At 57.5% G+C, this 68,632-nt stretch overlaps 1 protein-coding gene across 1 annotated transcript; it reads right to left on the bottom strand.

Moving 5' to 3' along the window:
* Positions 1-12,542: 12,542 nt before the first annotated feature.
* LOC142476627 (intraflagellar transport protein 172 homolog) lies at positions 12,543-58,731 on the bottom strand (the record flags this gene model as incomplete). The annotated part of the gene is made up of 6 exons (XM_075581844.1): positions 58,641-58,731; positions 54,349-54,529; positions 54,075-54,184; positions 41,999-42,128; positions 28,621-28,719; positions 12,543-12,690 (listed from the first exon to the last, which is right to left on the bottom strand). Coding segments are annotated over exons 1-6 (670 nt in total), but the record flags the coding sequence as incomplete, so codon positions are not given.
* Between the last annotated feature and the right edge of the window lie 9,901 nt (positions 58,732-68,632).

Here is a 68,632-nt window from a genome sequence, read left to right as displayed (position 1 = left end):
GGGGAGAGATGTGGGGTGGGGGGGAGAGATGTGGGGTGGGGGGAGAGATGTGGGGGGGAGAGATGTGGGGGGGAGAGATGCGGGGTGGGGGAGAGAGATGTGGGGTGGGGGAGAGAGATGTGGGGTGGGGGAGAGAGATGTGGGGTGGGGTGGGGGAGAGATGTGGGATGGGGGAGAGATTTCAGGTGGGGTGGGGGGAGAGAGATGTGGGGTGGGGGGGAAGAGATTTCAGGTGGGGTGGGGGGGAGATGTGGGGTGGGGGGGAGAGATGTGGGGTGGTGGGGAGAGATGCGGAGTGGGGGAGAGAGATGCGGGGTGGAGGAGAGAGATGCGGGGTGGGGGAGAGAGATGTGGGGTGGGGGAGAGAGATGTGGGGTGGGGGAGAGATGTGGGGTGGGGGAGAGATGTGGGGTGGGGGAGAGATGTGGGGTGGGGTGGGGGAGAGATGTGGGGTGGGGGGAGAGAGATGTGGGGTGGGGGAGAGATGTGGGGTGGGGGAGAGATGTGGGGTGGGGGAGAGATGTGGGGTGGGGGAGAGATGTGGGGTGGGGTGGGGGAGAGATGTGGGGTGGGGGAGAGATGTGGGGTGGGGGAGAGATTTCAGGTGGGGTGGGGGAGAGATGTGGGATGGGGGAGAGATTTCAGGTGGGGTGGGGGAGAGATGTGGGGTGGGGGAGAGATTTCAGGTGGGGTGGGGGGAGAGAGATGTGGGGTGGGGGGAGAGATGTGGGGTGGAGTAGAGATGTGGGGTGGGGGAGAGAGATGTGGGGTGGGGGAGAGATGTGGGGGGAGAGAGATGTGGGGTGGGAGAGAGATGTGGGGTGGGGGGGAGAGATGTGGGGGGGAGAGATGCGGGGTGGTGGGGAGAGATGTGGGGTGGGGAGAGAGATGTGGGGTGGGGGGGAGAGATGTGGGGTGGAGTAGAGATGTGGGGTGGGGGAGAGAGATGTGGGGTGAGATGTGGGGTGGGGGGGAGAGATTTGGGGTGGGGGAGAGATGTGGGGTGGGGGAGAGATGTGGGGTGGGGGAGAGATGTGGGGTGGGGGGGAGAGAGATGTGGGATGGGGGAGAGAGATGCGGGGTGGGGGAGATGTGGGGAGAGAGCTGTGGGGTGGGGGAGAGACATGTGGGGTGGGGGGGAGAGAGATGTGGGGGGGGAGAGATGTGGGGGGGAGAGATTTCAGGTGGGGTGGAGAGATGTGGGGTGGGGAAGAGAGATGTGGGGTGGGGGGGAGAGATGTGGGGTGGGGAAGAGAGATGTGGGGTGGGGGGGAGAGATGTGGGGTGGGGAAGAGAGATGTGGGGTGGGGGGGAGAGATGTGGGGTGGGGGGGAGAGAGATGTGGGGTGGGGGGGAGAGATGTGGGGTGGGAGAGATGTGGGGGGGAGAGATGCGGGGTGGGGGAGAGAGATGTGGGGTGGGGGAGAGAGATGTGGGGTGGGGATAGATGTGGGGTGGGATGGGGGAGAGATTTCAGGTGGGGTGGAGGGGAGAGATGTGGGGTGGGGGGGGAGAGATGTGGGGTGGGGTGGGGAGAGGAGGGATGTGGGGTGGGGTGGGGGAGAGATTTCAGGTGGGGTGGGGGGAGAGATGTGGGGTGGGGGGGAGAGATGTGGGGTGGGGTGGGGGAGAGGAGGGATGTGGGGTGGGGTGGGGGAGAGATTTCAGGTGGGGTGGGGGGGAGAGATGTGGGGTGGGGGGAGAGATGTGGGGTGGTGGGGAGAGATGCGGGGTGGGAGAGAGAGATGTGGGGTGGGGGGGAGAGATGTGGGGTGGGGGGAGAGATGTGGGGTGGGGGAGAGGGGTGGGGGAAGGGGGAGATGTGGGGTGGGGAGGAGAGATGTGTAACACAGACAGCGCAGTGTGGGGGGGGGGGATGTACCTGGCAGGGGGTATGTATACACAGACAGCGCAGTGTGGGGGGGATGTACCTGGCAGGGGGTATGTATACACAGACAGCGCAGTGGGGGGAGGGGGGGTGTAACACAGACAGCGCAGTGTGTGTGGGGGGGTGTAACACAGACAGCGCAGTGTGGGGGGGATGTACCTGGCAGGGGGTATGTATACACAGACAGCGCAGTGGGGGGGGGGGATGTACCTGGCAGGGGGTATGTATACACAGACAGCGCAGTGTGTGGGGGGGTGTAACACAGACAGCGCAGTGTGTGGGCGGGTGTAACACAGACAGCGCAGTGTGTGGGGGGGTGTAACACAGACAGCGCAGTGTGTGGGGGGGTGTAACACAGACAGCGCAGTGTGTGTGGGGGGGTGTAACACAGACAGTGCAGTGTGTGTGGGGGTGTAACACAGACAGCGCAGTGTGTGGGGGGGTGTAACACAGACAGCGCAGTGTGTGGGGGGGTGTAACACAGACAGCGCAGTGTGTGGGGGGGTGTAACACAGACAGCGCAGTGTGTGTGTGGGGGGGTGTAACACAGACAGCGCAGTGTGTGGGGGGGTGTAACACAGACAGCGCAGTGTGTGTGGGGTGGTGTAACACAGACAGCGCAGTGTGTGGGGGGGTGTAACACAGACAGCGCAGTGTGTGTGTGGGGGGGTGTAACACAGACAGCGCAGTGTGTGGGGGGGTGTAACACAGACAGCGCAGTGTGTGTGGGGTGGTGTAACACAGACAGCGCAGTGTGTGGGGGGGTGTAACACAGACAGCGCAGTGTGTGGGGGGGTGTAACACAGACAGCACAGTGTGTGGGGGGGTGTAACACAGACAGCGCAGTGTGTGGGGGGGTGTAACACAGACAGCGCAGTGTGTGGGGGGGTGTAACACAGACAGCGCAGTGTGTGGGGGGGTGTAACACAGACAGCGCAGTGTGTGTGGGGTGGTGTAACACAGACAGCGCAGTGTGTGTGGGGGGGTGTAACACAGACAGCGCAGTGTGTGGGGGGTGTAACACAGACAGCGCAGTGTGTGGGGGGGTGTAACACAGACAGCGCAGTGTGTGGGGGTGTAACACAGACAGCGCAGTGTGTGTGGGGGGGTGTAACACAGACAGCGCAGTGTGGGGGCGGGGGTATGTATACACAGACAGCGCAGTGTGGGGGGGGGGTATGTATACACAGACAGCGCAGTGTGGGGGGGGGGATGTACCTGGCAGTGTATGTATACACAGACAGCGCAGTGTGGGGGGGGATGTACCTGGGCAGGGGGTATATATACACAGACAGCGCAGTGGGGGGAGGGGGGGGTGTAACACAGACAGCGCAGTGTGTGTGGGGGGGGTGTAACACAGACAGCGCAGTGTGGGGGGGGATGTACCTGGCAGGGGGTATGTATACACAGACAGCGCAGTGGGGGGGGGGGATGTACCTGGCAGGGGGTATGTATACACAGACAGCGCAGTGTGTGGGGGGGTGTAACACAGACAGCGCAGATGTGTGGGCGGGGTGTAACACAGACAGCGCAGTGTGTGGGGGGGTGTAACACAGACAGCGCAGTGTGTTGGGGGGGTGTAACACAGACAGCGCAGTGTGTGTGGGGGGGTGTAACACAGACAGTGCAGTGTGTGTGGGGGTGTAACACAGACAGCGCAGTGTGTGGGGGGGTGTAACACAGACCAGTGTCAGTGTGTGGGGGGGGTGTAACACAGACAGCGCAGTGTGTGGGGGGGGTTGTAACACAGACAGCGCAGTGTGTGTGGGGGGGGGTGTAACACAGACAGCGCAGTGTGTGGGGGGGGTGTAACACAGACAGCGCAGTGTGTTGTGGGGTGGTGTAACACAGACAGCGCAGTGTGTGGGGGGGGGTGTAACACAGACAGCGCAGTGTGTGGGGGGGTGTAACACAGACAGCACAGTGTGTGGTGGGGGTGTAACACAGACAGCGCAGTGTGTGGGGGGGTGTAACACAGACAGCGCAGTGTGTGGGGGGGGTAACACAGACAGCGCAGTGTGTGGGGGGGTGTAACACAGACAGCGCAGTGTGTGTGGGGTGGTGTAACACAGACAGCGCAGTGTGTGTGGGGGGGGGTGTAACACAGACAGCGCAGTGTGTGGGGGGGTGTAACACAGACAGCGCAGTGTGTGGGGGGGTGTAACACAGACAGCGCAGTGTGTGGGGGTGTAACACAGACAGCGCAGTGTGTGTGGGGGGGTGTAACACAGACAGCGCAGTGTGGGGGGGGGATGTACCTGGCAGGGGGTATGTATACACAGACAGCGCAGTGGGGGGGGGGGATGTACCTGGCAGGGGGTATGTATACACAGACAGCGCATTGTGGGCGGGGGGGGGGATGTACCTGGCAGGGGGTATGTATACACAGACAGCGCAGTGTGGGGGGGGGGGGGGGATGTACCTGGCAGGGGGAATGTATACACAGACAGCGCAGTGGGGGGGGGGTGTAACACAGACAGCGCAGTGTGTGGGGGGGTGTAACACAGACAGCGCAGTGTGTGGGGGGGGTGTAACACAGACAGCGCAGTGTGTGGGGGGGTGTAACACAGACAGCGCAGTGTGTGTGGGGGGTGGTAACACAGACAGCGCAGTGTGTGGGGGGGTGTAACACAGACAGCGCAGTGTTGTGTGGGGGGGTGTAACACAGACAGCGCAGTGTGTGGGGGGGGTGTAACACAGACAGCGCAGTGTGGGGGGGGATGTACCTGGCAGGGGGTATGTATACACAGACAGCGCAGTGGGGGGGGGGGATGTACCTGGCAGGGGGTATGTATACACAGACAGCGCATTGTGGGCGGGGGGGGGATGTACCTGGCAGGGGGTATGTATACACAGACAGCGCAGTGTGGGGGGGGGGGGGGATGTACCTGGCAGGGGGAATGTATACACAGACAGCGCAGTGGGGGGGGGGGTGTAACACAGACAGCGCAGTGTGTGGGGGGGGTGTAACACAGACAGCGCAGTGTGTGGGGGGGTTGTAACACAGACAGCGCAGTGTGTGTGGGGGGGTGTAACACAGACAGCGCAGTGTGGGGGGGGATGTACCTGGCAGGGGGTATGTATACACAGACAGCGCAGTGGGGGGGGGGGATGTACCTGGCAGGGGGTATGTATACACAGACAGCGCATTGTGGGCGGGGGGGGGATGTACCTGGCAGGGGGTATGTATACACAGACAGCGCAGTGTGGGGGGGGGGGGGGATGTACCTGGCAGGGGGAATGTATACACAGACAGCGCAGTGGGGGGGGGGGTGTAACACAGACAGCGCAGTGTGTGGGGGGGTGTAACACAGACAGCGCAGTGTGTGGGGGGGTGTAACACAGACAGCGCAGTGTGTGGGGGGGTGTAACACAGACAGCGCAGTGTGTGGGGGGGGTGTAACACAGACAGCGCAGTGTGTGTGGGGTGGTGTAACACAGACAGCGCAGTGTGTGGGGGGGTGTAACACAGACAGCGCAGTGTGTGTGGGGGGGTGTAACACAGACAGCGCAGTGTGTGTGGGGGGTGTAACACAGACAGCGCAGTGTGTGGGGGGGTGTAACACAGACAGCGCAGTGTGTGTGGGGGGGTGTAACACAGACAGCGCAGTGTGTGGGGGGGGTGTAACACAGACAGCGCAGTGTGTGTGTGGGGGGGTGTAACACAGACAGCGCAGTGTGTGTGGGGGGTGTAACACAGACAGCGCAGTGTGTGTGGGGGTGTAACACAGACAGCGCAGTGTGTGGGGGGGGTGTAACACAGACAGCGCAGTGTGTGGGGGGGTGTAACACAGACAGCGCAGTGTGTGTGGGGTGGTTGTAACACAGACAGCGCAGTGTGTGGGGGGGTGTAACACAGACAGCGCAGTGTGTGTTGGGGGTGTAACACAGACAGCGCAGTGTGTGGGGGGGTGTAACACAGACAGCGCAGTGTGTGGGGGGGTGTAACACAGACAGCGCAGTGTGTGTGGGGGGGGTGTAACACAGACAGCGCAGTGTGTGGGGGGGTGTAACACAGACAGCGCAGTGTGGGGGGGGATGTACCTGGCAGGGGGTATGTATACACAGACAGCGCAGTGGGGGGGGGGGATGTACCTGGCAGGGGGTATGTATACACAGACAGCGCATTGTGGGCGGGGGGGGGATGTACCTGGCAGGGGGTATGTATACACAGACAGCGCAGTGTGGGGGGGGGGGGGGATGTACCTGGCAGGGGGAATGTATACACAGACAGCGCAGTGGGGGGGGGGTGTAACACAGACAGCGCAGTGTGTGGGGGGGTGTAACACAGACAGCGCAGTGTGTGGGGGGGTGTAACACAGACAGCGCAGTGTGTGGGGGTGTAACACAGACAGCGCAGTGTGTGTGGGGGTGTAACACAGACAGCGCAGTGTGTGGGGGGGTGTAACACAGACAGCGCAGTGTGTGTGGGGTGGTGTAACACAGACAGCGCAGTGTGTGGGGGGGGTGTAACACAGACAGCGCAGTGTGTGTGGGGGGGTGTAACACAGACAGCGCAGTGTGTGTGGGGGTGTAACACAGACAGCGCAGTGTGTGGGGGGGTGTAACACAGACAGCACAGTGTGTGGGGGGGTGTAACACAGACAGCGCAGTGTGTGGGGGGGTGTAACACAGACAGCGCAGTGTGTGTGGGGGTGTAACACAGACAGCGCAGTGTGTGTGGGGGGGTGTAACACAGACAGCGCAGTGTGTGGGGGGGTGTAACACAGACAGCGCAGTGTGTGTGTGGGGGGGTGTAACACAGACAGCGCAGTGTGTGGGGGGGGTGTAACACAGACAGCGCAGTGTGTGGGGGGGGTGTAACACAGACAGCGCAGTGTGTGTGTGGGGGGGGTGTAACACAGACAGCGCAGTGTGTGGGGGGGTGTAACACAGACAGCGCAGTGTGTGTGGGGTGGTGTAACACAGACAGCGCAGTGTGTGTGGGGGGGGTGTAACACAGACAGCGCAGTGTGTGTGGGGGTGTAACACAGACAGCGCAGTGTGTGGGGGGGGTGTAACACAGACAGCGCAGTGTGTGTGGGGGGGGGGGGGTGTAACACAGACAGCGCAGTGTGTGGGGGGGTGTGTAACACAGACAGCGCAGTGTGGGGGGGGGGATGTACCTGGCAGGAGGTATGTATACACAGACAGCGCAGTGGGGGGGGGGATGTACCTGGCAGGGGGTATGTATACACAGACAGCGCAGTGTGGGGGGGGGGATATACCTGGCAGGGGGTATGTATACACAGACAGCGCAGTGTGGGGGGGATGTACCGGGCAGGGGGTATGTATACACAGACAGCGCAGTGAGGGGGGGGGGATGTACCTGGCAGGGGGTATGTATACACAGACAGCGCAGTGAGGGGGGGGGGATGTACCTGGCAGGGGGTATGTATACACAGACAGCGCAGTGTGAGGGGGGGGGGATGTACCTGGCAGGGGGTATGTATACACAGACAGCGCAGTGTGGGGGGGGGGATGTACCTGGCAGGAGGTATGTATACACAGACAGCGCAGTGTGGGGGGGGGGTGTACCTGGCAGGGGGGTATGTATACACAGACAGCGCAGTGGGGGGGGGATGTACCTGGCAGGGGGTATGTATACACAGACAGCGCAGTGGGGGGGGGATGTACCTGGCAGGGGGTACTGTGAGGATTCTGGAGTCACGCCGCTCATGGCGTGCTCCTCACTTACCTGCAGCTCCGTCTGGGTCTCCCGCGGCGCACGTGGACTCCGGAAGCAAGCCGCCGACAGCTGTTCCTCCTATGCGCGCCGCGCGCACACATCTTCCTCTCTCTTCTGCTCTCGGAGCAGGGCGTGGGTCCGCGCACGCAGCCGATGGCACTGATTCACGGAGGCGCGGCCACACGGAGGCGCTCCCGCCTCTCAACGGGTTTCAAGAACTCTTGCTCCCCTCCTTCGTGGCTCCGTTACCTCCTTCCGGGGACATTCCAGAACCCATGCAGTTGGGAGGCAACAGGCTGTCTCCTGCTGAGAAACAGCGTCGGCGCAAGGCTGGTCTTTGCATGTACTGTGGCAATTCCGGTCACGCTGTACCCAGTGTCCTCACAAACCGGGAAACGCCAGCTCCCAAATGAGATCCCGGAGAGTTTCGTTGGGAATATTGACACTTTCTCCCATCGTCCAGAACATCCTTCCCACCAGGATTATCTTGCCCATTACACTTTCTGGAGAGGGGTTTCACACTCAGGCACGAGCGTTCATTGACTCCGGTTCTGCAGGTAATTTCATTGATGAGACTTTTGCTAGACTGAACAATATCCCTTTGATCAACAGGAGGACGCCGGTAGGACTGGAGGCCATTGACAGTCGACCGCTTAAACCAGCATTTTATCACGCTACAGACGGTGCCTCTTCTACTGCAGTTCGTCAACGTCCATACGGAGATCATTACTCTCGATGTAATCCACACTCCTTCTGCTGAGCTGATTTGGGGTCTTCCTTGGCTTCAACTTCATAATCCTCGCATCGACTGGACGGATCAGGAACCCATCCAGTGGGCTCCTTCTTGTGCCAAGACATGTACCCAGATTTTCCAGAGGATTGGTGGATTGTCTACCCTATCTGAGAAGATTAACTCCTTACCCTCTGTGTACTGGGAATTCCGTGATGTATTCGACAAGGCACGTTCCGAGGTTCTACCTCCGCACCGTTCTTTTGATTGTCCTATTGACCTACTTCCGGGCGCACCTCTTCCCAGGGCAAGATCCTATCCTCTCTCTCTCCCAGAGACAAGGGCCATGAACACTTACATTGCTGAGAACTTAGAGAGGGGTTTCATCAGAAAATCGTCTTCCCCCGGTCGGAGCAGGCTTCTTCTTTGTCAAGAAAAAGGACGGTTCTCTCCGCCCATGCATAGACTACCGGGGTTTGAATAATATCACTCGTAAAAATCGCTACCCTCTGCCTTTGATTCCGGAACTCTTCGACCGTCTCCAGGGAGCAACTATCTTTTCTAAGCTGGATCTAAGAGGTGCCTACAATTTAGTAAGGATACGAGAGGGGGACGAGTGGAAGACTGCTTTTAACACCCATGACGGCCACTACGAATATCTGGTTATGCCGTTCGGTTTGTGCAACGCACCAGCAGTTTTCCAGGATTTTGTCAACGAGATTTTTCGGGACATTCTGAACTCATTTCTTATTGTTTACTTGGATGACATCCTCATTTTTTCTAAATCCACTCAAGAACACATCAAACATGTTCAACAAGTACTGTTACGTCTTCGGGAGAACCATCTTTTTGCGAAGCTGGAGAAATGTCAGTTCCACCTCAAATCAGTGGCATTTTTGGTTTACGTCATCTCGGGACTCCGGTTTCAATATGGATCCAGAAAAAACTTAAGGCTATTCTGGACTGGCCTCGTCCGACTACTCTTAGAGCCGTGCAACGCTTTTTAGGTTTTGCAAACTATTATCGACGTTTCATCCGCAATTTTTCGTCCACCGTATCTCCCATAACTGCCCTCACCAAGAAGGGTGCAGATCCTTCATCTTGGTCGGAGACCGCCATAAGGGCGTTTGATCTGCTAAAGAGGGCTTTTGTGTCTTCTCCCATCCTCACCCACCCAGATCCCAAACTCCCATTTACCTTGGAGGTAGATGCATCGGACATCGGGGCTGGGGCTGTTCTGTCCCAGAGAACATCTCCCTTAGCCAGACTGCACCCATGTGCGTTTTTCTCGAAGAGATTTTCGTCCGCTGAACGGAATTACGATGTCGGGAATAGAGAGCTTTTGGCGATCAAGTTGGCTTTAGAGGAGTGGAGACATTTCTTAGAGGGTACTGAGACACCCATTACCATTCTGACGGATCATAAGAAATCTCTTCTACCTAGAAGGGGCACGGCGTTTGAACGCTCGACAAGCCCGCTGGGCTTTGTTTTTTTCACGATTTAATTTTCTCATCTCCTTCATTCCTGGCTCCAAGAATCTAAAGGCGGACGCCCTATCGCGACAGTTCCTGGCGGAGGACAGGTCTGAAGAGCAACTTGAGTCTATTATTCCCTCTAGATGTATCCTGTCCGCTAATTCGTTTGATATCATGGGCAAGATTCAATCCGAACAGTCACGGACTCCTGAGGGACTCAAGGTTCCGGAGGGGAAGACTCTACACGGCACCTCAACACCGCAAGAAGGTTCTCGAGTGGTGTCATTCCTCTAAATCAGCAGGACACCCAGGGATACGGAAGACCAACGACCTGGTTCAACGTACCTTCTGGTGGCCAGAGAGGGCTAAAGATGTGGAGGAGTTTGTCAAAGCGTGTAGTATTTGCGCTCGCAACAAGGTACCTCGGTCAGACCTGCTGGGCTTCTGCTACCTTTACCCATTCCAGACCGTCCCTGGAACCATATTTCTATGGACTTCATTGTAGAGCTTCCAGAATCCAAAGGAAAAAATACGATTCTGGTGGTCATCGATCGTTTTTTCCAAACAGTCGCACCTTGTTCCTTTGAGGGGTCTACCGAATTCCTCCAGGCTGGCAGATGTCTTCATTCAGGAGATTTTTCGTCTTCACGGAGTACCTTCTACCATTGTCTCGGATCGTGGGTCTCAATTCGTGTCGAGGTTTTGGCGTGCCTTTTCCCAGAAGTTGGGGATTTCGCTTCAGTTCTCTTCTGGGTACCATCCACAGACCAATAGGCAGACGGAGAGGGCCAACCAAAACCTGGAACAATACCTTCGATGTTTTATAACTGATACACAGGAGGACTGGGTGGATCTGCTTCCATGGGCCGAGTTTGCTCTGAACTCTCTTCGCAATGATTCTACCCAAGAATCTCCATTCTTTATAAATTTTGGATTTCATCCGTCTCGGTCACCTTTCTCTTCTCTCTCCTCAGGGGTGCCAGCAGTGGACAAGCACGTCTCTCGCCTGAAGGTATTATGGTCTAAGATTTAGGAGAACTTAAGGGTGGCTACAGGGAGACAGAAACTCCAGGCTGATCGACTTCGACGCCAAGTGCCGGAGTTCGCCCCAGGAGACAGGGTATGGCTCTCGTCCAGGAATATCCGTTTGAAGGTTCCTACCATGAAGCTCGCTCCCAAGTTCCTCGGTCCCTTTACCATAGTTAGGAGGATTAATCCTGTGGCTTACGAGCTACGTCTTCCACCTTCTATGAAGATACCTTCGGTCTTCCATGCGTCCTTACTTAAACCAGTGTTTCGGAGTCCTCGCTTTTCCAAAAATACTTCTCCTCCACGTCCGATTATGATTCAAGGTCAACAGGAATACGAGGTGCAGTTTGTCCTGGATTCTAGAATTTCCAGAGGAGGAGTACAATACTTGGTTCACTGGAGGGGGTTCGGACCAGAGGAACGTTCATGGATTCCTCACCGGGATCTTCACGCACCTCGTCTTCTACAGGCTTTTTATCGCAAGAATCCCTCCAAGCCTTATCATGGTCGCCCGGAGGTCGCCCCTGAAGGGGGGGGTACTGTGAGGATTCTGGAGTCACGCCGCTCATGGCGTGCTCCTCACTTACCTGCAGCTCCGTCTGGGTCTCCCGCGGCGCACGTGGACTCCGGAAGCAAGCCGCCGACAGCTGTTCCTCCTATGCGCGCGCGCGCACGTCTTCCTCTCTCTTCTGCTCTCGGAGCAGGGCGTGGGTCCGCGCACGCAGCCGATGGCACTGATTCACGGAGGCGCGGCCACACGGAGGCGCTCCCGCCTCTTAAAGGCACAACACCTCTTTTGATGGCCATCACCAAATACAGTCAGGCTGCTGGGCTTTATGGCTCCTCCCCTGGGACTCCTTCTGGACCTATACCTGCTGTAACCTGGCCTTTCCACACACCTCCACCTTGCTGCGCTGCTATTGGATCCTCTCTCTTATATATACCTTGCAGAGTCACTGACTCGTTGGCTGAGCATAGAACCAGTTGTTCTCACCTCTCTCTGCCTCCTTATTCTATTTCGCAGACTTCCTCGTGAACTGAACCGGCTTCCGCTACGTCTTCCTGTACCTCTGGCATCCCGAACTCGGCATACGGCTACACGACTCTCCGCACCTCTGGCATCCCGATCCTGGCTTACGGTAAACGACAACGTCCCTCTCTCTAACCCCGGACTTGGCTACGGCCTCTCTACCTACCGTACCTTTCCTACCCCGATCCGGAATCCCAGACCACTCTTCAATCAAGACGTGCCCTCGTGGCTGTGGGTGGCGTTATTTCCTATCCCACCTCAGCACTGCGGTCCCGTCTCGTTTGTGGTGAGCACATCCTTACAGTATGTATACACAGACAGCGCAGTGTGTGTGGGGGGATGTAACACAGACAGCGCAGTGTGGGGGGGGGTGTAACACAGACAGCGCAGTGTGGGGGGGTGTGTGTAACACAGACAGCGCAGTGCGTGTGTGTAACACAGACAGCGCAGTGTGTGTGTGTAACACAGACAGCGCAGTGTGTGTGGGGGGATGTAACACAGACAGCGCAGTGTGGGGGGGGGTGTAACACAGACAGCGCAGTGTGGGGGGGTGTGTGTAACACAGACAGCGCAGTGCGGGTGTGTGTGTGTGTAACACAGACAGCGCAGTGTGTGTGGGGGGATGTAACACAGACAGCGCAGTGTGTGGGGGGGATGTAACACAGACAGCGCAGTGTGGGGGGGGTGTGTGTAACACAGACAGCGCAGTGCGGGGGGGGGGGGGAGAGGGGAGATGTACCGGGGGTCCAGCTCCTTGGCGACCCGCTTGGCTTTGTTCCACTCCTCCCCATGAATAAAGGCATCGATGGCTTCCTTAACGAGGTCCAGGTTCAGGAAGAGTTCTGCAGCCTGGACACACAGAGGTCTCACGGTGAGAGGTGGGACCAGCACCGCAGCACCGCAGCACCGCAGCACCGCAGCACCGGGGTTAGAGATATGAGCGCCGGTGCTAATCCTGATGAAGGTGTTTCACCGAAACATTGATTATATAAATACTCTTTGCTTTCAATTTACCGCTCTGCACCGGGGTGTGTGCTTACCGTGCTATACCGGGTCGTGTATCCTCCTTACTGTGCTGTGCCGGGGTGTGTATCCTCCTTACCGCGCTGTGCCGGGGTGTGTATCCTCCTTACAGCGCTGTGCCGGGGTGTGTGTGTGCTTCTTACCGTGCTATACCGGGGCGTGTATCCTCCTTACTGTGCTGTGCCGGGGTGTGTATCCTCGTTACCGCGCTGTGCCGGGGTGTGTGTGTGCTTCTTACCGTGCTATACCGGGGCGTGTATCCTCCTTACTGTGCTGTGCCGGGGTGTGTATCCTCCTTACCGCGCTGTGCCGGGGTGTGTGTGTGCTTCTTACTGTGCTATACCGGGGTGTGTATCCTTCTTCCCGCGCTGTGCCGGGTTGTGTATCCTCCTTACCGCGCTGTGCCGGGGTGTGTATCCTCCTTACCGCGCTGTGCCGTGGGATGTATGCTTTTTACCGCGCTGCACAGTAGTGTGTATCTTCATTACTGCGCTGTGCCGGGGTCTGTATCCTTCTTATCGCGCTGCACTGTGGTGTGTATCCGTCTTACCGCGCTGTGCCGGGGTGTGATCCTCATTACCGCGCTGTGTACCCTCATTACCGCGCTGTGCCTGGGTGTGTATCCTCATTACCGCGCTGTGTGGGGTGTGTATCCTCATTACCGCGCTGTGCCTGGGTGTGTTTCCTCATTACCGCGATGTGCCGGGGTGTGTATCCTCATTACCGCGCTGTGCCGGGGTGTGTATCCTCATTACCGCGCTGTGCCGGGGTGTGTATCCTCATTACAGCGCTGTGCCGGGGTGTGTATCCTCATTACCGCGCTGTGCCGGGGTGTGTATCCTCATTACAGCGCTGTGCCGGGGTGTGTATCCTCATTACCGCGCTGTGCCGGGGTGTGTGTGCTTCTTACCGCGCTGAGCCTGGGTGTGTGTGCTTCTTACCGCACTGTGTCGGGGTGTGTGTGCTTCTTACCACACTGTCGGGGTGTGTGTGCTTCTTACCGTGCTGTGTCGGGGTGTGTGTACTTCTTACCGTGCTGTGTCGGGGTGTGTGTGCTTCTTACCACACTGTGCCGGGGTGTGTGTGCTTCTTACAACACTGTGCCTGGGTGTGTGTGCTTCTTACCGTGCTGTGCGTGGGTGTGTGTGCTTCTTACCACACTGTGCCTGGGTGTGTGTGCTTCTTACCACACTGTGCGTGGGTGTGTGTGCTTCTTACCACACTGTGTCGGGGGGTGTGTGCTTCTTACCGCACTGTGCGTGGGTGTGTGTGCTTCTTACTGTGCTGTGTCGGGGTGTGTGTGCTTCTTACCGTGCTGTGTCGGGGTGTGTGTGCTTCTTACCACACTGTGTCGGGGGGTGTGTGCTTCTTACCGCACTGTGCGTGGGTGTGTGTGCTTCTTACTGTGCTGTGTCGGGGTGTGTGTGCTTCTTACCGTGCTGTGTCGGGGTGTGTGTGCTTCTTACCGTGCTGTGTCGGGGTGTGTGTGTGCTTCTTACCGTGCTGTGCCGGGGTGTGTGTGCTTCTTACCGTGCTGTGTCGGGGTGTGTGTGCATCTTACCGCGCTATGCGTGGGTGGGTGTGCTTCTTACCGTGCTGTGTCGGGGTGTGTGTGCTTCTTACCGCGCTATGCGTGGGTGTGTGTGCTTCTTACCGTGTTGTGCCGTGGAGTGTGTGCTTCTTATCACACTGTGCGTGGGTGTGTGTGCTTCTTACCGTGCTGTGCCAGGGTGTGTGTACTTCTTACCGCACTGTGTCGGGGTGTGTGTGCTTCTTACCGCGCTGAGCCGGGGTGTGTGTATTTCTTACCGCGCTGAGCCGGGGTGTGTGTATTTCTTACCGCGCTGTGCCGGGGTGTGTGTACTTCTTACCGCGCTGTGCCGGGGTGTGTATCCTCCTTACCGCGCTGTGCCGTGGGGTGTATGCTTTTTACCGCGCTGCACAGTAGTGTGTATCCTTCTTACCGCGCTGTGCCGGGGTGTGTATCTTCATTACCGCGCTGTGCCGGGGTGTGTATCCTTCTTATCGCGCTGCACTGTGGTGTGTATCCTTCTTACCGCGCTGTGCCGGGGTGTGTATCCTCATTACCGCGATGTGTCTGGGTGTGTGTGTATCCTTCATACCGCGCTGTGCCTGGGTGTGTTTCCTCATTACCGCGATGTGCCAGGGTGTGTATCCTCATTACCGCGCTGTGCCGGGGTGTGTATCCTCATTACCGCGCTGTGCCGGGGTGTGTGTGCTTCTTACCGCGCTGTGTCGGGGTGTGTGTGCTTCTTACCGCGCTATGCCTGGGTGTGTGCTTCTTACCACACTGTGCGTGGGTGGGTGTGCTTCTTACCACACTGTGTCGGGGTGTGTGTGCTTCTTACCACACTGTCGGGGTGTGTGTGCTTCTTACCGTGCTGTGTCGGGGTGTGTGTACTTCTTACCGTGCTGTGTCGGGGTGTGTGTGCTTCTTACCACACTGTGCCGGGGTGTGTGTGCTTCTTACAACACTGTGCCTGGGTGTGTGTGCTTCTTACCGCGATGTGCCTTGGTGTGTGTGCTTCTTACCACACTGTGCCTGGGTGTGTGTGCTTCTTACCGCGATGTGCCTTGGTGTGTGTGCTTCTTACCACACTGTGCGTGGGTGTGTGTGCTTCTTACCACACTGTGTCGGGGGGTGTGTGCTTCTTACCGCACTGTGCGTGGGTGTGTGTGCTTCTTACTGTGCTGTGTCGGGGTGTGTGTGCTTCTTACCGTGCTGTGTCGGGGTGTGTGTGCTTCTTACCGTGCTGTGTCGGGGTGTGTGTGTGCTTCTTACCGTGCTGTGCCGGGGTGTGTGTGCTTCTTACCGTGCTGTGTCGGGGTGTGTGTGCTTCTTACCGCGCTATGCGTGGGTGGGTGTGCTTCTTACCGTGCTGTGTCGGGGTGTGTGTGCTTCTTACCGTGCTGTGCCGTGGTGTGTGTGCTTCTTACCGCGCTGAATCGGGGTGTGTGTGCTTCTTACCGTGCTGTGCCAGGGTGTGTGTACTTCTTACCGCACTGTGTCGGGGTGTGTGTGCTTCTTACCGCGCTGAGCCGGGGTGTGTGTATTTCTTACCGCGCTGTGCCGGGGTGTGTGTACTTCTTACCGCGCTGTGCCGGGGTGTGTATCCTCCTTACCGCGCTGTGCCGTGGGGTGTATGCTTTTTACCGCGCTGCACAGTAGTGTGTATCCTTCTTACCGCGCTGTGCCGGGGTGTGTATCTTCATTACCGCGCTGTGCCGGGGTGTGTATCCTTCTTATCGCGCTGCACTGTGGTGTGTATCCTTCTTACCGCGCTGTGCCGGGGTGTGTATCCTCATTACCGCGATGTGTCTGGGTGTGTGTGTATCCTTCATACCGCGCTGTGCCTGGGTGTGTTTCCTCATTACCGCGATGTGCCAGGGTGTGTATCCTCATTACCGCGCTGTGCCGGGGTGTGTATCCTCATTACCGCGCTGTGCCGGGGTGTGTGTGCTTCTTACCGCGCTGTGTCGGGGTGTGTGTGCTTCTTACCGCGCTATGCCTGGGTGTGTGCTTCTTACCACACTGTGCGTGGGTGGGTGTGCTTCTTACCACACTGTGTCGGGCTGTGTGTGCTTCTTACCGCGCTATGCGTGGGTGTGTGCGTCTTACCACACTGTGCCGGGGTGTGTGTGCTTCTTACCGTGCTGTGTCGGGGTGTGTGTACTTCTTACCGTGCTGTGTCGGGGTGTGTGTGCTTCTTACCACACTGTGCCGGGGTGTGTGTGCTTCTTACAACACTGTGCCTGGGTGTGTGTGCTTCTTACCGCGATGTGCCTGGGTGTGTGTGCTTCTTACCACACTGTGCGTGGGTGTGTGTACTTCTTACCGTGCTGTGTCGGGGTGTGTGTGCTTCTTACCACACTGTGCCGGGGTGTGTGTGCTTCTTACCGTGCTGTGCGTGGGTGTGTGTGCTTCTTACCACACTGTGCCGGGGTGTGTGTACTTCTTACCGCGCTGTGCCGGGGTGTGTGTACTTCTTACCGCGCTGTGCCGGGGTGTGTGTGTGCTTCTTACCGTGCTGTGCCGGGGTGTGTGTGCTTCTTACCGTGCTGTGCCTGGGTGTGTGTGCTTCTTACCGTGCTGTGCCTGGGTGTGTGTGCTTCTTACCACACTGTGCCGGGGTGTGTGTACTTCTTACCGTGCTGTGTCGGGGTGTGTGTGCTTCTTACCACACTGTGCCGGGGTGTGTGTGCTTCTTACCGTGCTGTGCGTGGGTGTGTGTGCTTCTTACCGTGCTGTGTCGGGGTGTGTGTGCTTCTTACCGTGCTGTGCGTGGGTGGGTGTGCTTCTTACCACACTGTGCCGGGGTGTGTGTGCTTCTTACCGTGCTGTGCCGTGGTGTGTGTGCTTCTTACCACACTGTGCGTGGGTGTGTGTGCTTCTTACCGTGCTGTGCCGGGGTGTGTGTGCTTCTTACCGTGTTGTGCCGGGGTGTGTGTACTTCTTACCGCACTGTGTCGGGGTGTGTGTGCTTCTTACCGCACAGTGCCGGGGTGTGTGTGCTTCTTACCACACTGTGCCTGGGTGTGTGTGCTTCTTACCGCGATGTGCCTGGGTGTGTGTGCTTCTTACCACACTGTGCGTGGGTGTGTGTACTTCTTACCGTGCTGTGTCGGGGTGTGTGTGCTTCTTACCACACTGTGCCGGGGTGTGTGTACTTCTTACCGCGCTGTGCCGGGGTGTGTGTGCTTCTTACCGCGCTGTGCCGGGGTGTGTGTACATCTTACCGCGCTGTGCCGGGGTGTGTGTACTTCTTACCGCGCTGTGCCGGGGTGTGTGTGTGCTTCTTACCGTGCTGTGCCGGGGTGTGTGTACTTCTTACTGCGCTGTGTCGGGGTGTGTGTGCTTCTTACCGCGCTGTGTCGGGGTGTGTATCCTGCTTACCGCACTGTGTCGGGGTGTGTGTGCTTTTTACCGCACTGTGTCGGGGTGTGTGTGCTTCGTACCACACTGTGCGTGGGTGTGTATCCTTCTTACCGCGCTGTCTGGGTGTGTATGCTTCTTACCGCGCTGTGCCGGGGTGTGTGTGCTTCTTACCGCGCTGTGCCGGGGTGTGAGTGCTTCTTACCGCGCTGTGCCTGGGTGTGTATCCTTCTTACCGCTCTGTGCCGGGGCGTGTATCCTGCTTACTGCGCTGTGTCGGGGTGTGTGTGCTTCTTACCGCGCTGTGCCGGGGTGTGTACTTCTTACCGCGCTGTGCCGGGGTGTGTACTTCTTACCGTGCTGTGTCGGGGTGTGTGTGTGCTTCTTACCGTGCTGTGTCGGGGTGTGTGTGTGCTTCTTACCGTGCTGTGCGGGGTGTGTGTGTGCTTCTTACCGCGCTGTGCCGGGTGTGTGTGCTTCTTACCGCGCTGTGTCAGGGTGTGTGTACTTCTTACCGCGCTGTGCCGGGATTTGTGTGCTTCTTACCGCGCTGTGGCGGGGTGTGTGTGTACTTCTTACCGCGCTGTGCCGGGATTTGTGTGCTTCTTACCGTGCTGTGTCGGGGTGTGTGTGTGCTTCTTACCGTGCTGTGTCGGGGTGTGTGTACTTCTTACCGCGCTGTGCCGGGGTGTGTGTGTGCTTCTTACCGCGCTGTGTCGGGGTGTGTGTGCTTCTTACCGTGCTGTGTCGGGGTGTGTGTACTTCTTACCGCGCTGTGTCGGGGTGTGTGTGCTTCTTACCGTGCTGTGCCGGGGTGTGTGTGTGCTTCTTACCGCGCTGTGTCTGGGTGTGTGTGCTTCTTACCGTGCTGTGTCGGGGTGTGTGTGTGCTTCTTACCGTGCTGTGCGTGGGTGTGTGTGCTTCTTACCGCGCTGTGCCGGGGTGTGTGTGCTTCTTACCGTGCTGTGCGTGGGTGTGTGTACTTCTTACCGCGCTGTGCCGGGGTGTGTGTGTGCTTCTTACCGTGCTGTGCCGGGGTGTGTGTGCTTCTTACCGCGCTGTGCCGGGGTGTGTGTGTGCTTCTTACCGCGCTGTGCCGGGGTGTGTACTTCTTACCGTGCTGTGCGTGGGTGTGTGTGCTTCTTACCGTGCTGTGCCGGGGTGTGTGTGCTTCTTACCGCACTGTGTCGGGGTGTGTGTGCTTCTTACCACACTGTGTCGGGGTGTGTGTGCTTCTTACCGCGCTGTGCGTGGGTGTGTCTGCTTCTTACCGTGCTGTGCGTGGGTGTGTGTACTTCTTACCGTGCTGTGCGTGGGTGTGTGTGCTTCTTACCGTGCTGTGCCGGGGTGTGTACTTCTTACCGCGCTGTGCCAGGGTGTGTGTGTGCTTCTTACCGTGCTGTGCCGGGGTGTGTGTGCTTCTTACCGTGCTGTGTCGGGGGGTGTGTGCTTCTTACCGTGCTGTGCCGGGGTGTGTGTGCTTCTTACCGTGCTGTGCCGGGGTGTGTGTACTTCTTACAGCGCTGTGCCGGGGTGTGTGTGCTTCTTACCGCGCTGTGCCGGGGTGTGTGTGCTTCTTACCGCGCTGTGCCGGGGTGTGTGTACTTCTTACCGCGCTGTGCCGGGGCGTGTGTACTTCTTACCGCGCTGTGCCGGGGTGTGTGTACTTCTTACCGCGCTGTGCCGGGGTGTGTGTGTACTTCTTACCGCGCTATGCTTGGGTGTGTGTGCTTCTTACCGCGCTGTGCCGGGGTGTGTACTTCTTACCGCGCTGTGCCGGGGTGTGTATACTTCTTACCGTGCTGTGTCGGGGTGTGTGTACTTCTTACCGCGCTGTGCCGGGGTGTGTATACTTCTTACCGCGCTGTGCCGGGGTGTGTATACTTCTTACCGCGCTGTGCCGGGGTGTGCACTTCTTACCGCGCTGTGCCGGGGTGTGTATACTTCTTACCGCGCTGTGCCGGGGTGTGTATACTTCTTACCGCGCTGTGCCGGGGTGTGCACTTCTTACCGCGCTGTGCCGGGGTGTGTGTACTTCTTACCGCGCTGTGCCGGGGTGTGTGTGCTTCTTACCGCGCTGTGCCGGGGTGTGTACTTCTTACCGCGCTGTGCCGGGGTGTGTGTACTTCTTACCGCGCTGTGCCGGGGTGTGTGTGCTTCTTACCGCGCTGTGCCGGGGTGTGTACTTCTTACCGCGCTGTGCCGGGGTGTGTACTTCTTACCGCGCTGTGCCGGGGTGTGTGTACTTCTTACCGCGCTGTGCCGGGGTGTGTACTTCTTACCGCGCTGTGCCGGGGTGTGTGTACTTCTTACCGCGCTGTGCCGGGGTGTGTGTGCTTCTTACCGCGCTGTGCCGGGGTGTGTATACTTCTTACCGCGCTGTGCCGGGGTGTGTACTTCTTACCGCGCTGTGCCGGGGTGTGTATACTTCTTACCGTGCTGTGTCGGGGTGTGTGTACTTCTTACCGCGCTGTGCCGGGGTGTGTATACTTCTTACCGCGCTGTGCCGGGGTGTGTATACTTCTTACCGCGCTGTGCCGGGGTGTGCACTTCTTACCGCGCTGTGCCGGGGTGTGTATACTTCTTACCGCGCTGTGCCGGGGTGTGTATACTTCTTACCGCGCTGTGCCGGGGTGTGCACTTCTTACCGCGCTGTGCCGGGGTGTGTGTACTTCTTACCGCGCTGTGCCGGGGTGTGTGTGCTTCTTACCGCGCTGTGCCGGGGTGTGTACTTCTTACCGCGCTGTGCCGGGGTGTGTGTACTTCTTACCGCGCTGTGCCGGGGTGTGTGTGCTTCTTACCGCGCTGTGCCGGGGTGTGTACTTCTTACCGCGCTGTGCCGGGGTGTGTACTTCTTACCGCGCTGTGCCGGGGTGTGTGTACTTTTTACCGCGCTGTGCCGGGGTGTGTACTTCTTACCGCGCTGTGCCGGGGTGTGTGTACTTCTTACCGCGCTGTGCCGGGGTGTGTGTGCTTCTTACCGTGCTGTGCCGGGGTGTGTGTGCTTCTTACCGTGCTGTGCCGGGGTGTGCACTTCTTACCGCGCTGTGCCGGGGTGTGTACTTCTTACCGCGCTGTGCCGGGGTGTGAGTACTTCTTACCGCGCTGTGCCGGGGTGTGTGTGCTTCTTACCGTGCTGTGCCGGGGTGTGTACTTCTTACCGCGCTGTGCCGGGGTGTGTATACTTCTTACCGCGCTGTGCCGGGGTGTGTATACTTCTTACCGCGCTGTGCCGGGGTGTGTATACTTCTTACCGCGCTGTGCCGGGGTGTGTATACTTCTTACCGCGCTGTGCCGGGGTGTGTATACTTCTTACCGCGCTGTGCCGGGGTGTGTGTACTTCTTACCGCGCTGTGCCGGGGTGTGTATACTTCTTACCGCGCTGTGCCGGGGTGTGTGTACTTCTTACCGCGCTGTGCCGGGGTGTGTATACTTCTTACCGCGCTGTGCCGGGGTGTGTATACTTCTTACCGCGCTGTGCCGGGGTGTGTATACTTCTTACCGCGCTGTGCCGGGGTGTGTATACTTCTTACCGCGATGTGCCTTGGTGTGTGTGCTTCTTACCGCACTGTGCGTGGGTGTGTGTGCTTCTTACTGTGCTGTGTCGGGGTGTGTGTGCTTCTTACCGTGCTGTGTCGGGGTGTGTGTGCTTCTTACCGTGCTGTGTCGGGGTGTGTGTGTGCTTCTTACCGTGCTGTGCCGGGGTGTGTGTGCTTCTTACCGTGCTGTGTCGGGGTGTGTGTGCATCTTACCGCGCTATGCGTGGGTGGGTGTGCTTCTTACCGTGCTGTGTCGGGGTGTGTGTGCTTCTTACCGCGCTATGCGTGGGTGTGTGTGCTTCTTACCGTGTTGTGCCGTGGAGTGTGTGCTTCTTATCACACTGTGCGTGGGTGTGTGTGCTTCTTACCGTGCTGTGCCAGGGTGTGTGTACTTCTTACCGCACTGTGTCGGGGTGTGTGTGCTTCTTACCGCGCTGAGCCGGGGTGTGTGTATTTCTTACCGCGCTGAGCCGGGGTGTGTGTATTTCTTACCGCGCTGTGCCGGGGTGTGTGTACTTCTTACCGCGCTGTGCCGGGGTGTGTATCCTCCTTACCGCGCTGTGCCGTGGGGTGTATGCTTTTTACCGCGCTGCACAGTAGTGTGTATCCTTCTTACCGCGCTGTGCCGGGGTGTGTATCTTCATTACCGCGCTGTGCCGTGGTGTGTATCCTTCTTATCGCGCTGCACTGTGGTGTGTATCCTTCTTACCGCGCTGTGCCGGGGTGTGTATCCTCATTACCGCGATGTGTCTGGGTGTGTGTGTATCCTTCATACCGCGCTGTGCCTGGGTGTGTTTCCTCATTACCGCGATGTGCCAGGGTGTGTATCCTCATTACCGCGCTGTGCCGGGGTGTGTATCCTCATTACCGCGCTGTGCCGGGGTGTGTGTGCTTCTTACCGCGCTGTGTCGGGGTGTGTGTGCTTCTTACCGCGCTATGCCTGGGTGTGTGCTTCTTACCACACTGTGCGTGGGTGGGTGTGCTTCTTACCACACTGTGTCGGGGTGTGTGTGCTTCTTACCACACTGTCGGGGTGTGTGTGCTTCTTACCGTGCTGTGTCGGGGTGTGTGTACTTCTTACCGTGCTGTGTCGGGGTGTGTGTGCTTCTTACCACACTGTGCCGGGGTGTGTGTGCTTCTTACAACACTGTGCCTGGGTGTGTGTGCTTCTTACCGCGATGTGCCTTGGTGTGTGTGCTTCTTACCACACTGTGCCTGGGTGTGTGTGCTTCTTACCGCGATGTGCCTTGGTGTGTGTGCTTCTTACCACACTGTGCGTGGGTGTGTGTGCTTCTTACCACACTGTGTCGGGGGGTGTGTGCTTCTTACCGCACTGTGCGTGGGTGTGTGTGCTTCTTACTGTGCTGTGTCGGGGTGTGTGTGCTTCTTACCGTGCTGTGTCGGGGTGTGTGTGCTTCTTACCGTGCTGTGTCGGGGTGTGTGTGTGCTTCTTACCGTGCTGTGCCGGGGTGTGTGTGCTTCTTACCGTGCTGTGTCGGGGTGTGTGTGCTTCTTACCGCGCTATGCGTGGGTGGGTGTGCTTCTTACCGTGCTGTGTCGGGGTGTGTGTGCTTCTTACCGTGCTGTGCCGTGGTGTGTGTGCTTCTTACCGCGCTGAATCGGGGTGTGTGTGCTTCTTACCGTGCTGTGCCAGGGTGTGTGTACTTCTTACCGCACTGTGTCGGGGTGTGTGTGCTTCTTACCGCGCTGAGCCGGGGTGTGTGTATTTCTTACCGCGCTGTGCCGGGGTGTGTGTACTTCTTACCGCGCTGTGCCGGGGTGTGTATCCTCCTTACCGCGCTGTGCCGTGGGGTGTATGCTTTTTACCGCGCTGCACAGTAGTGTGTATCCTTCTTACCGCGCTGTGCCGGGGTGTGTATCTTCATTACCGCGCTGTGCCGGGGTGTGTATCCTTCTTATCGCGCTGCACTGTGGTGTGTATCCTTCTTACCGCGCTGTGCCGGGGTGTGTATCCTCATTACCGCGATGTGTCTGGGTGTGTGTGTATCCTTCATACCGCGCTGTGCCTGGGTGTGTTTCCTCATTACCGCGATGTGCCAGGGTGTGTATCCTCATTACCGCGCTGTGCCGGGGTGTGTATCCTCATTACCGCGCTGTGCCGGGGTGTGTGTGCTTCTTACCGCGCTGTGTCGGGGTGTGTGTGCTTCTTACCGCGCTATGCCTGGGTGTGTGCTTCTTACCACACTGTGCGTGGGTGGGTGTGCTTCTTACCACACTGTGTCGGGCTGTGTGTGCTTCTTACCGCGCTATGCGTGGGTGTGTGCGTCTTACCACACTGTGCCGGGGTGTGTGTGCTTCTTACCGTGCTGTGTCGGGGTGTGTGTACTTCTTACCGTGCTGTGTCGGGGTGTGTGTGCTTCTTACCACACTGTGCCGGGGTGTGTGTGCTTCTTACCACACTGTGCCTGGGTGTGTGTGCTTCTTACCGCGATGTGCCTGGGTGTGTGTGCTTCTTACCACACTGTGCGTGGGTGTGTGTACTTCTTACCGTGCTGTGTCGGGGTGTGTGTGCTTCTTACCACACTGTGCCGGGGTGTGTGTGCTTCTTACCGTGCTGTGCGTGGGTGTGTGTGCTTCTTACCACACTGTGCCGGGGTGTGTGTACTTCTTACCGCGCTGTGCCGGGGTGTGTGTACTTCTTACCGCGCTGTGCCGGGGTGTGTGTGTGCTTCTTACCGTGCTGTGCCGGGGTGTGTGTGCTTCTTACCGTGCTGTGCCTGGGTGTGTGTGCTTCTTACCGTGCTGTGCCTGGGTGTGTGTGCTTCTTACCACACTGTGCCGGGGTGTGTGTACTTCTTACCGTGCTGTGTCGGGGTGTGTGTGCTTCTTACCACACTGTGCCGGGGTGTGTGTGCTTCTTACCGTGCTGTGCGTGGGTGTGTGTGCTTCTTACCGTGCTGTGTCGGGGTGTGTGTGCTTCTTACCGTGCTGTGCGTGGGTGGGTGTGCTTCTTACCACACTGTGCCGGGGTGTGTGTGCTTCTTACCGTGCTGTGCCGTGGTGTGTGTGCTTCTTACCACACTGTGCGTGGGTGTGTGTGCTTCTTACCGTGCTGTGCCGGGGTGTGTGTGCTTCTTACCGTGTTGTGCCGGGGTGTGTGTACTTCTTACCGCACTGCGTCGGGGTGTGTGTGCTTCTTACCGCACTGTGCCGGGGTGTGTGTGCTTCTTACCACACTGTGCCTGGGTGTGTGTGCTTCTTACCGCGATGTGCCTGGGTGTGTGTGCTTCTTACCACACTGTGCGTGGGTGTGTGTACTTCTTACCGTGCTGTGTCGGGGTGTGTGTGCTTCTTACCACACTGTGCCGGGGTGTGTGTACTTCTTACCGCGCTGTGCCGGGGTGTGTGTGCTTCTTACCGCGCTGTGCCGGGGTGTGTGTACATCTTACCGCGCTGTGCCGGGGTGTGTGTACTTCTTACCGCGCTGTGCCGGGGTGTGTGTGTGCTTCTTACCGTGCTGTGCCGGGGTGTGTGTACTTCTTACTGCGCTGTGTCGGGGTGTGTGTGCTTCTTACCGCGCTGTGTCGGGGTGTGTATCCTGCTTACCGCACTGTGTCGGGGTGTGTGTGCTTTTTACCGCACTGTGTCGGGGTGTGTGTGCTTCGTACCACACTGTGCGTGGGTGTGTATCCTTCTTACCGCGCTGTCTGGGTGTGTATGCTTCTTACCGCGCTGTGCCGGGGTGTGTGTGCTTCTTACCGCGCTGTGCCGGGGTGTGAGTGCTTCTTACCGCGCTGTGCCTGGGTGTGTATCCTTCTTACCGCTCTGTGCCGGGGCGTGTATCCTGCTTACTGCGCTGTGTCGGGGTGTGTGTGCTTCTTACCGCGCTGTGCCGGGGTGTGTACTTCTTACCGCGCTGTGCCGGGGTGTGTACTTCTTACCGTGCTGTGTCGGGGTGTGTGTGTGCTTCTTACCGTGCTGTGTCGGGGTGTGTGTGTGCTTCTTACCGTGCTGTGCGGGGTGTGTGTGTGCTTCTTACCGCGCTGTGCCGGGTGTGTGTGCTTCTTACCGCGCTGTGTCAGGGTGTGTGTACTTCTTACCGCGCTGTGCCGGGATTTGTGTGCTTCTTACCGCGCTGTGGCGGGGTGTGTGTGTACTTCTTACCGCGCTGTGCCGGGATTTGTGTGCTTCTTACCGTGCTGTGTCGGGGTGTGTGTGTGCTTCTTACCGTGCTGTGTCGGGGTGTGTGTACTTCTTACCGCGCTGTGCCGGGGTGTGTGTGTGCTTCTTACCGCGCTGTGTCGGGGTGTGTGTGCTTCTTACCGTGCTGTGTCGGGGTGTGTGTACTTCTTACCGCGCTGTGTCGGGGTGTGTGTGCTTCTTACCGTGCTGTGCCGGGGTGTGTGTGTGCTTCTTACCGCGCTGTGTCTGGGTGTGTGTGCTTCTTACCGTGCTGTGTCGGGGTGTGTGTGTGCTTCTTACCGTGCTGTGCGTGGGTGTGTGTGCTTCTTACCGCGCTGTGCCGGGGTGTGTGTGCTTCTTACCGTGCTGTGCGTGGGTGTGTGTACTTCTTACCGCGCTGTGCCGGGGTGTGTGTGTGCTTCTTACCGTGCTGTGCCGGGGTGTGTGTGCTTCTTACCGCGCTGTGCCGGGGTGTGTGTGTGCTTCTTACCGCGCTGTGCCGGGGTGTGTACTTCTTACCGTGCTGTGCGTGGGTGTGTGTGCTTCTTACCGTGCTGTGCCGGGGTGTGTGTGCTTCTTACCGCACTGTGTCGGGGTGTGTGTGCTTCTTACCACACTGTGTCGGGGTGTGTGTGCTTCTTACCGCGCTGTGCGTGGGTGTGTCTGCTTCTTACCGTGCTGTGCGTGGGTGTGTGTACTTCTTACCGTGCTGTGCGTGGGTGTGTGTGCTTCTTACCGTGCTGTGCCGGGGTGTGTACTTCTTACCGCGCTGTGCCAGGGTGTGTGTGTGCTTCTTACCGTGCTGTGCCGGGGTGTGTGTGCTTCTTACCGTGCTGTGTCGGGGGGTGTGTGCTTCTTACCGTGCTGTGCCGGGGTGTGTGTGCTTCTTACCGTGCTGTGCCGGGGTGTGTGTACTTCTTACAGCGCTGTGCCGGGGTGTGTGTGCTTCTTACCGCGCTGTGCCGGGGTGTGTGTGCTTCTTACCGCGCTGTGCCGGGGTGTGTGTACTTCTTACCGCGCTGTGCCGGGGCGTGTGTACTTCTTACCGCGCTGTGCCGGGGTGTGTGTACTTCTTACCGCGCTGTGCCGGGGTGTGTGTGTACTTCTTACCGCGCTATGCTTGGGTGTGTGTGCTTCTTACCGCGCTGTGCCGGGGTGTGTACTTCTTACCGCGCTGTGCCGGGGTGTGTATACTTCTTACCGTGCTGTGTCGGGGTGTGTGTACTTCTTACCGCGCTGTGCCGGGGTGTGTATACTTCTTACCGCGCTGTGCCGGGGTGTGTATACTTCTTACCGCGCTGTGCCGGGGTGTGCACTTCTTACCGCGCTGTGCCGGGGTGTGTATACTTCTTACCGCGCTGTGCCGGGGTGTGTATACTTCTTACCGCGCTGTGCCGGGGTGTGCACTTCTTACCGCGCTGTGCCGGGGTGTGTGTACTTCTTACCGCGCTGTGCCGGGGTGTGTGTGCTTCTTACCGCGCTGTGCCGGGGTGTGTACTTCTTACCGCGCTGTGCCGGGGTGTGTGTACTTCTTACCGCGCTGTGCCGGGGTGTGTGTGCTTCTTACCGCGCTGTGCCGGGGTGTGTACTTCTTACCGCGCTGTGCCGGGGTGTGTACTTCTTACCGCGCTGTGCCGGGGTGTGTGTACTTCTTACCGCGCTGTGCCGGGGTGTGTACTTCTTACCGCGCTGTGCCGGGGTGTGTGTACTTCTTACCGCGCTGTGCCGGGGTGTGTGTGCTTCTTACCGCGCTGTGCCGGGGTGTGTATACTTCTTACCGCGCTGTGCCGGGGTGTGTACTTCTTACCGCGCTGTGCCGGGGTGTGTATACTTCTTACCGTGCTGTGTCGGGGTGTGTGTACTTCTTACCGCGCTGTGCCGGGGTGTGTATACTTCTTACCGCGCTGTGCCGGGGTGTGTATACTTCTTACCGCGCTGTGCCGGGGTGTGCACTTCTTACCGCGCTGTGCCGGGGTGTGTATACTTCTTACCGCGCTGTGCCGGGGTGTGTATACTTCTTACCGCGCTGTGCCGGGGTGTGCACTTCTTACCGCGCTGTGCCGGGGTGTGTGTACTTCTTACCGCGCTGTGCCGGGGTGTGTGTGCTTCTTACCGCGCTGTGCCGGGGTGTGTACTTCTTACCGCGCTGTGCCGGGGTGTGTGTACTTCTTACCGCGCTGTGCCGGGGTGTGTGTGCTTCTTACCGCGCTGTGCCGGGGTGTGTACTTCTTACCGCGCTGTGCCGGGGTGTGTACTTCTTACCGCGCTGTGCCGGGGTGTGTGTACTTCTTACCGCGCTGTGCCGGGGTGTGTACTTCTTACCGCGCTGTGCCGGGGTGTGTGTACTTCTTACCGCGCTGTGCCGGGGTGTGTGTGCTTCTTACCGTGCTGTGCCGGGGTGTGTGTGCTTCTTACCGTGCTGTGCACACCTGTGCCGGGGTGTGAGTACTTCTTACCGCGCTGTGCCGGGGTGTGTGTGCTTCTTACCGTGCTGTGCCGGGGTGTGTACTTCTTACCGCGCTGTGCCGGGGTGTGTATACTTCTTACCGCGCTGTGCCGGGGTGTGTATACTTCTTACCGCGCTGTGCCGGGGTGTGTATACTTCTTACCGCGCTGTGCCGGGGTGTGTATACTTCTTACCGCGCTGTGCCGGGGTGTGTATACTTCTTACCGCGCTGTGCCGGGGTGTGTGTACTTCTTACCGCGCTGTGCCGGGGTGTGTATACTTCTTACCGCGCTGTGCCGGGGTGTGTGTACTTCTTACCGCGCTGTGCCGGGGTGTGTATACTTCTTACCGCGCTGTGCCGGGGTGTGTATACTTCTTACCGCGCTGTGCCGGGGTGTGTATACTTCTTACCGCGCTGTGCCGGGGTGTGCGCTTCTTACCGCGCTGTGCCGGGGTGTGCACTTCTTACCGCGCTGTGCCGGGGTGTGTATACTTCTTACCGCGCTGTGCCGGGGTGTGTACTTCTTACCGCGCTGTGCCGGGGTGTGTACTTCTTACCGCGCTGTGCCGGGGTGTGCACTTCTTACCGCGCTGTGCCGGGGTGTGTATACTTCTTACCGCGCTGTGCCGGGGTGTGCGCTTCTTACCGCGCTGTGCCGGGGTGTGTACTTCTTACCGCGCTGTGCCGGGGTGTGTACTTCTTACCGCGCTGTGCCGGGGTGTGCACTTCTTACCGCGCTGTGCTTTCCAGCAGACACCAGCTGGGGGCCGACGATACGAATCACTTCCAGGCTTCTGAGCTGAGGCAAGAACTTAATAGAGATCTCAGCAGCCTGGGGAGAGAGGAGACGCTCCCTGAGAGGGGGACCGAACATACAGCCCACACAGGATGTATTCCCGGGGGGGGAGAGAGGAGACGCTCCCTGAGAGGGGGACTGAGCATACAGCCCACACAGGATGTATTCCCGGGGGGGGGGGAGAGAGGAGACGCTCCCTGAGAGGGGGACTGAGCATACAGCCCACACAGGATGTATTCCCGGGGGGGGGGAGAGAGGAGACGCTCCCTGAGAGGGGGACCGAACATACAGCCCACACAGGATGTATTCCCGGGGGTGGAGAGAGGAGACGCTCCCTGAGAGGGGGACTGAACATACAGCCCACACAGCATGTATTCCCGGGGGGGGGGAGAGAGGAGACGCTCCCTGAGAGGGGCACCGAACATACAGCCCACACAGGATGTATTCCCGGGGGGGGAGAGAGGAGACGCTCCCTGAGAGGGGGACTGAACATACAGCCCACACAGGATGTATTCCCGGGGGGAGGGGGGAGACGCTCCCTGAGAGGGGCACTGAGCATACAGCCCACACAGGATGTATTCCCGGGGGGGAGAGAGGAGACGCTCCCTGAGAGGGGGACCGAACATACAGCCCACACAGGATGTATTCCCGGGGGGGAGAGAGGAGACGCTCCCTGAGAGGGGGACCGAACATACAGCCCACACAGGATGTATTCCCGGGGGGGGGGAGAGAGGAGACGCTCCCTGAGAGGGGGACTGAGCATACAGCCCACACAGGATGTATTCCCGGGGGGGGGGGGGGGGAGACGCTCCCTGAGAGGGGGACTGAGCATACAGCCCACACAGGATGTATTCCCGGGGGGGGGGGGGGAGAGACGCTCCCTGAGAGGGGCACTGAGCATACAGCCCACACAGGATGTATTCCCGGGGGGGTGGGGGAGAGGAGACGCTCCCTGAGAGGGGCACCGAACATACAGCCCACACAGGATGTATTCCCGGGGGGTGGGGGGGGAGACACTCCCTGAGAGGGGGACTGAACATACAGCCCACACAGGATGTATTCCCGGGGGGGGGGGGGGAGAGGAGACGCTCCCTGAGAGGGGGACTGAGCATACAGCCCACACAGGATGTATTCCCGGGGGGGGGGGAGACGCTCCCTGAGAGGGGCACCGAACATACAGCCCACACAGGATGTATTCCCGGGGGGGGGGGAGACGCTCCCTGAGAGGGGCACCGAACATACAGCCCACACAGGATGTATTCCCGGGGGGGGGGGGAGACGCTCCCTGAGAGGGGCACCGAACATACAGCCCACACAGGATGTATTCCCGGGGGGGGGGGAGACGCTCCCTGAGAGGGGGACTGAACATACAGCCCACACAGGATGTATTCCCGGGGGGGGGGAGACGCTCCCTGAGAGGGGGACTGAACATACAGCCCACACAGGATGTATTCCCGGGGGGGGGAGACGCTCCCTGAGATTGGGACTGAACATACAGCCCACACAGGATGTATTCCCGGGGGGGGGGGAGAGGAGACGCTCCCTGAGAGGGGGACTGAGCATACAGCCCACACAGGATGTATTCCCGGGGGGGGGAGAGGAGACGCTCCCTGAGAGGGGCACTGAGCATACAGCCCACACAGGATGTATTCCCGGGGGGGGGGGGGAAGACGCTCCCTGAGAGGGGGACTGAGCATACAGCCCACACAGGATGTATTCCCGGGGGGGGGGGAGAGAGGAGACGCTCCCTGAGAGGGGCACTGAGCATACAGCCCACACAGGATGTATTCCCGGGGGGGGGGGGGGGGAGAGAGGAGACGCTCCCTGAGAGGGGGACTGAACATACAGCCCACACAGGATGTATTCCCGGGGGGGGGGGGGAGACACTCCCTGAGAGGGGGACTGAACATACAGCCCACACAGGATGTATTCCCGGGGGGGGGGGAGAGAGGAGACACTCCCTGAGAGGGGGACTGAACATACAGCCCACACAGGATGTATTCCCGGGGGGGGGGGGGAGAGAGAGGAGACGCTCCCTGAGAGGGGGACTGAGCATACAGCCCACACAGGATGTATTCCCGGGGGGGGAGAGAGAGGAGACGCTCCCTGAGAGGGGGACTGAACATACAGCCCACACAGCATGTATTCCCGGGGGGGGGGGGAGACGCTCCCTGAGAGGGGGACTGAGCATACAGCCCACACAGGATGTATTCCCGGGGGGGGGGGGGGGGAGAGAGAGGAGACGCTCCCAGAGAGGGGGACTGAGCATACAGCCCACACAGGATGTATTCCGGGGGCGGGGGGGGAGAGGAGACGCTCCCTGAGAGGGGCACTGAGCATACAGCCCACGCAGGATGTATTCCCGGGGGGGGGGGAGAGAGGAGACGCTCCCTGAGAGGGGGACTGAGCATACAGCCCACACAGGATGTATTCCCGGGGGGGGGGGGGAGAGAGGAGACGCTCCCTGAGAGGGGCACTGAGCATACAGCCCACACAGGATGTATTCCCGGGGGGGGGGGAGACGCTCCCTGAGAGGGGGACTGAGCATACAGCCCACACAGGATGTATTCCCGGGGGGAGGGGGAGACACTCCCTGAGAGGGGGACTGAGCATACAGCCCACACAGGATGTATTCCCCGGGGGGGGGGGGGAGAGACGCTCCCTGAGAGGGGGACTGAACATACAGCCCACACAGGATGTATTCCCGGGGGGGGGGGGGGAGACGCTCCCTGAGAGGGGCACTGAGCATACAGCTCACACAGGTTGTATTCCCGAGGGGGGGGGGGGGGGTTGGGGGAGACGCTCCCTGAGAGGGGGACTGAACATACAGCCCACACAGGATGTATTCCCGGGGGGGGGGGGGTGAGAGAGGAGACGCTCCCTGAGAGGGGGACTGAGCATACAGCCCACACAGGATGTATTCCCGGGGGGGGCGGGAGAGAGGAGACGCTCCCTGAGAGGGGGACTGAGCATACAGCCCACACAGGATGTATTCCCGGGGGGAGGGGGGAGACACTCCCTGAGAGGGGGACTGAGCATACAGCCCACACAGGATGTATTCCCGGGGGGGGGGGGGGGAGAGACGCTCCCTGAGAGGGGGACTGAACATACAGCCCTCACAGGATGTATTCCCGGGGGGGGGGGGGAGACGCTCCCTGAGAGGGGCACTGAGCATACAGCTCACACAGGTTGTATTCCCGGGGGGGGGGGGGTTGGGGGAGACGCTCCCTGAGAGGGGGACTGAACATACAGCCCACACAGGATGTATTCCCGGGGGGGGGGGGTGAGAGAGGAGACGCTGCCTGAGAGGGGGACTGAACATACAGCCCACACAGGATGTATTCCCGGGGGGGGGGGGGGAGACGCTCCCTGAGAGGGGGACTGAACATACAGCCCAACAGGATGTATTCCCGGGGGGGGGGGGGGGGGAGAGACACTCCCTGAGAGGGGGACTGAACATACAGCCCACACAGGATGTATTCCCGGGGGGGGGGGGGGGGGGAGACGCTCCCTGAGAGGGGCACTGAGCATACAGCCCACACAGGATGTATTCCCGGGGGGGGGGGGGGAGACGCTCCCTGAGAGGGGGACTGAACATACAGCCCACACAGGATGTATTCCCCGGGGAGGGGGGAGACGCTCCCTGAGAGGGGGACTGAACATACAGCCCACACAGGATGTATTCTCGGGGGGGGGGGGGAGAGAGAGGAGATGCTCCCTGAGAGGGGGACTGAGCATACAGACCACACAGGATGTATTCCCGGGGGGGGGGGGGAGAGAGGAGACGCTCCCTGAGAGGGGCACTGAGCATACAGCCCACACAGGATGTATTCACGGGGGGGGGGAGAGAGGAGACGCTCCCTGAGAGGGGGACCGAACATACAGCCCACACAGGATGTATTCCCGGGGGGGTGGGGGAGAGAGGAGACGCTCCCTGAGAGGGGCACTGAGCATACAGCCCACACAGGATGTATTCCCGGGGGGGGGGGGGAGAGAGGAGACGCTCCCTGAGAGGGGCACTGAGCATACAGCCCACACAGGATGTATTCCCGGGGTGGGGGGGGAAGACGCTCCCTGAGAGGGGGACTGAGCATACATCCCACACAGGATGTATTCCGGGGGGGGGGGGGAGAGACGCTCCCTGAGAGGGGCACTGAGCATACAGCCCACACAGGATGTATTCCCGTGGGGGGGGAGAGAGGAGACGCTCCCTGAGAGGGGGACTGAGCATACAGCCCACACAGGATGTAATCCCGGGGGGGGGGGGGGGGAGACGCTCCCTGAGAGGGGCACTGAGCAAACAGCCCACACAGGATGTATTCCCGGGGGGGAGAGACACTCCCTGAGAGGGGGACTGAACATACAGCCCACACAGGATGTATTCCCGGGGGGGGGGGGGGGAGAGAGGAGACGCTCCCTGAGAGGGGGACTGAGCATACAGCCCACACAGGATGTATTCCCGGGGGGGGGGAGACGCTCCCTGAGAGGGGGACTGAGCATACAGCCCACACAGGATGTATTCCCGGGGGGGGGGGGAGACGCTCCCTGAGAGGGGACTGAGCATACAGCCCACACAGGATGTATTCCCGGGGGGGGGGGGGGGGACGCTCCCTGAGAGGGGCACTGAACATACAGCCCACACAGGATGTATTCCCGGGGGGGGGGGGGGGGAGAGACGCTCCCTGAGAGGGGCACTGAGCATACAGCCCACACAGGATGTATTCCCGGGGGGGGGGGGAGAAACGCTCCCTGAGAGGGGGACTGAACATACAGCCCAACAGGATGTATTCCCGGGGGGGGGGGGGGGGGAGAGACACTCCCTGAGAGGGTCACTGAGCATACAGCCCACACAGGATGTATTCCCGGGGGGGGGGGGGGGAGACGCTCCCTGAGAGGGGGACTGAACATACAGCCCACACAGGATGTATTCCCGGGGGGGTGGGGGAGAGGAGACACTCCCTGAGAGGGGGACTGAACATACAGCCCACACAGGATGTATTCCCGGGGGGGGGAGAGAGGAGACGCTCCCTGAGAGTGGGACTGAGCATACAGCCCACACAGGATGTATTCCCGGGGGGGGAGAGAGGAGACGCTCCCTGAGAGGGGGACTGAGCATACATCCCACACAGGATGTATTCCCGGGGGGGGGAGAGAGGAGACGCTCCCTGAGAGGGGGACTGAACATACAGCCCACACAGGATGTATTCCCGGGGGGGGGGGGGGGAGACGCTCCCTGAGAGGGGGACTGACCATACAGCCCACACAGGATGTATTCCCGGGGGGGGGGGAGAGAGGAGACGCTCCCTGAGAGGGGGACTGAACATACAGCCAACACAGGATGTATTCCCGGGGGGGGGGAGAGAGGAGACGCTCCCTGAGAGGGGGACTGAGCATACAGCCCACACAGGATGTATTCCCGGGGGGGGGAGAGAGGAGACGCTCCCTGAGAGGGGGACTGAACATACAGCCCACACAGCATGTATTCCCGGGGGGGGGGGGAGACGCTCCCTGAGAGGGGGACTGAACATACAGCCCACACAGGATGTATTCCCGGGGGGGGGGGGGGGAGACGCTCCCTGAGAGGGGGACTGAACATACAGCCCACACAGGATGTATTCCCGGGGGGGTGGGGGAGAGGAGACACTCCCTGAGAGGGGGACTGAACATACAGCCCACACAGGATGAATTCCCGGGGGGGGGAGAGAGGAGACGCTCCCTGAGAGGGGGACTGAGCATACAGCCCACACAGGATGTATTCCCGGGGGGGGGGGGGGGAGAGAGAGGAGACGCTCCCTGAGAGGGGGACTGAGCATACAGCCCACACAGGATGTATTCCTGGGGGGGGGGGGAGAGAGGAGACGCTCCCTGAGAGGGGCACTGAGCATACAGCCCACACAGGATGTATTCCCGGGGGGGGGGGGGGAGACGCTCCCTGAGAGGGGGACTGAGCATACAGCCCACACAGGATGTATTCCCGGGGGGGGGGGGGAGACGCTCCCTGAGAGGGGGACTGAACATACAGCCCACACAGGATGTATTCCCGGGGGGGGGGGGGAGAGGAGACGCTCCCTGAGAGGGGCACTGAGCATACAGCCCACACAGGATGTATTCCCGGGGGGGGGGGGGGGGAGACGCTCCCTGAGAGGGGCACTGAACATACAGCCCACACAGGATGTATTCCCGGGGGGGGGGAGAGAGGAGACGCTCCCTGAGAAGGGCACTGAGCATACAGCCCACACAGGATGTATTCCCGGGGGGGGGGGGGGGGAGACACTCCCTGAGAGGGGGACTGAGCATACAGCCCATACAGGATGTATTCCCGGGGGGGGCAGGGGGGGGAGAGAGGAGACGCTCCCTGAGAGGGGCACTGAGCATACAGCCCACACAGGATGTATTCCCGGGGGGAGGGGGGAGACGCTCCCTGAGAGGGGGACTGAGCATACAGCCCACACAGGATGTATTCCCGGGGGGGGGGAGACGCTCCCTGAGAGGGGACTGAGCATACAGCCCACACAGGATGAATTCCCAGGGGGAGACGCTCCCTGAGAGGGGGACTGAGCATACAGCCCACACAGGATGTATTCCCGGGGGGGGGGGGAGACGCTCCCTGAGAGGGGCACTGAGCATACAGCCCACACAGGATGTATTCCCGGGGGGGGGGGGGACGCTCCCTGAGAGGGGCACTGAGCATACAGCCCACACAGGATGTATTCCCGGGGGGGGGGGGGGGGGGAGAGACGCTCCCTGAGAGGGGGACTGAACATACAGCCCAACAGGATGTATTCCCGGGGGGGGGGGGGGGGAGAGACGCTCCCTGAGAGGGTCACTGAGCATACAGCCCACACAGGATGTATTCCCGGGGGGGGGGGGGGAGACACTCCCTGAGAGGGGGACTGAACATACAGCCCACATAGGATGTATTCCCGGGGGGGGGGGGGGAAGACGCTCCCTGAGAGGGGGACTGATCATACAGCCCACACAGGATGTATTCCCGGGGGGGGGGGGGAGACGCTCCCTGAGAGGGGCACTCATGTAATGCTAATCTCACTGTCTGGGTAATAAAAAAACCCCATTATACAAACATGACCTCATTTTGCTGTAATGCTAATCTCACTGCCCCAGTCTATGTCTGGGTAATTAAAACCCCCATTATACAAACATGACCTCATTTTGCTGTAATGCTAATCTCACTGCCCCAGTCTATGTCTGGGTAATTAAAACCCCCATTATACAAACATGACCTCATTTTGCTGTAATGCTAATCTCACTGCCCCAGTCTATGTCTGGGTAATTAAAACCCCCATTATACAAACATGACCTCATTTTGCTGTAATGCTAATCTCACTGCCCCAGTCTATGGCTGGGTAATTAAAACCCCCATTATACAAACATGACCTCATTTTGCTGTAATGCTAATCTCACTGCCCCAGTCTATGTCTGGGTAATTAAAACCGCCCATTATACAAACATGACCTCATTTTGCTGTAATGTTAATCTCATTGCCCCAGTCTATGTCTGGGTAATTAAAACCGCCCATTATACAAACATGACCTCATTTTGCTGTAATGCTAATCTCATTGCCCCAGTCTGTGTCTGGGTAATTAAAACCGCCCATTATACAAACATGACCTCATTTTGCTGTAATGCTAATCTCACTGCCCCAGTCTATGTCTGGGTAATTAAAACCCCCATTATACAAACATGACCTCATTTTGCTGTAATGCTAATCTCATTGCCCCAGTCTATGTCAGGGTAATTAAAACCCCTATTATACAAACATGACCTCATTTTGTTGTAATGCTAATCTCATTGCCCCAGTCTATGTCTGGGTAATTAAAACCGCCCATTATACAAACATGACCTCATTTTGCTGTAATGCTAATCTCACTGCCCCAGTCTATGTCTGGGTAATTAAAACCGCCCATTATACAAACATGACCTCATTTTGCTGTAATGCTAATCTCATTGCCCCAGTCTATGTCTGGGTAATTAAAACCCCCATTATACAAACATGACCTCATTTTGCTGTAATGCTAATCTCACTGCCCCAGTCTATGTCTGGGTAATTAAAACCGCCCATTATACAAACATGACCTAATTTTGCTGTAATGCTAATCTCACTGCCCCAGTCTATGTCTGGGTAATTAAAACCCCCATTATACAAACATGACCTCATTTTGCTGTAATGCTAATCTCACTGCCCCAGTCTATGTCTGGGTAATTAAAACCGCCCATTATACAAACATGACCTCATTTTGCTGTAATGCTAATCTCACTGCCCCAGTCTATGTCTGGGTAATTAAAACCCCCATTATACAAACATGACCTCATTTTGCTGTAACGCTAATCTCACTGCTCCAGTCTATGTCTGGGTAATTAAAACCGCCCATTATACAAACATGACCTCATTTTGCTGTAATGCTAATCTCACTGCCCCAGTCTATGTCAGGGTAATTAAAACCGCCCATTATGCAAACATGACCTCATTTTGCTGTAACGCTAATCTCACTGCCCCAGTCTATGTCTGGGTAATTAAAACCGCCCATTATGCAAACATGACCTCATTTTGCTGTAATGCTAATCTCACTGCCCCAGTCTATGTCTGGGTAATTAAAACCGCCCATTATACAAACATGACCTCATTTTGCTGTAATGCTAATCTCACTGCCCCAGTCTATGTCTGGGTAATTAAAACCCCCATTATACAAACATGACCTCATTTTGCTGTAACGCTAATCTCACTGCCCCAGTCTGTGTCTGGGTAATTAAAACCGCCCATTATACAAACATGACCTCATTTTGCTGTAATGCTAATCTCACTGCCCCAGTCTATGTCTGGGTAATTAAAATCCCCATTATACAAACATGACCTCATTTTGCTGTAATGCTAATCTCATTGCCCCAGTCTATGTCTGGGTAATTAAAACCGCCCATTATACAAACATGACCTCATTTTGCTGTAATGCTAATCTCACTGCCCCAGTCTATGTCTGGGTAATTAAAACCGCCCATTATACAAACATGACCTCATTTTGCTGTAATGCTAATCTCACTGCCCCAGTCTATGTCTGGGTAATTAAAACCGCCCATTATACAAACATGACCTCATTTTGCTGTAATGCTAATCTCACTGCCCCAGTCTATGTCTGGGTAATTAAAACCCCCATTATACAGACATGACCTCATTTTGCTGTAACGCTAATCTCACTGCCCCAGTCTGTGTCTGGGTAATTAAAACCGCCCATTATACAAACATGACCTCATTTTGCTGTAATGCTAATCTCACTGCCCCAGTCTATGTCAGGGTAATTAAAACCGCCCATTATGCAAACATGACCTCATTTTGCTGTAACGCTAATCTCACTGCCCCAGTCTATGTCTGGGTAATTAAAACCGCCCATTATGCAAACATGACCTCATTTTGCTGTAATGCTAATCTCACTGCCCCAGTCTATGTCTGGGTAATTAAAACCGCCCATTATACAAACATGACCTCATTTTGCTGTAATGCTAATCTCACTGCCCCAGTCTATGTCTGGGTAATTAAAACCCCCATTATACAAACATGACCTCATTTTGCTGTAACGCTAATCTCACTGCCCCAGTCTGTGTCTGGGTAATTAAAACCGCCCATTATACAAACATGACCTCATTTTGCTGTAATGCTAATCTCACTGCCCCAGTCTATGTCAGGGTAATTAAAACCGCCCATTATGCAAACATGACCTCATTTTGCTGTAACGCTAATCTCACTGCCCCAGTCTATGTCTGGGTAATTAAAACCGCCCATTATGCAAACATGACCTCATTTTGCTGTAATGCTAATCTCACTGCCCCAGTCTATGGCTGGGTAATTAAAACCGCCCATTATACAAACATGACCTCATTTTGCTGTAATGCTAATCTCACTGCCCCAGTCTATGTCTGGGTAATTAAAACCGCCCATTATACAAACATGACCTCATTTTGCTGTAATGCTAATCTCACTGCCCCAGTCTATGTCTGGGTAATTAAAACCGCCCATTATACAAACATGACCTCATTTTGCTGTAATGCTAATCTCATTGCCCCAGTCTATGTCTGGGTAATTAAAACCCCCATTATACAAACATGACCTCATTTTGCTGTAATGCTAATCTCACTGCCCCAGTCTGTGTCTGGGTAATTAAAACCCCCATTATACAAACATGACCTCATTTTGCTGTAATGCTAATCTCACTGCCCCAGTCTGTGTCTGGGTAATTAAAACCCCCATTATACAAACATGACCTCATTTTGCTGTAATGCTAATCTCACTGCCCCCGTCTATGTCTGGGTAATTAAAACCGCCCATTATACAAACATGACCTCATTTTGCTGTAATGCTAATCTCACTGCCCCAGTCTATGTCTGGGTAATTAAAACCCCCATTATACAAACATGACCTCATTTTGCTGTAATGCTAATCTCACTGCCCCAGTCTATGTCTGGGTAATTAAAACCCCCATTATACAAACATGACCTCATTTTGCTGTAACGCTAATCTCACTGCCCCAGTCTATGTCTGGGTAATTAAAACCGCCCATTATACAAACATGACCTCATTTTGCTGTAATGCTAATCTCACTGCCCCAGTCTATGTCTGGGTAATTAAAACCGCCCATTATACAAACATGACCTCATTTTGCTGTAATGCTAATCTCATTGCCCCAGTCTATGTCTGGGTAATTAAAACCCCCATTATACAAACATGACCTCATTTTGCTGTAACGCTAATCTCACTGCCCCAGTCTATGTCTGGGTAATTAAAACCCCCCATTATACAAACATGACCTCATTTTGCTGTAATGCTAATCTCATTGCCCCAGTCTATGTCTGGGTAATTAAAACCCCCATTATACAAACATGACCTCATTTTGCTGTAATGCTAATCTCACTGCCCCAGTCTATGTCTGGGTAATTAAAACCGCCCATTATACAAACATGACCTCATTTTGCTGTAATGCTAATCTCATTGCCCCAGTCTATGTCTGGGTAATTAAAACCCCCATTATACAAACATGACCTCATTTTGCTGTAATGCTAATCTCACTGCCCCAGTCTATGTCTGGGTAATTAAAACCCCCATTATACAAACATGACCTCATTTTGCTGTAATGCTAATCTCACTGCCCCAGTCTATGTCAGGGTAATTAAAACCCCCATTATACAAACATGACCTCATTTTGCTGTAATGCTAATCTCACTGCCCCAGTCTATGTCTGGGTAATTAAAACCGCCCATTATACAAACATGACCTCATTTTGCTGTAATGCTAATCTCACTGCCCCAGTCTATGTCTGGGTAATTAAAACCGCCCATTATACAAACATGACCTCATTTTGCTGTAATGCTAATCTCACTGCCCCAGTCTATGTCTGGGTAATTAAAACCCCCATTATACAAACATGACCTCATTTTGCTGTAATGCTAATCTCACTGCCCCAGTCTATGTCTGGGTAATTAAAACCGCCCATTATACAAACATGACCTCATTTTGCTGTAATGCTAATCTCATTGCCCCAGTCTATGTCTGGGTAATTAAAACCGCCCATTATACAAACATGACCTCATTTTGCTGTAACGCTAATCTCATTGCTCCAGTCTATGTCTGGGTAATTATCTTTCCATGTACGTTTGCAACTGACATCCCAGTCCTAGCTGCTTCCTGCATATGTCCAGTGATATCCACCTGACTTCACATATCCCGCCACTGCACTTATCCTACTAACTTTCTGTGAGTAGGGAGCACACAGGGGCCAAGCATCATATATCACCCTTGAACAAAATTGTTTGCACTTAGTGTGTTTTTTTCTTTGTTGTTCTTTCCCTACATGCTCCCCCTGGGTTGAGAAAATACATGGGTAATTAAAACCCCCATTATACAAACATGACCTAATTTTGCTGTAATGCTAATCTCACTGCCCCAGTCTATGTCTGGGTAATTAAAACCGCCCATTATACAAACATGACCTCATTTTGCTGTAATGCTAATCTCACTGCCCCAGTCTATGTCTGGGTAATTAAAACCCCCATTATACAAACATGACCTCATTTTGCTGTAATGCTAATCTCACTGCCCCAGTCTATGTCTGGGTAATTAAAACCGCCCATTATACAAACATGACCTCAATTTGATGCCTTTTCCATTAGTTATTCATTATCCATTATTGATCTCAAACTATTTTTCTGGGGTGTTATTAAATGGCCGCCATGGTGTAACAGAGGGGCTCTGATGACCCCCAGTGCTGGATTGCTACAACATGTATTCAGTTGTCTGACCGGGGTCAGTTGTATCCCAGGCAGCAGTTTGTTTCTGTTAAGAATATAGCGCAACCTTTTTCCTTTCCACAGTAGAACATGCGAGTGTCACACAGTGTTGTGCAGAACATGCGAGTGTCACACAGTGTTGTGCAGAACATGCGAGTGTCACACAGTGTTGTGTAGAACATGCGAGTGTCACACAGTGTTGTGTAGAACATGCGAGTGTCACAGTGTTGTGCAGAACATGCGAGTGTCACACAGTGTTGTGTAGAACATGCGAGTGTCACACAGTGTTGTGTAGAACATGCGAGTGTCACACAGTGTTGTGTTGTGCAGAACATGCGAGTGTCACACAGTGTTGTGTAGAACATGCGAGTGTCACACAGTGTTGTGTAGAACATGCGAGTGTCACACAGTGTTGTGCAGAACATGCGAGTGTCACAAAGTGTTGTGTAGAACATGCGAGTGTCACACAGTGTTGTGTAGAACATGCGAGTGTCACACAGTGTTGTGTAGAACATGCGAGTGTCACACAGTGTTGTGCAGAACATGCGAGTGTCACACAGTGTTGTGCAGAACATGCGAGTGTCACACAGTGTTGTGCAGAACATGTGAGTGTCACACAGTGTTCTGTTGTGCAGAACATGCGAGTGTCACACAGTGTTGTGCAGAATATGCGAGTGTCACACAGTGTTGTGTAGAACATGCGAGTGTCACACAGTGTTGTGTTGTGTAGAACATGTGAGTGTCACACAGTGTTGTGTTGTGTAGAACATGCGAGTGTCACACAGTGTTGTGTTGTGCAGAACATGCGAGTGTCACACAGTGTTGTGTTGTGTAGTACATGCGAGTGTCACACAGTGTTGTGTAGAACATGCGAGTGTCACACAGTGTTGTGTTGTGCAGAACATGCGAGTGTCACACAGTGTTGTGTTGTGCAGAACATGCGAGTGTCACACAGTGTTGTGTTGTGCAGGTAGCCCCATCACGTTACTGCGAGCCCAGTATGCAGAGTAGCCAGAACGGCTCGTACCTTCACCCAGCACTTCTCCGCCACGCCTGGGCTGCCCACGTCCTTCACCTTCAGGTAGCAGTCTGTGGCCCGGGCATACTCGCCCGCCTGCTCCCACTCGCGGGCTTGTTCCATCATGGCCTCTATTCCCCTGAAAAATGCATTGCGGGTGTTTAACACGGGAGGATGGAGTCTTCCAGAGGGCTGTGTCACAATACGGACACTCACACTCACTCTCACTCCCACTCACTCACTCCCACTCACTCACTCCCACTCACTCACTCCCACTCACTCACTCCCACTCACTCACTCCCACTCACTCACTCCCACTCACTCACTCCCACTCACTCACTCCCACTCCCAACGCCAAACCCCCAGCCCCGGGGAAATAGATTTTCCTTAAATCTTTTCTTTGAAATGAAGAAACACTTCTCGTACAGTTACCAGTTTCTTTATCTTTCTCAGGCATTATATATACCGCGCAGCAGGCACGTGGACAGAGGAGCGCCTGCTTCCCCGTGTCATGTTACTGATTCTGAATACATACCGCGCAGCAGGCACGTGGACAGAGGAGCGCCTGCTTCCCCGTGTCATGTTACTGATTCTGAATACATACCGCGCAGCAGGCACGTGGACAGAGGGCCGCCTGCTTCCCCGTGTCATGTTACTGATTCTGAATACATACCGCACAGCAGGCACGTGGACAGAGGAGCGCCTGCTTCCCCGTGTCATGTTACTGATTCTGAATACATACCGCGCAGCAGGCACGTGGACAGAGGACCGCCTGCTTCCCCGTGTCATGTTACTGATTCTGAATACATACCGCGCAGCAGGCACGTGGACAGAGGGCCGCCTGCTTCCCCGTGTCATGTTACTGATTCTGAATACATACCGCACAGCAGGCACGTGGACAGAGGAGCGCCTGCGTCCCCGTGTCATGTTACTGATTCTGAATACATACCGCGCAGCAGGCACGTGGACAGAGGGCCGCCTGCTTCCCCGTGTCATGTTACTGATGCTGAATACATACCGCGCAGCAGGCACGTGGACAGAGGAGCGCCTGCTTCCCCGTGTCATGTTACTGATTCTGAATACATACCGCGCAGCAGGCACGTGGACAGAGGACCGCCTGCTTCCCCGTGTCATGTTACTGATGCTGAATACATACCGCGCAGCAGGCACGTGGACAGAGGGGCGCCTGCTTCCCCGTGTCATGTTAATGATGCTGAATACATACCGCACAGCAGGCACGTGGACAGAGGACTGCCTGCTTCCCCGTGTCATGTTACTGATGCTGCATACATACCGCGCAGCAGGCACGTGGACAGAGGAGCGCCTGCTTCCACGTGTCATGTTACTGATTCTGAATACATACCGCGCAGCAGGCACGTGGACAGAGGACCGCCTGCTTCCCCGTGTCATGTTAATGATGCTGAATACATACCGCGCAGCAGGCACGTGGACAGAGGAGCGCCTGCTTCCCTGTGTCATGTTACTGATTCTGAATACATACCGCGCAGCAGGCACGTGGACAGAGGACCGCCTGCTTCCCCGTGTCATGTTAATGATTCTGAATACATACCGCGCAGCAGGCACGTGGACAGAGGACCGCCTGCTTCCCCGTGTCATGTTACTGATGCTGAATACATACCGCGCAGCAGGCACGTGGACAGAGGACCGCCTGCTTCCCCGTGTCATGTTACTGATTCTGAATACATACCGCACAGCAGGCACGTGGACAGAGGAGCGCCTGCTTCCCCGTGTCATGTTACTGATTCTGAATACATACCGCGCAGCAGGCACGTGGACAGAGGACCGCCTGCTTCCCCGTGTCATGTTACTGATTCTGAATACATACCGCACAGCAGGCACGTGGACAGAGGAGCGCCTGCTTCCCCGTGTCATGTTAATGATGCTGAATACATACCGCGCAGCAGGCACGTGGACAGAGGGTCGCCTGCTTCCCCGTGTCATGTTAATGATGCTGAATACATACCGCACAGCAGGCACGTGGACAGAGGAGCGCCTGCGTCCCCGTGTCATGTTAATGATTCTGAATACATACCGCGCAGCAGGCACGTGGACAGAGGAGCGCCTGCTTCCCCGTGTCATGTTACTGATGCTGAATACATACCGCGCAGCAGGCACGTGGACAGAGGAGCGCCTGCTTCCCCGTGTCATGTTAATGATGCTGAATACATACCGCACAGCAGGCACGTGGACAGAGGGTCGCCTGCTTCCCCGTGTCATGTTAATGATGCTGAATACATACCGCACAGCAGGCACGTGGACAGAGGAGCGCCTGCGTCCCCGTGTCATGTTAATGATGCTGAATACATACCGCACAGCAGGCACGTGGACAGAGGAGCGCCTGCTTCCCCGTGTCATGTTAATGATGCTGAATACATACCGCGCAGCAGGCACGTGGACAGAGGGGCGCCTGCTTCCCCGTGTCATGTTACTGATGCTGAATACATACCGCACAGCAGGCACGTGGACAGAGGGGCGCCTGCTTCCCGTGTCATGTTAATGATTCTGAATACATACCGCACAGCAGGCACGTGGACAGAGGAGCGCCTGCGTCCCCGTGTCATGTTACTGATTCTGAATACATACCGCACAGCAGGCACGTGGACAGAGGACCGCCTGCTTCCCCGTGTCATGTTACTGATTCTGAATACATACCGCGCAGCAGGCACGTGGGCAGAGGAGCGCCTGCTTCCCGTGTCATGTTACTGATGCTGAATACATACCGTACAGCAGGCACGTGGACAGAGGGGCGCCTGCTTCCCGTGTCATGTTAATGATTCTGAATACATACCGCGCAGCAGGCACGTGGGCAGAGGGCCGCCTGCTTCCCCGTGTCATGTTAATGATGCTGAATACATACCGCGCAGCAGGCACGTGGACAGAGGAGCGCCTGCGTCCCCGTGTCATGTTAATGATGCTGAATACATACCGCGCAGCAGGCACGTGGACAGAGGAGCGCCTGCTTCCCCGTGTCATGTTAATGATGCTGAATACATACCGCGCAGCAGGCACGTGGACAGAGGGGCGCCTGCTTCCCCGTGTCATGTTACTGATTCTGAATACATACCGCACAGCAGGCACGTGGGCAGAGGAGCGCCTGCGTCCCCGTGTCATGTTACTGATTCTGAATACATACCGCACAGCAGGCACGTGGACAGAGGAGCGCCTTCTTCCCGTGTCATGTTAATGATGCTGAATACATACCGCGCAGCAGGCACGTGGACAGAGGAGCGCCTGCTTCCCCGTGTCATGTTACTGATTCTGAATACATACCGCACAGCAGGCACGTGGACAGAGGAGCGCCTGCTTCCCGTGTCATGTTACTGATTCTGAATACATACCGCACAGCAGGCACGTGGACAGAGGGGCGCCTGCGTCCCCGTGTCATGTTAATGATTCTGAATACATACCGCACAGCAGGCACGTGGACAGAGGAGCGCCTGCTTCCCCGTGTCATGTTACTGATTCTGAATACATACCGCGCAGCAGGCACGTGGACAGAGGAGCGCCTGCTTCCCCGTGTCATGTTACTGATTCTGAATACATACCGCGCAGCAGGCACGTGGACAGAGGAGCGCCTGCTTCCCCGTGTCATGTTACTGATTCTGAATACATACCGCGCAGCAGGCACGTGGGCAGAGGGGCGCCTGCGTCCCCGTGTCATGTTAATGATTCTGAATACATACCGCGCAGCAGGCACGTGGACAGAGGAGCGCCTGCGTCCCCGTGTCATGTTAATGATGCTGAATACATACCGCGCAGCAGGCACGTGGACAGAGGAGCGCCTGCGTCCCCGTGTCATGTTAATGATTCTGAATACATTCCGCGCAGCAGGCACGTGGACAGAGGAGCGCCTGCTTCCCGTGTCATGTTAATGATGCTGAATACATACCGCACAGCAGGCACGTGGACAGAGGGGCGCCTGCTTCCCCGTGTCATGTTACTGATTCTGAATACATACCGCGCAGCAGGCACGTGGACAGAGGACCGCCTGCTTCCCGTGTCATGTTAATGATGCTGAATACATACCGCACAGCAGGCACGTGGGCAGAGGGCCGCCTGCTTCCCCGTGTCATGTTACTGATTCTGAATACATACCGCACAGCAGGCACGTGGACAGAGGAGCGCCTGCTTCCCCGTGTCATGTTAATGATGCTGAATACATACCGCGCAGCAGGCACGTGGACAGAGGACCGCCTGCTTCCCTGTGTCATGTTACTGATTCTGAATACATACCGCGAAGCAGGCACGTGGACAGAGGGTCGCCTGCTTCCCCGTGTCATGTTACTGATTCTGAATACATACCGCGCAGCAGGCACGTGGAAAGAGGAGCGCCTGCTTCCCGTGTCATGTTAATGATTCTGAATACATACCGCACAGCAGGCACGTGGACAGAGGAGCGCCTGCTTCCCGTGTCATGTTAATGATTCTGAATACATACCGCACAGCAGGCACGTGGACAGAGGGGCGCCTGCGTCCCCGTGTCATGTTAATGATGCTGAATACATACCGCACAGCAGGCACGTGGACAGAGGAGCGCCTGCTTCCCCGTGTCATGTTACTGATTCTGAATACATACCGCACAGCAGGCACGTGGACAGAGGGGCGCCTGCGTCCCCGTGTCATGTTAATGATTCTGAATACATACCGCACAGCAGGCACGTGGACAGAGGGGCGCCTGCTTCCCCGTGTCATGTTACTGATTCTGAATACATACCGCGCAGCAGGCACGTGGACAGAGGAGCGCCTGCTTCCCGTGTCATGTTAATGATGCTGAATACATACCGCGCAGCAGGCACGTGGGCAGAGGAGCGCCTGCTTCCCCGTGTCATGTTACTGATGCTGAATACATACCGCGCAGCAGGCACGTGGACAGAGGAGCGCCTGCTTCCCCGTGTCATGTTACTGATTCTGAATACATACCGCGCAGCAGGCACGTGGACAGAGGAGCGCCTGCTTCCCGTGTCATGTTAATGATTCTGAATACATACCGCACAGCAGGCACGTGGACAGAGGAGCGCCTGCTTCCCGTGTCATGTTACTGATGCTGAATACATACCGCGCAGCAGGCACGTGGACAGAGGAGCGCCTGCTTCCCGTGTCATGTTACTGATGCTGAATACATACCGCGCAGCAGGCACGTGGACAGAGGAGCGCCTGCTTCCCGTGTCATGTTAATGATTCTGAATACATACCGCACAGCAGGCACGTGGACAGAGGAGCGCCTGCTTCCCCGTGTCATGTTACTGATTCTGAATACATACCGCGCAGCAGGCACGTGGACAGAGGAGCGCCTGCTTCCACGTGTCATGTTACTGATTCTGAATACATACCGCGCAGCAGGCACGTGGACAGAGGAGCGCCTGCTTCCCGTGTCATGTTAATGATTCTGAATACATACCGCACAGCAGGCACGTGGACAGAGGAGCGCCTGCTTCCCGTGTCATGTTAATGATTCTGAATACATACCGCACAGCAGGCACGTGGACAGAGGGGCGCCTGCGTCCCCGTGTCATGTTAATGATGCTGAATACATACCGCACAGCAGGCACGTGGACAGAGGAGCGCCTGCTTCCCCGTGTCATGTTACTGATTCTGAATACATACCGCACAGCAGGCACGTGGACAGAGGGGCGCCTGCGTCCCCGTGTCATGTTAATGATTCTGAATACATACCGCACAGCAGGCACGTGGACAGAGGGGCGCCTGCTTCCCCGTGTCATGTTACTGATTCTGAATACATACCGCGCAGCAGGCACGTGGACAGAGGAGCGCCTGCTTCCCCGTGTCATGTTACTGATTCTGAATACATACCGCGCAGCAGGCACGTGGACAGAGGAGCGCCTGCTTCCCGTGTCATGTTAATGATTCTGAATACATACCGCACAGCAGGCACGTGGACAGAGGAGCGCCTGCTTCCCGTGTCATGTTACTGATGCTGAATACATACCGCGCAGCAGGCACGTGGACAGAGGAGCGCCTGCTTCCCGTGTCATGTTACTGATGCTGAATACATACCGCGCAGCAGGCACGTGGACAGAGGAGCGCCTGCTTCCCGTGTCATGTTACTGATTCTGAATACATACCGCACAGCAGGCACGTGGACAGAGGGGCGCCTGCTTCCCCGTGTCATGTTACTGATTCTGAATACATACCGCGCAGCAGGCACGTGGACAGAGGAGCGCCTGCTTCCCGTGTCATGTTAATGATTCTGAATACATACCGCACAGCAGGCACGTGGACAGAGGGCCGCCTGCGTCCCCGTGTCATGTTAATGATGCTGAATACATACCGCACAGCAGGCACGTGGACAGAGGAGCGCCTGCTTCCCCGTGTCATGTTAATGATTCTGAATACATACCGCACAGCAGGCACGTGGACAGAGGGGCGCCTGCGTCCCCGTGTCATGTTAATGATGCTGAATACATACCGCACAGCAGGCACGTGGACAGAGGGCCGCCTGCTTCCCCGTGTCATGTTAATGATGCTGAATACATACCGCGCAGCAGGCACGTGGACAGAGGGGCGCCTGCTTCCACGTGTCATGTTACTGATTCTGAATACATACCGCGCAGCAGGCACGTGGGCAGAGGAGCGCCTGCTTCCCGTGTCATGTTACTGATGCTGAATACATACCGCGCAGCAGGCACGTGGACAGAGGACCGCCTGCTTCCCGTGTCATGTTAATGATTCTGAATACATACCGCACAGCAGGCACGTGGACAGAGGACCGCCTGCTTCCCCGTGTCATGTTACTGATTCTGAATACATACCGCGCAGCAGGCACGTGGACAGAGGAGCGCCTGCTTCCCCCGTGTCATGTTACTGATTCTGAATACATACCGCGCAGCAGGCACGTGGACAGAGGAGCGCCTGCGTCCCCGTGTCATGTTAATGATTCTGAATACATACCGCACAGCAGGCACGTGGACAGAGGAGCGCCTGCGTCCCCGTGTCATGTTAATGATGCTGAATACATACCGCGCAGCAGGCACGTGGACAGAGGGGCGCCTGCGTCCCCGTGTCATGTTAATGATGCTGAATACATACCGCACAGCAGGCACGTGGACAGAGGGCCGCCTGCTTCCCCGTGTCATGTTAATGATGCTGAATACATACCGCGCAGCAGGCACGTGGACAGAGGGGCGCCTGCTTCCACGTGTCATGTTACTGATTCTGAATACATACCGCGCAGCAGGCACGTGGGCAGAGGAGCGCCTGCTTCCCGTGTCATGTTACTGATGCTGAATACATACCGCGCAGCAGGCACGTGGACAGAGGACCGCCTGCTTCCCGTGTCATGTTAATGATTCTGAATACATACCGCACAGCAGGCACGTGGACAGAGGACCGCCTGCTTCCCCGTGTCATGTTACTGATTCTGAATACATACCGCGCAGCAGGCACGTGGACAGAGGAGCGCCTGCTTCCCCCGTGTCATGTTACTGATTCTGAATACATACCGCGCAGCAGGCACGTGGACAGAGGAGCGCCTGCGTCCCCGTGTCATGTTAATGATTCTGAATACATACCGCACAGCAGGCACGTGGACAGAGGAGCGCCTGCGTCCCCGTGTCATGTTAATGATGCTGAATACATACCGCGCAGCAGGCACGTGGGCAGAGGAGCGCCTGCTTCCCCGTGTCATGTTACTGATGCTGAATACATACCGCACAGCAGGCACGTGGACAGAGGAGCGCCTGCTTCCCGTGTCATGTTAATGATTCTGAAAACATACCGCACAGCAGGCACGTGGACAGAGGAGCGCCTGCTTCCCCGTGTCATGTTACTGATTCTGAATACATACCGCACAGCAGGCACGTGGACAGAGGAGCGCCTGCTTCCCGTGTCATGTTACTGATGCTGAATACATACCGCGCAGCAGGCACGTGGACAGAGGAGCGCCTGCTTCCCCGTGTCATGTTACTGATTCTGAATACATACCGCACAGCAGGCACGTGGACAGAGGAGCGCCTGCTTCCCGTGTCATGTTACTGATTCTGAATACATACCGCACAGCAGGCACGTGGACAGAGGGGCGCCTGCTTCCCCGTGTCATGTTACTGATGCTGAATACATACCGCGCAGCAGGCACGTGGACAGAGGACCGCCTGCTTCCCCGTGTCATGTTAATGATGCTGAATACATACCGCACAGCAGGCACGTGGACAGAGGAGCGCCTGCTTCCCCGTGTCATGTTAATGATGCTGAATACATACCGCACAGCAGGCACGTGGACAGAGGAGCGCCTGCTTCCCCGTGTCATGTTACTGATTCTGAATACATACCGCACAGCAGGCACGTGGACAGAGGGGCGCCTGCTTCCCCGTGTCATGTTACTGATTCTGAATACATACCGCACAGCAGGCACGTGGACAGAGGACCGCCTGCTTCCCCGTGTCATGTTAATGATGCTGAATACATACCGCGCAGCAGGCACGTGGACAGAGGACCGCCTGCTTCCCCGTGTCATGTTAATGATGCTGAATACATACCGCACAGCAGGCACGTGGACAGAGGACCGCCTGCTTCCCCGTGTCATGTTACTGATTCTGAATACATACCGCACAGCAGGCACGTGGACAGAGGAGCGCCTGCTTCCCCGTGTCATGTTAATGATTCTGAATACATACCGCACAGCAGGCACGTGGACAGAGGAGCGCCTGCTTCCCCGTGTCATGTTAATGATGCTGAATACATACCGCGCAGCAGGCACGTGGACAGAGGAGCACCTGCTTCCCCGTGTCATGTTACTGATTCTGAATACATACCGCGCAGCAGGCACGTGGACAGAGGAGCGCCTGCTTCCCCGTGTCATGTTACTGATTCTGAATACATACCGCACAGCAGGCACGTGGACAGAGGACCGCCTGCTTCCCCGTGTCATGTTAATGATGCTGAATACATACCGCGCAGCAGGCACGTGGACAGAGGACCGCCTGCTTCCCCGTGTCATGTTAATGATGCTGAATACATACCGCACAGCAGGCACGTGGACAGAGGACCGCCTGCTTCCCCGTGTCATGTTACTGATTCTGAATACATACCGCACAGCAGGCACGTGGACAGAGGAGCGCCTGCTTCCCCGTGTCATGTTAATGATTCTGAATACATACCGCACAGCAGGCACGTGGACAGAGGAGCGCCTGCTTCCCCGTGTCATGTTAATGATGCTGAATACATACCGCGCAGCAGGCACGTGGACAGAGGAGCGCCTGCTTCCCCGTGTCATGTTACTGATGCTGAATACATACCGCACAGCAGGCACGTGGACAGAGGGCCGCCTGCGTCCCCGTGTCATGTTAATGATGCTGAATACATACCGCGCAGCAGGCACGTGGACAGAGGACCGCCTGCTTCCCCGTGTCATGTTACTGATGCTGAATACATACCGCGCAGCAGGCACGTGGACAGAGGAGCGCCTGCTTCCCCGTGTCATGTTAATGATGCTGAATACATACCGCGCAGCAGGCACGTGGACAGAGGACCGCCTGCTTCCCCGTGTCATGTTACTGATTCTGAATACATACCGCACAGCAGGCACGTGGACAGAGGACCGCCTGCTTCCCCGTGTCATGTTACTGATGCTGAATACATACCGCGCAGCAGGCACGTGGACAGAGGAGCGCCTGCGTCCCCGTGTCATGTTAATGATGCTGAATACATACCGCGCAGCAGGCACGTGGACAGAGGAGCGCCTGCTTCCCCGTGTCATGTTACTGATGCTGAATACATACCGCGCAGCAGGCACGTGGACAGAGGAGCGCCTGCTTCCCCGTGTCATGTTAATGATGCTGAATACATACTGTATTTATAATACTGCCGCCTTGTACCCTCTGTCCTATAACCAGCTATATGTGGCAGTCTCTCCCGAGCAACCAGATTATACAGAGCAATTAATATTATTAGACCGTAAGAAGTGATATTTTCCTCCTTCGCTGTTATCTGTTACACATTCGTGGTAGAATAATGTTCTATGTAATATTTTTATCTCCAGACATCCGCGTGAGATGTTCACTCGCACTGTAAATCTCCGTTCTAACAAACGCCTCTCATTCCAGACGGATCCAGAGGTTCTTTGTATCTATTGGGTTATCAAATGACCAAGAGTAGTCACAGAAAAGATCCCCGCTGATTTGCACACAGCCTAAATTACAACAGACAATATTTGAGGGAGCTAATTAGTCCCAGCATACATATCATGCAGCAACCAGGGGGGATAGAAACGCAAAAATAATAAAATGTTATTAATTACTAATAACTCTTCTAAGTGAAAAAAATATATGCTAATAAAATCATTTAAAACCACTGTAGTATGCTTATTTCATGGACCATTCATATAATATATGCATGTGTATATCCTTGTTTCAGTGAACGCATAATGTTGTATTAAAATACCCTATAATGTGTAACGATGAAGTGTCACTGATATCAAAATATATTGTATGACACCTACAAATATGTATGAATAAGGTGAGTATATGCTTGTTTACAGAACATATGAGCAAGAACAGACCATCACAGAAACTGTTATTGGTGACAACTCCCAGTAAGGTGAATGTGGTCAGATAATCTGTGATATACACACCGATACTCCCTATGAGTTAAATAGGGTATATACATGCAAAGGAAGACGTCATGTAGATAGTGACGTCCTCAAAGTCGTATTTACCCTAATGTATCTGTAGGTTACAGATCACACAACATTGTGTTCCCAAATTGCAACCAGTAGTAACAAAACCGACACGGATGCAACTGTCACATACATCTAGTAAATGATTATGGCAGCCATACAAGGGGTTAATACCCGCGTTGCACATACAGCACTATATTAGGTGCGTTCTATGATTGGGGTAGCTAAGTACTAGTAGAGCTACATTAGTCCCTACGGATAGCGGAATTCATACAACCGTTTGTCCAACGTCTGCTTTAGGTCTTGCCCGGCATAAAACTCCGAACCGGCTGACGTCATCAATCAGTGCGTCGCCCAATAACCCGACGATCGTTTCGCGTATGTTTTTGAGTTTCTATCCCCCCTGGTTGCTGCATCATATTTATGCTGGGACTAATTAGCTCCCTCAAATATTGTCTTTTGTAATTTAGGCTGTGTGCAAATCAGCGGGAATCTTTTCTGTGACTACTCTTGGTCATTTGATAAACATATATGTCATTCCCCATGCACCGCCACCATGTATATACTATTGAATATTAAGGTTGAGCTGTGATAACAATTCCCTATCCTATCTATTGGATTAACAATGTTCCTAGTCTCTAAAGCTGATCTTTATTATACTACCTATATTCCTTTTTCTAAAGATGCTCTTATCTTACTGATTTAACTGTTTAAATGCTCTCACATGTTGGACTCTTGAGGTCTGCTATGTACAATTTCAGCACAACTCTTAATTAATCACAATTATAATTACAGCACAGAGGAGGAAGCAGAGCGACGTTTCCATCAGCATGTCGCCGGAAAGCCGTCACCACCACTCCTCCTCTCAGGAATGACTACACGGGCTCCGAGGGTTCCATGTGCAGGGCCTGCTCATTTCAGACTATCTTCTCCTTGACGTATTGGACTTTAATGACATCCTCATCAAAGAGGTACTACGTTTTCTATTTTTTTATGTATAAACATAGAAATGGGTCAGAGGAAAGTGTCAGTACCCCGAAACATTGTCGATACCCCCCTTTTTTTACATTTTCCTCTTTTTGATTATGTGTTGGACTTTACTTTCTTTTTACCCTTTCTTTGTTGGATTCTCATTACTTTTTCACCTCTGCTGTGTCTTTTGATCTATCTGTATGTGAGGTGCATCCATTTCTGTGTATTTAGTGTGCGGGGAACAGCCCTGTGCTTATTATAATTACACGTTTTTAGAACATAGATAAAATAGAAGCTAGTAACACAAAATGGATTCCTGAATCACACGAGATCTTTCTACATCCTGCAGACTACACACGCTGGACGGTCCATGCTGTGGGTCTCTGCTGTCCGACTGCAGGGGATTCCTCATCCACAGGGCGGATGTTTGTGTCAGTAGTGCGTGTCTGGGGAGGGTCTCACCTGGGTCCTTTCTTGGTCACCTCACTCTCGTACTCCTCCTGCAGCTGCGCCAGTTTGGCGGGGATATATTCCTTGCAGATGCGGATGGCATCGCTCCACATCCCAACCTCCTGAGGCGAGATGACATAAACACAGATTACTGGAGGCGCCCGGGAAAGGGCCTCACCAGGGGAAGCCGTTATAGAAGAGGGCCCTTACACCGCAACCATACCTCTTCCTCTCAGCTCACCTACTAACAGCAGGGTGACACAGTGACCCCAATATCTGTGTGTACCTTGTAATGTCGCACAGCGAGCTCAGGTCTCTGAGCGCGCAGTAAGAATGCCTCTGCTTTCTGATACTCCTTCTGTTCGAAGGCGAAGCGCGCCTGTCCCTCCAGCACATCCCCCACGCTGCCAGGGTCATGGAGCTCCGCCACGCGTTGGGCAGCATCCCAGTCCTGATTATGGACGTACCTGGAAGGAGAGCAGGCCGTGAGAGCCACAGAGAAAGTGACCATCAGGTTCTAGATCCACACTCAGACCTTGTAACCTGCCAGGTTCTAGATACACACTCAGACCTTGTAACCTGCCAGGTTCTAGATACACTCTGACCTTGTAACCTGCCAGGTTCTAGATACACACTCAGACCCTGTAACCTGCCAGGATCTAGATCCACACTCAGACCTTGTAACCTGCCAGATTCTAGATCCACACTCAGACCTTGTAACCTGCCAGATTCTAGATACACACTCAGACCCTGTAACCTGCCAGATTCTAGATACACACTCTGACCTTGTAACCTGTCAGGTTCTAGATACACACTCAGACCCTGTAACCTGCCAGGTTCTAGATACACACTCAGACCTTGTAACCTGTCAGGTTCTAGATACACACTCTGACCTTGTAACCTGCCAGGTTCTAGATACACACTCAGACCTTGTAACCTGTCAGGTTCTAGATACACACTCTGACCTTGTAACCTGCCAGGTTCTAGATACACACTCTGACCTTGTAACCTGTCAGGTTCTAGATACACTCTGACCTTGTAACCTGCCAGGTTCTAGATACACACTCAGACCTTGTAACCTGTCAGGTTCTAGATACACACTCTGACCTTGTAACCTGTCAGGTTCTAGATACACACTCAGACCTTGTAACCTGCCAGGTTCTAGATACACACTCAGACCTTGTAACCTGCCAGGTTCTAGATCCACACTCAGACCTTGTAACCTGCCAGGTTCTAGATACACTCTGACCTTGTAACCTGTCAGGTTCTAGATACACACTCAGACCCTGTAACCTGCCAGGTTCTAGATACACACTCAGACCTTGTAACCTGCCAGGTTCTAGATCCACACTCAGACCTTGTAACCTGCCAGGTTCTAGATACACTCTGACCTTGTAACCTGCCAGGTTCTAGATACACACTCAGACCTTGTAACCTGCCAGGATCTAGATCCACACTCTGACCTTGTAACCTGCCAGGTTCTAGATACACTCTGACCTTGTAACCTGCCAGGATCTAGATACACTTTGACCTTGTAACCTGCCAGGTTCTAGATACACTCTGACCTTGTAACCTGCCAGGTTCTAGATACACACTCTGACCTTGTAACCTGCCAGGATCTAGATACACACTCAGACCTTGTAACCTGCCAGGTTCTAGATACACACTCTGACCTTGTAAACTGTCAGGTTCTAGATACACACTCATAACTTGTAACCTGCCAGGTTCTAGATACACACTCTGACCTTGTAACCTGCCAGGTTCTAGATACACACTCTGACCTTGTAACCTAGCAGGTTCTAGATACACTCAGACCTTGTAACCTGCCAGGATCTAGATACACACTCAGGCCTTGTAACCTGCCAGGTTCTAGATACACACTCTGACCTTGTAACCTGCCAGGATCTAGATACACTTTGACCTTGTAACCTGCCAGGTTCTAGATACACTCTGACCTTGTAACCTGCCAGGTTCTAGATACACACCCTGACCTTGTAACCTGCCAGGATCTAGATACACACTCAGACCTTGTAACCTGCCAGGTTCTAGATACAAACTCAGACCTTGTAACCTGCCAGGTTCTAAATACACACTCTGACCTTGTAACCTGCCAGGATCTAGATACACACTCAGGCCTTGTAACCTGCCAGGTTCTAGATACACACTCTGACCTTGTAACCTGCCAGGTTCTAGATACACACTCAGACCTTGTAACCTGCCAGGATCTAGATCCACACTCTGACCTTGTAACCTGCCAGGTTCTAGATACACTCTGACCTTGTAACCTGCCAGGATCTAGATACACTTTGACCTTGTAACCTGCCAGGTTCTAGATACACTCTGACCTTGTAACCTGCCAGGTTCTAGATACACACTCTGACCTTGTAACCTGCCAGGATCTAGATACACACCCAGACCTTGTAACCTGCCAGGTTCTAGATACACACTCTGACCTTGTAAACTGTCAGGTTCTAGATACACACTCATAACTTGTAACCTGCCAGGTTCTAGATACACACTCTGACCTTGTAACCTGCCAGGTTCTAGATACACACTCTGACCTTGTAACCTAGCAGGTTCTAGATACACACTCAGACCTTGTAACCTGCCAGGATCTAGATACACACTCAGGCCTTGTAACCTGCCAGGTTCTAGATACACACTCTGACCTTGTAACCTGCCAGGATCTAGATACACTTTGACCTTGTAACCTGCCAGGTTCTAGATACACTCTGACCTTGTAACCTGCCAGGTTCTAGATACACACTCTGACCTTGTAACCTGCCAGGATCTAGATACACACTCAGACCTTGTAACCTGCCAGGTTCTAGATACAAACTCAGACCTTGTAACCTGCCAGGTTCTAAATACACACTCTGACCTTGTAACCTGCCAGGATCTAGATACACACTCAGGCCTTGTAACCTGCCATGTTCTAAATACACACTCTGACCTTGTAACCTGCCAGGATCTAGATACACACTCAGGCCTTGTAACCTGCCAGGTTCTAGATACACACTCTGACCTTGTAACCTGCCAGGTTCTAGATACACACTCAGACCTTGTAACCTGCCAGGATCTAGATACACACTCAGGCCTTGTAACCTGCCAGGTTCTAGATACACACTCAGGCCTTGTAACCTGCCAGGTTCTAGATACACACTCTGACCTTGTAACCTGCCAGGATCTAGATACACACTCAGGCCTTGTAACCTACCAGGTTCTAGATACACACTCTGACCTTGTAACCTGCCAGGTTCTAGATACACTCTGACCTTGTAACCTGCCAGGATCTAGATGCAGACTGGGACTATGCATTCTGTTACATGCTAGACACAGTTATAGTTTATGTCGATAGGTTCCAGATACAAAACCTGGAAGCTGTCAGATTACAGCAACAACCTTTAATGTTGTAAACTACATACATACCCAACCATACATTAAATCCGGACTCGCTTTATCAAAGAGCGCGACTTTCAGCGCGAGGCGCGCATTGGAACCGGGTGGGCACGGCAACTGTGAACTATTTGATTTATTCCGATTGTGACCTTTGGTACACAGGTCAGGGTACCAGGCTCTAGGGAGTGTTTATATATATAGGCAGGAGAGGGAATCGGAGCTGTTTATATACAATCTCTGATTGTCACACATACCAACAGGACTGTCATCATCTACACTACTCAATTTGAGCTACATATATATATATATATATATGTATATATGATTGTGACAGTATATATGATCTCACAGGGGCCATTATAATCCAACTCCACGCAGATTTAATGTTTATTTGCCTACATATTGGTACTACTCCACCTGAGATCCGGGTGCACTGTTGTTTGGGACTTTGTTCTATTTTGCTTACATTAAATCAGGTTCTAGGTGCAGCCACAGGCCCTCTAAGGTTCTAGGTATAACCTCAGATCTATTAGGGAAAGGAGTGAAAGACTGAGCCACCTGTGCTGAAGCAGGGATATCCTTAAAAACTGACCTGTTGGCCCTTGAGGACTAAAGTTGGTCACCTCATGTCTAGGTTATCAAGTTCTAGATAAAGACAAAGGACCTTTAAGATGTCAGGCTCTAGATGCACATCTGGAATAATTTGCAATCTGGATCCCAAACACAACTGCATAAACGGGAAACTTCCCACGTGTGAGGAGGGGAGAGACACTCACATGAGGACGGCTTCCCGGGGGGGGGGGGGTGTGTAACTTCCCACGTGTGAGGAGGGGAGAGACAGTTACGTGAGAACGGCTTCCCTGAGGGGGGGAGGGGGGGTGTAACTTCCCACGTGTGAGGAGGGGAGAGACACTCACATGAGGACGGCTTCCCTGGGGGGGAGAGGGGTAACTTCCCACGTGTGAGGAGGGGAGAGACACTCACATGAGGACGGCTTCCCTGGGGGGGGGGTAACTTCCCACGTGTGAGGAGGGGAGAGACACTCACATGAGGACGGCTTCCCGGGGGGGGGGGGGGTAACTTCCCACGTGTGAGGAGGGGAGAGACACTCACATGAGGACGGCTTCCCGGGGGGGGGGGGTGTAACTTCCCACGTGTGAGGAGGGGAGAGACACTCACATGAGGACGGCTTCCTTGGGCTTTTCGGCTTTTACAAATTCAGACTCGGCCTCTGCAAACTTCCCCTGGAAAACAGGAGATAACACATGAGGAGCAGGTCAGAGAGAAGCAAAAAGAGGGAGGTGGCGGGGGGAGAGGGTGGCGGGGGGAGAGGATGGCGGGTGGGTGGGGTGTGGAAGGAGGGAGGGCGGGTGGTTGGGGCGTGGAATGAGGGAGGGCGGGTGGGGCGTAAAAGGAGGGAGGGTGGGGAAGAAGGAAAGAGGAGGGAGGTTTGGGGTAGAGAGGAAAGAGGAGGGAGGGGAGATGGGGAAAAGAGATGGGGAAAAAGGGGGGTGAGTGAAGGACAGGAGGGAGAGGGGAGGATGGGGGCGAGGAGACAGACAGAAGAGAGCTAGTTTAACAGTCATGAGACGGAGCAGGTGAGTCATAGTGTGAGACAGAGCAGGTGCGAGGGAGACAGAGCAGGTGCGAGGGAGACAGGGCAGGTGCGAGGGAGACAGGGCAGGTGCGAGGGAGACAGGGCAGGTGCGAGGGAGACAGGGCAGGTGCGAGGGAGACAGGGCAGGTGCGAGGGAGACAGGGCAGGTGCGAGGGAGACAGGGCAGGTGCGAGGGAGACCGAGCAGGTGCGAGGGAGACAGAGCAGGTGCGAGGGAGACAGGGCAGGTGCGAGGGAGACCGAGCAGGTGCGAGGGAGACAGGGCAGGTGCGAGGGAGACAGAGCAGGTGCGAGGGAGACAGGGCAGGTGCGAGGGAGACAGAGCAGGTGCGAGGGAGACAGAGCAGGTGCGAGGGAGACAGGGCAGGTGCGAGGGAGACAGGGCAGGTGCGAGGGAGACAGAGCAGGTGCGAGGGAGACAGGGCAGGTGCGAGGGAGACAGAGCAGGTGCGAGGGAGACAGAGCAGGTGCGAGGGAGACAGGGCAGGTGCGAGGGAGACAGGGCAGGTGCGAGGGAGACAGGGCAGGTGCGAGGGAGACAGAGCAGGTGCGAGGGAGACAGGGCAGGTGCGAGGGAGACAGGGCAGGTGCGAGGGAGACAGGGCAGGTGCGAGGGAGACAGGGCAGGTGCGAGGGAGACAGGGCAGGTGCGAGGGAGACAGGGCAGGTGCGAGGGAGACAGGGCAGGTGCGAGGGAGACAGAGCAGGTGCGAGGGAGACAGGGCAGGTGCGAGGGAGACAGAGCAGGTAGGGGGGAGACAGGGCAGGTGCGAGGGAGAAAGGGCAGGTGCGAGGGAGACAGGGCAGGTGCGAGGGAGACCGAGCAGGTGCGAGGGAGACCGAGCAGGTGCGAGGGAGACAGGGCAGGTGCGAGGGAGACAGGGCAGGTGCGAGGGAGACAGGGCAGGTGCGAGGGAGACAGGGCAGGTGCGAGGGAGACCGAGCAGGTGCGAGGGAGACCGAGCAGGTGCGAGGGAGACAGGGCAGGTGCGAGGGAGACAGGGCAGGTGCGAGGGAGACAGGGCAGGTGCGAGGGAGACAGGGCAGGTGCGAGGGAGACAGGGCAGGTGCGAGGGAGACAGGGCAGGTGCGAGGGAGACAGGGCAGGTGCGAGGGAGACAGGGCAGGTGCGAGGGAGACCGGGCAGGTGCGAGGGAGACAGGGCAGGTGCGAGGGAGACAGGGCAGGTGCGAGGGAGACAGGGCAGGTGCGAGGGAGACAGGGCAGGTGCGAGGGAGACAGAGCAGGTGCGAGGGAGACAGAGCAGGTGCGAGGGAGACAGAGCAGGTGCGAGGGAGACAGGGCAGGTGCGAGGGAGACAGGGCAGGTGCGAGGGAGACAGGGCAGGTGCGAGGGAGACAGGGCAGGTGCGAGGGAGACAGAGCAGGTGCGAGGGAGACAGAGCAGTTGCGAGGGAGACCGAGCAGGTGCGAGGGAGACCGAGCAGTTGCGAGGGAGACAGGGCAGGTGCGAGGGAGACAGGGAAGTTGCGAGGGAGACAGGGCAGGTGCGAGGGAGACAGGGCAGGTGCGAGGGAGACAGGGCAGGTGCGAGGGAGACAGGGCAGGTGCGAGGGAGACAGAGCAGGTGCGAGGGAGACCGAGCAGGTGCGAGGGAGACCGAGCAGGTGCGAGGGAGACCGAGCTGGTGCGAGGGAGACCGAGCAGGTGCGAGGGAGACAGGGCAGGTGCGAGGGAGACAGGGCAGGTGCGAGGGAGACAGGGCAGGTGCGAGGGAGACAGGGCAGGTGCGAGGGAGACAGGGCAGGTGCGAGTGAGACAGGGCAGGTGCGAGGGAGACAGAGCAGGTGCGAGGGAGACCGGGCAGGTGCGAGAGAGACCGGGCAGGTGCGAGAGAGACAGGGCAGGTGCGAGGGAGACCGAGCAGGTGCGAGGGAGACCGAGCAGTTGCGAGGGAGACAGGGCAGGTGCGAGGGAGACAGGGAAGTTGCGAGGGAGACAGGGCAGGTGCGAGGGAGACAGGGCAGGTGCGTGGGAGACAGGGCAGGTGCGAGTGAGACAGGGCAGGTGCGAGGGAGACAGAGCAGGTGCGAGGGAGACCGAGCAGGTGCGAGGGAGACCGAGCAGGTGCGAGGGAGACCGAGCAGGTGCGAGGGAGACCGAGCAGGTGCGAGGGAGACCGAGCAAGTGCGAGGGAGACAGGGCAGGTGCGAGGGAGACAGGGCAGGTGCGAGGGAGACAGGGCAGGTGCGAAGGAGACAGGGCAGGTGCGAGGGAGACAGGGCAGGTGCGAGGGAGACAGGGCAGGTGCGAGGGAGACAGGGCAGGTGCGAGTGAGACAGGGCAGGTGCGAGGGAGACAGAGCAGGTGCGAGGGAGACCGGGCAGGTGCGAGAGAGACCGGGCAGGTGCGAGAGAGACAGGGCAGGTGCGAGGGAGACCGAGCAGGTGCGAGGGAGACCGAGCAGGTGCGTGGGAGACAGGGCAGGTGCGAGGGAGACAGGGCAGGTGCGAGGGAGACAGGGCAGGTGCGAGGGAGACAGGGCAGGTGCGAGGGAGACCGGGCAGGTGCGAGGGAGACAGGGCAGGTGCGAGGGAGACAGAGCAGGTGCGAGGGAGACAGAGCAGGTGCGAGGGAGACCGGGCAGGTGCGAGGGAGACCGGGCAGGTGCGAGGGAGACCGGGCAGGTGCGAGGGAGACCGGGCAGGTGCGAGGGAGACCGGGCAGGTGCGAGGGAGACAGGGCAGGTGCGAGGGAGACAGGGCAGGTGCGAGGGAGACAGAGAAGGTGAGTGGGAGACAGGGCAGGTGCGAGGGAGACAGAGCAGGTGCGAGGGAGACAGAGCAGGTGCGAGGGAGACAGGGCAGGTGCGAGGGAGACAGGGCAGGTGCGAAGGAGACAGGGCAGGTGCGAGGGAGACAGGGCAGGTGCGAGGGAGACAGGGCAGGTGCGAGGGAGACAGGGCAGGTGCGAGGGAGACAGGGCAGGTGCGAGGGAGACAGGGCAGGTGGGAGGGAGACAGGGCAGGTGCGAGGGAGACAGGGCAGGTGCGAGGGAGACAGGGCAGGTGCGAGGGAGACAGGGCAGGTGCGAGGGAGACCGAGCAGGTGCGAGGGAGACCGAGCAGGTGCGAGGGAGACAGGGCAGGTGCGAGGGAGACAGGGCAGGTGCGAGGGAGACCGGGCAGGTGCGAGAGAGACCGGGCAGGTGCGAGAGAGACAGGGCAGGTGCGAGGGAGACCGAGCAGGTGCGAGGGAGACCGAGCAGTTGCGAGGGAGACAGGGCAGGTGCGAGGGAGACAGGGAAGTTGCGAGGGAGACAGGGCAGGTGCGAGGGAGACAGGGCAGGTGCGAGGGAGACAGGGCAGGTGCGAGGGAGACAGGGCAGGTGCGAGGGAGACAGCAGGTGCGAGGGAGACCGAGCAGGTGCGAGGGAGACCGAGCAGGTGCGAGGGAGACCGAGCAGGTGCGAGGGAGACCGAGCAGGTGCGAGGGAGACCGAGCAAGTGCGAGGGAGACAGGGCAGGTGCGAGGGAGACAGGGCAGGTGCGAGGGAGACAGGGCAGGTGCGAAGGAGACAGGGCAGGTGCGAGGGAGACAGGGCAGGTGCGAGGGAGACAGGGCAGGTGCGAGGGAGACAGGGCAGGTGCGAGTGAGACAGGGCAGGTGCGAGGGAGACAGAGCAGGTGCGAGGGAGACCGGGCAGGTGCGAGAGAGACCGGGCAGGTGCGAGAGAGACAGGGCAGGTGCGAGGGAGACCGAGCAGGTGCGAGGGAGACCGAGCAGGTGCGTGGGAGACAGGGCAGGTGCGAGGGAGACAGGGCAGGTGCGAGGGAGACAGGGCAGGTGCGAGGGAGACAGGGCAGGTGCGAGGGAGACCGGGCAGGTGCGAGGGAGACAGAGCAGGTGCGAGGGAGACAGAGCAGGTGCGAGGGAGACCGGGCAGGTGCGAGGGAGACCAGGCAGGTGCGAGGGAGACCGGGCAGGTGCGAGGGAGACCGGGCAGGTGCGAGGGAGACCGGGCAGGTGCGAGGGAGACAGGGCAGGTGCGAGGGAGACAGGGCAGGTGCGAGGGAGACAGAGAAGGTGAGTGGGAGACAGGGCAGGTGCGAGGGAGACCGAGCAGGTGCGAGGGAGACCGAGCAGGTGCGAGGGAGACCGAGCTGGTGCGAGGGAGACCGAGCAAGTGCGAGGGAGACAGGGCAGGTGCGAGGGAGACAGGGCAGGTGCGAGGGAGACAGGGCAGGTGCGAGGGAGACAGGGCAGGTGCGAGGGAGACAGGGCAGGTGCGAGGGAGACAGGGCAGGTGCGAGGGAGACAGGGCAGGTGCGAGTGAGACAGGGCAGGTGCGAGTGAGACAGGGCAGGTGCGAGGGAGACAGAGCAGGTGCGAGGGAGACCGGGCAGGTGCGAGAGAGACCGGGCAGGTGCGAGAGAGACCGGGCAGGTGCGAGAGAGACAGGGCAGGTGCGAGGGAGACCGAGCAGGTGCGAGGGAGACCGAGCAGGTGCGAGGGAGACCGAGCAGTTGCGAGGGAGACAGGGCAGGTGCGAGGGAGACAGGGAAGTTGCGAGGGAGACAGGGCAGGTGCGAGGGAGACAGGGCAGGTGCGAGGGAGACAGGGCAGGTGCGAGGGAGACAGGGCAGGTGCGAGGGAGACCGAGCAGGTGCGAGGGAGACCGAGCAGGTGCGAGGGAGACCGAGCAGGTGCGAGGGAGACCGAGCAAGTGCGAGGGAGACAGGGCAGGTGCGAGGGAGACAGGGCAGGTGCGAGGGAGACAGGGCAGGTGCGAGGGAGACAGGGCAGGTGCGAGGGAGACAGGGCAGGTGCGAGGGAGACAGGGCAGGTGCGAGGGAGACAGGGCAGGTGCGAGGGAGACAGAGCAGGTGCGAGGGAGACCGGCCAGGTGCGAGAGAGACCGGGCAGGTGCGAGAGAGACAGGGCAGGTGCGAGGGAGACCGAGCAGGTGCGAGGGAGACCGAGCAGGTGCGTGGGAGACAGGGCAGGTGCGAGGGAGACAGGGCAGGTGCGAGGGAGACCGGGCAGGTGCGAGGGAGACCGGGCAGGTGCGAGGGAGACCGGGCAGGTGCGAGGGAGACCGGGCAGGTGCGAGGGAGACAGGGCAGGTGCGAGGGAGACAGGGCAGGTGCGAGGGAGACAGAGAAGGTGAGTGGGAGACAGGGCAGGTGCGAGGGAGACCGAGCAGGTGCGAGGGAGACCGAGCAGGTGCGAGGGAGACCGAGCTGGTGCGAGGGAGACCGAGCAGGTGCGAGGGAGACCGAGCTGGTGCGAGGGAGACCGAGCAAGTGCGAGGGAGACAGGGCAGGTGCGAGGGAGACAGGGCAGGTGCGAGGGAGACAGGGCAGGTGCGAGGGAGACAGGGCAGGTGCGAGGGAGACAGGGCAGGTGCGAGGGAGACAGGGCAGGTGCGAGGGAGACAGGGCAGGTGCGAGTGAGACAGGGCAGGTGCGAGGGAGACAGAGCAGGTGCGAGGGAGACCGGGCAGGTGCGAGAGAGACCGGGCAGGTGCGAGAGAGACCGGGCAGGTGCGAGAGAGACAGGACAGGTGCGAGGGAGACCGAGCAGGTGCGAGGGAGACCGAGCAGGTGCGAGGGAGACCGAGCAGTTGCGAGGGAGACAGGGCAGGTGCGAGGGAGACAGGGAAGTTGCGAGGGAGACAGGGCAGGTGCGAGGGAGACAGGGCAGGTGCGAGGGAGACAGGGCAGGTGCGAGGGAGACAGGGCAGGTGCGAGGGAGACAGAGCAGGTGCGAGGGAGACCGAGCAGGTGCGAGGGAGACCGAGCAGGTGCGAGGGAGACCGAGCAAGTGCGAGGGAGACAGGGCAGGTGCGAGGGAGACAGGGCAGGTGCGAGGGAGACAGGGCAGGTGCGAGGGAGACAGGGCAGGTGCGAGGGAGACAGGGCAGGTGCGAGGGAGACAGGGCAGGTGCGAGGGAGACAGGGCAGGTGCGAGGGAGACAGAGCAGGTGCGAGGGAGACCGGGCAGGTGCGAGAGAGACCGGGCAGGTGCGAGAGAGACAGGGCAGGTGCGAGGGAGACCGAGCAGGTGCGAGAGAGACCGGGCAGGTGCGAGAGAGACCGGGCAGGTGCGAGAGAGACAGGGCAGGTGCGAGGGAGACCGAGCAGGTGCGAGGGAGACCGAGCAGGTGCGAGGGAGACCGAGCAGTTGCGAGGGAGACAGGGCAGGTGCGAGGGAGACAGGGAAGTTGCGAGGGAGACAGGGCAGGTGCGAGGGAGACAGGGCAGGTGCGAGGGAGACAGGGCAGGTGCGAGGGAGACAGGGCAGGTGCGAGGGAGACAGAGCAGGTGCGAGGGAGACCGAGCAGGTGCGAGGGAGACCGAGCAGGTGCGAGGGAGACCGAGCAAGTGCGAGGGAGACAGGGCAGGTGCGAGGGAGACAGGGCAGGTGCGAGGGAGACAGGGCAGGTGCGAGGGAGACAGGGCAGGTGCGAGGGAGACAGGGCAGGTGCGAGGGAGACAGGGCAGGTGCGAGGGAGACAGGGCAGGTGCGAGGGAGACAGAGCAGGTGCGAGGGAGACCGGCCAGGTGCGAGAGAGACCGGGCAGGTGCGAGAGAGACAGGGCAGGTGCGAGGGAGACCGAGCAGGTGCGAGGGAGACCGAGCAGGTGCGTGGGAGACAGGGCAGGTGCGAGGGAGACAGGGCAGGTGCGAGGGAGACCGGGCAGGTGCGAGGGAGACCGGGCAGGTGCGAGGGAGACCGGGCAGGTGCGAGGGAGACCGGGCAGGTGCGAGGGAGACAGGGCAGGTGCGAGGGAGACAGGGCAGGTGCGAGGGAGACAGAGAAGGTGAGTGGGAGACAGGGCAGGTGCGAGGGAGACCGAGCAGGTGCGAGGGAGACCGAGCAGGTGCGAGGGAGACCGAGCTGGTGCGAGGGAGACCGAGCAAGTGCGAGGGAGACAGGGCAGGTGCGAGGGAGACAGGGCAGGTGCGAGGGAGACAGGGCAGGTGCGAGGGAGACAGGGCAGGTGCGAGGGAGACAGGGCAGGTGCGAGGGAGACAGGGCAGGTGCGAGGGAGACAGGGCAGGTGCGAGTGAGACAGGGCAGGTGCGAGGGAGACAGAGCAGGTGCGAGGGAGACCGGGCAGGTGCGAGAGAGACCGGGCAGGTGCGAGAGAGACCGGGCAGGTGCGAGAGAGACAGGGCAGGTGCGAGGGAGACCGAGCAGGTGCGAGGGAGACCGAGCAGGTGCGAGGGAGACCGAGCAGTTGCGAGGGAGACAGGGCAGGTGCGAGGGAGACAGGGAAGTTGCGAGGGAGACAGGGCAGGTGCGAGGGAGACAGGGCAGGTGCGAGGGAGACAGGGCAGGTGCGAGGGAGACAGGGCAGGTGCGAGGGAGACAGAGCAGGTGCGAGGGAGACCGAGCAGGTGCGAGGGAGACCGAGCAGGTGCGAGGGAGACCGAGCAAGTGCGAGGGAGACAGGGCAGGTGCGAGGGAGACAGGGCAGGTGCGAGGGAGACAGGGCAGGTGCGAGGGAGACAGGGCAGGTGCGAGGGAGACAGGGCAGGTGCGAGGGAGACAGGGCAGGTGCGAGGGAGACAGGGCAGGTGCGAGGGAGACAGAGCAGGTGCGAGGGAGACCGGGCAGGTGCGAGAGAGACCGGGCAGGTGCGAGAGAGACAGGGCAGGTGCGAGGGAGACCGAGCAGGTGCGAGGGAGACCGAGCAGGTGCGTGGGAGACAGGGCAGGTGCGAGGGAGACAGGGCAGGTGCGAGGGAGACAGGGCAGGTGCGAGGGAGACCGGGCAGGTGCGAGGGAGACAGAGCAGGTGCGAGGGAGACAGGGCAGGTGCGAGGGAGACAGGGCAGGTGCGAGGGAGACAGGGCAGGTGCGAGGGAGACAGGGCAGGTGCGAGGGAGACAGGGCAGGTGCGAGGGAGACAGGGCAGGTGCGAGGGAGACAGGGCAGGTGCGAGGGAGACAGGGCAGGTGCGAGGGAGACAGGGCAGGTGCGAGGGAGACAGGGCAGGTGCGAGGGAGACAGGGCAGGTGCGAGGGAGACAGAGCAGGTGCGAGGGAGACAGGGCAGGTGCGAGGGAGACAGGGCAGGTGCGAGGGAGACAGGGCAGGTGCGAGGGAGACAGGGCAGGTGCGAGGGAGACAGAGATGGTGCGAGGGAGACAGGGCAGGTGCGAGGGAGACAGGGCAGGTGCGAGGGAGACAGGGCAGGTGCGAGGGAGACAGGGCAGGTGCGAGGGAGACAGGGCAGGTGCGAGGGAGACAGGGCAGGTGCGAGGGAGACAGGGCAGGTGCGAGGGAGACAGGGCAGGTGCGAGGGAGACAGGGCAGGTGCGAGGGAGACAGGGCAGGTGCGAGGGAGACAGGGCAGGTGCGAGGGAGACAGGGCAGGTGCGAGGGAGACAGGGCAGGTGCGAGGGAGACAGGGCAGGTGCGAGGGAGACAGGGCAGGTGCGAGGGAGACAGGGCAGGTGCGAGGGAGACAGGGCAGGTGCGAGGGAGACAGGGCAGGTGCGAGGGAGACAGGGCAGGTGCGAGGGAGACAGGGCAGGTGCGAGGGAGACAGGGCAGGTGCGAGGGAGACAGGGCAGGTGCGAGGGAGACAGGGCAGGTGCGAGGGAGACAGGGCAGGTGCGAGGGAGACAGGGCAGGTGCGAGGGAGACAGGGCAGGTGCGAGGGAGACAGGGCAGGTGCGAGGGAGACAGGGCAGGTGCGAGGGAGACAGGGCAGGTGCGAGGGAGACAGGGCAGGTGCGAGGGAGACAGGGCAGGTGCGAGGGAGACAGGGCAGGTGCGAGGGAGACAGGGCAGGTGCGAGGGAGACAGGGCAGGTGCGAGGGAGACAGGGCAGGTGCGAGGGAGACAGGGCAGGTGCGAGGGAGACAGAGCAGGTGCGAGGGAGACATGGCAGGTGCGAGGGAGACAGAGCAGGTGCGAGGGAGACAGGGCAGGTGCGAGTGAGACCGAGCAGGTGCGTGGGAGACCGAGCAGGTGCGAGGGAGACCGAGCAGGTGCGAGGGAGACCGGGCAGGTGCGAGGGAGACAGGGCAGGTGCGAGGGAGACAGGGCAGGTGCGAGGGAGACAGGGCAGGTGCGAGGGAGACAGGGCAGGTGCGAGGGAGACAGAGCAGGTGCGAGGGAGACAGGGCAGGTGCGAGTGAGACAGAGCAGGTGCGAGTGAGACAGAGCAGGTGCGAGTGAGACAGAGCAGGTGCGAGGGAGACAGAGCAGGTGCGAGGGAGACCGGGCAGGTGCGAGGGAGACAGGGCAGGTGCGAGGGAGACAGGGCAGGTGCGAGGGAGACAGGGCAGGTGCGAGGGAGACAGGGCAGGTGCGAGGGAGACAGGGCAGGTGCGAGGGAGACAGGGCAGGTGCGAGGGAGACAGGGCAGGTGCGAGGGAGACCGGGCAGGTGCGAGGGAGACCGGGCAGGTGCGAGGGAGACCGGGCAGGTGCGAGGGAGACCGGGCAGGTGCGAGGGAGACAGGGCAGGTGCGAGGGAGACAGGGCAGGTGCGAGGGAGACAGGGCAGGTGCGAGGGAGACAGAGCAGGTGCGAGGGAGACATGGCAGGTGCGAGGGAGACAGAGCAGGTGCGAGGG

This window comes from Ascaphus truei, unplaced genomic scaffold, assembly GCF_040206685.1.
Source record: "Ascaphus truei isolate aAscTru1 unplaced genomic scaffold, aAscTru1.hap1 HAP1_SCAFFOLD_1626, whole genome shotgun sequence".
In the NCBI taxonomy this organism is placed as follows: domain Eukaryota; kingdom Metazoa; phylum Chordata; class Amphibia; order Anura; family Ascaphidae; genus Ascaphus; species Ascaphus truei.
The sequence above is the reverse complement of the archived record's forward strand: the minus strand, read 5'-3'. Positions and strand labels throughout refer to the sequence as shown.